General features: G+C 46.6%; 2 protein-coding genes across 7 annotated transcripts; one reads left to right on the forward strand and one right to left on the reverse strand.

Moving 5' to 3' along the window:
* Window positions 1-33,620: 33,620 nt before the first annotated feature.
* On the reverse strand, window positions 33,621-45,853 carry LOC122393151 (palmitoyltransferase ZDHHC6-like). 5 transcript variants are annotated; one of them, XM_043388890.1, is made up of 11 exons: window positions 45,785-45,853; window positions 45,416-45,491; window positions 43,924-44,108; window positions 43,449-43,533; window positions 42,339-42,502; window positions 41,773-41,901; window positions 40,388-40,507; window positions 39,305-39,475; window positions 38,497-38,593; window positions 34,996-35,618; window positions 33,621-34,690 (listed from the first exon to the last, which is right to left on the reverse strand). In XM_043388890.1, exons 2-10 carry the CDS (start codon window positions 45,468-45,470, stop codon window positions 35,158-35,160), a joined length of 1,467 nt encoding a protein of 488 aa, XP_043244825.1. In that variant the 5' UTR covers window positions 45,471-45,491; window positions 45,785-45,853; the 3' UTR covers window positions 33,621-34,690; window positions 34,996-35,157. The 5 variants fall into 5 exon arrangements, with proteins under 5 accessions (XP_043244825.1, XP_043244824.1, XP_043244823.1 ...); XM_043388889.1 differs by having other exon boundaries at window positions 45,772-45,846; XM_043388888.1 differs by having other exon boundaries at window positions 45,788-45,820.
* A 204-nt stretch (window positions 45,854-46,057) lies between these two features.
* On the forward strand, window positions 46,058-60,661 carry LOC122393152 (histone acetyltransferase KAT8-like). 2 transcript variants are annotated; one of them, XM_043388893.1, is made up of 8 exons: window positions 46,058-46,407; window positions 49,917-50,092; window positions 51,015-51,228; window positions 52,027-52,158; window positions 52,978-53,074; window positions 53,786-53,919; window positions 59,539-59,645; window positions 60,503-60,661. In XM_043388893.1, exons 2-8 carry the CDS (start codon window positions 49,917-49,919, stop codon window positions 60,642-60,644), a joined length of 1,002 nt encoding a protein of 333 aa, XP_043244828.1. In that variant the 5' UTR covers window positions 46,058-46,407; the 3' UTR covers window positions 60,645-60,661. The 2 variants fall into 2 exon arrangements, with proteins under 2 accessions (XP_043244828.1, XP_043244829.1); XM_043388894.1 differs by lacking the exon at window positions 46,058-46,407 and adding an exon at window positions 46,616-46,720.
* Window positions 60,662-61,553: the final 892 nt, after the last annotated feature.

The raw sequence follows: 61,553 nt of genomic DNA on the forward strand, positions 1-61,553 counted from the left end.
CAGGCGTCAAAGTCGCATTGACTTCTGGCAGAAAAATAGGAGAGATCACGCAAAAGAAAATAAGTAAGAATGTAGATCTTAGCGTTGTATATCAGGTACCCTGTGGGCATTGTGAAAAGTCATATATAGGTGAAACAGGTAGAGGCATGGACAAAAGATTAAAGGAACATAGGAGAGATGTAAGAAACGACATGGAACACAGTGCATTCGTGCTTCATGCTCACTCAACGAATCATTTACCGAATTGGGGAGGGGCGAAAGTGATAGCGAAGTGCAAAAGCAAGGGGAGTAGAAAGGCGACGGAAGCGGCATACATTGCGACGAACGAAACGATCAATACACGGGTTGGGTTTATAAAATGGGCAAAATCTGCGGCCGTATATTGTACTCAGATTATAAAATAAATGTTAAATAGAAAAACAGATACTGTCAACATGAATTGTCTTATATATGTATTCTCTCTTTCTTTGCCATTTAACTGACGCGCAGTATTGGAAGTGTATTTGCATTTAGGCACATTCTCATAATATGTACACGCGATATATCAACAGGTATGAAACTGTGCTTGCTAGCTTTGTTCTTGTGTGTTCGTATTGTTTTGTCGATATTCGGGTGTTGAAAAAGTCTCTGACGAAACGCGTCCACCCATGTGCTGTATGTTTTTCCTACTCAATATATATCTATTTGTCTATACATCACTCATAAAGGGGAATGACAACCGCCTCTCTCTCTCTCTCTCTCTCTCTCTCTCTCTCTCTCTCTCTCTCTCTCTCTCTCTCTCTCTCGACTCTCTCTCTCTCTCTCTCTCTCTCTCTCTCTCTCTCTCTCTCTCTCTCTTCACCACTATGAAACCACTATCTGATACTACAACACTACGACTTACGAGTCTCCAAGGCACAGCAAAATTCAATAGCCTCCCTCTCTCAAACACACACATTCAGACCACACACACACACACACGCACACCCTCCCCTCCCCCACGCACACGCCCCCTCCCCCTCTCCTCCCCCACGCACAATCTCGGGGTCCTGGCACGCACGGCTACCATTAGCGGTTTGATCAAACGAGTAGGTACCGCAGGTGTTTGAGGGGAGAGAGGGGAATCACTGGGCAGAGGGGAGGGTAGAGGGAGAGAGTTGGGGACAGGAGACATCTGAGACGGGTCTTCACATTAGGAAGAGCAGATGGATGGATGAAAGTCCTCAGAACTTTTAGGAATGTCGCGCCTGCATGACAAAATAATAAGTTTGTATTTAATTAGCAGGCCATCGAGACCTTTAAGCTACTAAAAGACGGAGTTAGAAGACCGGACACAGAGTGGATGGCATTGTAGGGGGTAGATGAAGCAGAATAGTTTAAATTCTAAGTAGATGTAGATAGAACATTGTATGTAGAATATCGTGTCCTGATTGCTGTCCACTGTCCAGGTCATAACGAGTATAACTTTTTCCAATAACAGCATAATACACACAGTCAATGATAAATTAAAGCCTTTCAAAAATAGTGCGCCTTGCGCAATCCTGTGCTACGCCGTGGATCGTTTAGGGCCGTGGCTGCCCGGCCGCGCCGGTCGGGCGGCCGAGCGAGCTATGCCAGCTGACTGGGCCTAGCCTCAGGCGAGACCGATCACGTGACCCGCCGGCGGCGAGGGACCTCTGAGCAGCAAATGTAGGGAGAGGGGAGCCGACCCAACGCTTTTGTTTCAGTTGGGGCATTCCACGATAGATCGTACCAGGCCCGTCACCCTCATCTCTCAGATTTGAATGAAAATTGGTACAAGGGGTAATCATAGGCTCCAAAAACACCTGCCAAATTATCAGACTTCTCAGATGAAAACTTTTTGAGTTACATTGCATAATATTTTCTAAACTTCAGATTGTAAGGGTGAGTTTGATGAGCTATAACTCAAAAACGAGCTAAGCAAGCAACAAACGGTAAACAGCTTTGAACTAACGATGAATCAAAGATAAATACAGTATTTTTAAAATTGGAAAAAAAGCTTAACATATTGAAAAAAGTCGTAGTATTTTTTTAAATTGTCTATAATGGCCCTTGGGACCAAAATTTTTGCCATTTTTATTTCTTCAAGATAAACCTCAGGTCCTTTAAAATCGACATGCAAAAAATAAGAAAGGTGTTCTTTCTATAAGTTCCTCATTTAAATGTATACAAAATGGGTTTCCGGGGGGTCGGTACGACCCCAGCTCGCCGTTTCGCCTCTAATGGAGCTATAACCTTGCGGAAAAAACGAGCATGTGAGCAGTTACAAGATGCATCGGATGATACCACATTTTAAGATCTCGGGTTCATTGGTGACCCTTGAGGTCATTTGAAGTGACCGAAAATTACGGGTCCGGTTTTTGATAGATAACTTCGCAACAAATGGTCGCAGAGCCGCGATTTTAGCATCTTTGTGTTTGTCTAGCTCCGGCGCGTCGAATGGTAGACTGTTTGTTCTGGTGAAGTCAGCTAAAGTCGCTGACCTCGGGTAAGCACACTGCCGTGCATTTGGCTCCGCGCCCCGACCGGGCGGCCCAGCCGGCAGCCAGCCCCCGGGCATCACGTGACCGCCCGAGTCCGCGGCAAAGCCAACCAGCGCGGCGCTGGACAAACAGCGCCGCTACAGAGATGGTTAACAGTCGGGTCAGGCCACGAAGCTGGGTGAATGAGATCATTTTGCACATCATTCGATTCGCAAGGTCTTCCCGAGTCCAGTGGTAGCCTTCCCGTCTCTCTAGCTCAATTTGATCGAGAGTTATTGACGAAAAACTCTTATGACCCTAGTGACGTACGAATGACGTCACGCAAGGTCAACAATGCAAAAGTGAGGCAAAAATGACTTCAATTGAACTTTCAGTAACCAGTAATGTCACTAGGCAGCTTTACCACACCATTTGTAGGCTCTCTTCCGAAATCACAATTCGAGACCATTGCGGTGACGCAAAATATGTACATTTATAGAAAGAACACTTTCCTAATTTTTTGCATACTACTTAAAAATGATCCAAAAATGTTTTTAAGTAAATAAAAATTCAAAAAAATTGGTCCCAAAGGCATAAAAATGCAAATGAAAGGAAACTCGAGGTGTTATATATCAAAAATAGTATATATTTCAAAATTTTAAAAATGCATATTATTCTTTGTTTCAATGCGAGCTCAATGCCGTATAGCATTTGGCATTTGAATTATCCGTCTTAGAGTTACAGCCCGCCAAACTTGGGGCTGCAACGCAAGATCCAAAACATGTTATACACTATAACTAAAAAACCACTCATCTGATAAGCCTGAAATTGTTACAGGAGGATTCAGAGCCCCTGATTACCCCTTAGACCAATTATCGTTAAAATCCGAGAGATGAGGGTGTCAAATTGGAAAAAAGTGGTACGATCTATCGTGGAATGCCCCAGTTACCAGAATAATGAAGTGATGCAAACAAAACGAGCATTTTGTGCGTGGATGGTTTGGCATGACCATGGACTAGGTTTTCTTATATGTTGAAAAATGGAATACAAAATTAGATGCCAAATTATATCAAGTCTTTTTTATCCTCTTCATTTCTCAGCTGACGATAAGATATGGGCATACATTGTTTCTCACCAGGAGGTACGATTTGAAGTCAGGAAGTCACTTTTGGTCCCAACGTAATTTGGTTAAGGAGAATTATTAAGTCATTCATTTATTCATTTATTGTTAATGTAATTTTTATTCATTTAACCCGCGCCCTGCTGGGGGGGGGGGTGTTTGAACACCCCCCCCTGTGGTTTTTCGCGAATATCTCAAAAACGGCGGCGCGGAGCGCCGCCGTTTTTGGTACACCTTATCATACATCAATTCTACACATGTTGTGAAAATTTCAGACCAAGGTCATTCAAGGTCAGGTCACCAGGTCACTCGAAGTGACCTCACCTCATAAAAAGTTTCAATGTCTGTCATAGCTACACCGAGTGACCGATCGCTTTGAAACTTTCAGCGATTGCTAAGAGCATTAGCATGTACAAAATGTATATCTCAGAATTTTGATATCGATGACCTAAGGTCAGGTCAATTTTGCGACCTCACCATTATAAGTCAATGGGAGAAAATTGAAATGCGCCTGTTTTGGACGAAAGACATTATAAACACTCCCAAACACTGAATTACAAGTGGTTTAGACACACTGAACATGAAAATGGTGTCTGTGACCCCTGTTTATGCCCTGAGGTCATCTTAGGTCACGAATGGTATCTAACAGTTTTTCGCAAATAACTTTTGATAGAGGCATGCTAGAGCGATGAAAACGCCTTAGATGTGTTCAGCTCGACGATACGGATCGACTGATATGCAACATGACCCTTTCCGGTCAGGTCATGACCTTGACCTGAGGTCAAATTTTCAAGTTGACCTTTCAAGGTCAAATTATAGTTCGTTCGATGCGTCTTGACGAGAGGAACACGATGCCGGTAAAAGTAAGCTCGTACAATGCTTGGGTCAAAAGTTATTGCAGAAAAACTGTTTCCGAAAAAATCGGCTATTTTTGTAGTTTTTGCCCCCTGCAGGCAAAACCGTTGACGTTAGGTCAAATCTGAGAAAATTACTCAGAAAGGGCGTTAATAGGGCTATCGAATGCGCTTTTCCGCGGCGCTGTAGCTCTATTGGTTCCCGAGTTATGCGTTGGCTTCTTGGAAATTTTCGACATTCGACCTGGAAATCGGCGAAAATTTGCCTTCAATGACCTCTGGTGACCTGACCTTTGACCTGACCAAAAAATTGACCGAAGTTATTTCCTCATTATTTTTGACGCTCTTTCGAACGCCGCCTTCCGCGTATCGCTACGTGGCCCAGGAGCCGAGTTAGAAGGGGGGGTGTTCAAACACCCCCCCCCCAGCAGGGCGTGGAAATCCAGGACCCCCAGCCGGGCGCGGGTTAATTTAGCATTAAGCATCGGTATAAAAGCGACCTCCTTCGAAACAGCCGCCTGATTCACTGGACACAAAGCAAGCCTGCTAAGGCACATCGCCCCAGTTTCCCATGTTCTGTGCCGCCCTTCGTCAGCTTACGTTCCTGTCCCCTCCTTTACGGCCTCTCTGATGTCGCTTCGCATAACATCACTGTTATGATGTCGCACGTCATTCGACATCACAGGATGACGTCAAAACGAGACACAGCGGCGCCAGTGCCGGCGCCGCCGTAAAAAACTCCCCCTAATAGAGGGTCTCTCCAGATCTAGCGCACGAGAAATGCGAGATATTTTCATGGATTATAAGGATTATCGTGTTATGGGGTGGATTATTCACGCTCTAGATATGCCGTTTCTAACGCCGTTTTCGGTGCTATGCGGAACTAAAAAGTCGTCCAAAAAGTATCTCCCCAAAAGTGTAACGTGGATGCGAAACAATTTTAAGCGATATCGAGCGGTGCATGGCAGCTCTAAAACCACTCGATAAATCTATTAGAGAAATTGGCCTAAATACAAATTGAAACACAACACATGTTACCAAGCCTTCTCGCTGCAAATATTCACATAAAAATCGTTATAAGAAAACGCCAGGCCAACCACGCCGACCAGGAAGCTAAGCATCATCATTTATACACTGATCTTCTCTAATTGATTCTGGCCGTTTTCCCAAAACCTACGCCAGCCTTAATCCACTCGCTCTTTAGTCTTCGTAATGAGACAAGTTCTTAAACCCTCCACTGCTCGTGCTCATTTATCTAGCTAACCTGCTTAACTTGCTGACAGTTGCTGGCAGTGAAAATAAGTCAGCTGTCGGAGGATGATGACGTCATTAGATTGTGAAAGTTAGACAGCCAGGAGATGGTTATTGGTGGCGGAAATCTGAGGAATATTTGGCACGGTGTGCAATGTTGTCGTTTTAAGATGATGCCTTTGCAGTGTGCAACTCTCATGTAGAGACTGTTTCGATACTGGACGGTTGATGGCCCTTCTTACGTCATGCACAATGAACAAAGGCGAATGAATTTGTGGGTACATGAGTATAACACGTGAACATTAGCAATGGACTGAATCTTATCTACGCATAAAAAAACGACTGATGCTTATTGCATAACGATTGAAGTTAAGCGCGAAACATGCTATTATGCGAACTTATTCCTGAACCCATTCTGTTGGCAAAAACAATCTAAAAACGGACATAAATGACAACAGCACCACATATGAGTCGCGCAAACCAGATAAATCCATTCATTCATAAAAGATAACCAGCTCAGTTTTCAATCATCTACACCAACGGAAGATAATCCCATTTCCCTCCCCTCCTCTTCCTCTGCTCTGTCCACCCACTTTCCCATGATCCTTTTTCCCCACAGACTTCCTTCAAAATTACCACCTCCTCCTTTAGCCGATTATTCCAAACCCACACGTGTCACGCACGTGTCAACAGTGCACGAGCGGCGCACGTGCGGCTCGCGCGAGCAATCCGCACGTGCACGCTCGCGCATTTTGGCCGCGGGCACCTGCGTCCGGGGGGATTGATCAGTTCGGTGGGGGCCGATTACGGCGCTAATTGGTTCAGAGTTGAGTGAGTGATGTTGACAAATAGGATTGAAGGAAGTGTCTGATCAGAGGGAAGAGGGAGGGGCGGAGGGAGGGAGGGAGGAGGGAGAGAGAGAGGGAGAGGGGGAGGGGGAGGGTAGGGAGGAGTTAGAGCGATACAGGCAGATGAGGAACAGAGGAAGGATAAGAGTGGGAGAGGGAGATGAGGAGGAAGGGAGAGATGGGGAGAAAAGAGAGAGGGGGAGAGAGGGAGAGAGAGAGAGACGGAGGAAAACAAGGAAATACTACTATGTGGATAGGTATGTTGTAATGCGTAGGCAACGTAATCAAATGAAGCAAAATGATCCCAAATCACATGACATTTTTAGCACCACATTTCCTAAGCCATGGTTTGTAACTAAAATAAGCCTAAGGCAGAGCAGAGCAGAATCGATAACCGTTATCAAGCCAAACATCAAAACAATGCCCAAAATCCATCCCATTCAGCTCACCGTTTTGAATTGTCGGTAAAGCAGCTGGCAAAATATCATACGAATCCCAGATCGATGAGAGCATCTGCATAAAATGATGAGCCTAAACATCCAGGCAGAATACAATGATGTGTGGGGTCCCCTACAGAGGGATCTAGCCATGGACCAGGAACGAACAGTCACCCCTCTGCCTGCTCCTGAATGTATCTTTCTCTCTTCTCTCTCTCTCTCTCTCTCTCTCTCTCTCTCTCTCTCTCTCTCTCTCTCCCTCTCTCTCTCTCTCTCTCCCTCTCTCTCTCGCTCTCGCTCTCTCTCTCTCTCTCTCTCTCTCTCTCTCTCTCTCTCTCTCCCCCTAAAATATTATATTTGATTTTTATGACTTTAGTATTACATTTTAATATTAATTACATAGTTCATACTCAGCACTCGCATTTTTTCGTCTGAGTTAGTTCACGTGAAAATTGAAGTCTCACTTTACCAATCTCATTATATCACCCATCACACCACCTGTATAAAAAAATACCGCATATCGGCGAACATCCAATTCAAATACGCCACTAACACAAGCGGATGCATCCGCATTTTACCCATGCCGCCCCCACCACGGCGCATCCGACTCAAATATACCGCTTATCAAAGCCTCAATATCGCTTATTCCTCCTACCTTTACTCATCCCGACCCATCCCAACCAAAGCGAGCTCCGCTTCACAAAGACTTCCAACGTCAAGTTCCATGACAAATTGTACCCTAGAAACGCCCCCAAGCGATCGGTTTGGTGTCATTGGCAATTATGCATAAAGCCATCTGCTCGCTTCCTTTTGTAAAAACTCGGCGGCGGCCGGGCGGACGCGACGCCCGGGGCGTTTTTTGTTAGGCGTCAGCTGATTACCATGACAACGGCACGTGTTAACAGGTGGCGGCACTAATGGCGCACCTTGTGATTGATCGCTGCACGACGGGCGAGCCCCCGTAATGAAATCGCAACTGATGAGGTTTATTGAAGATAATGGAGATAATCTGGAGATAATCTGGGGATAATTTGCTAAAATGTCAACTTTGCATAAAACGCATGGGTGGTGGAGGTTGAAAAATGAAACCGAGGTGATAATACGGCTAAATTGAAACAATAAAAATGGAGCGTTTATTCAGCCATTTTGAGATACTGGCAGTCGCCAGGTGGCCAAAAGTCATCTACATATAAAGATCAAAAGCGTCAGTGAATAAGCGATGCAGACTGCTGGTGCCCCACGCTGCGTTTTATTTTTTTTCTGGTAAAGTTAACCAGTTTTGCTCTAGACATAATGGTGTTTTCCCTCCGGGCAATATCAATGTCACTGATGAGATTACATAAATAAAAAGCGAAAAGGAAATGCCAATAAGGATAGCACCTCATCACAAAATGATCTCCAATAACACTTTGACCTATGAAGGACCTCATGACTGATTATATTTGAAATCATAAGTGATCATAAGTGATCAGTGAAATGATAATAAGTGAAAGATATGGGCCGTTAGGAGGTCAGCCTAATGTATGGTAAAAGTAATTTGCATTTCAATGCATTTACAGGGCCGGAGTTCCATGCAAATGAGGGGTTAAACTTATGTGAAGTGTGAACCCAAATTTAGCACCAACTCATTAGAAACAATTTCAATTGGGCTGTAGGAAACGACCCGAAATGCAATTAACTAATGACTGCTGGCAGGGCAATAATGCTTATGGATCAAATACCTAGAACACAATACATTAGCATGGCAAGCTGTTGCTGTTTGATTTGGTTGGCTCAAGCGCGTGATGTGAGCTAGTGATGTCATTTTCCAAGAAATGTCTGACCGATACCGACCGAAACCAAAATTTGGAAAAAAGTTCCGACCGAATACCGACCGATAACATCCCAAGCCAAAATTTGACCGAAATTTGACCGAAATTCTATTTGCTATCACTCTACCCCAAAATTAAAATATTTGGTAAATTCTGATGGAAAATAATGCGAAATGGCATTTCAGTCCAAGTTCAGTCAATTCTTAGCCACTGCAAAATACATTTTGTGGTAGAAGTTACAATACATTGCTGAGGGTAGCAACACATGTACCTCAGCATTTCACAGATTTGGTTAATTAGAATTGTCAAGAATCTACTGTGGTCTATGTAAGGAGGAATGCTCATTCATGTTGCAAAAGCACGATCAATTAGTACCTAAGTCAAATGGTTGGTAATGTGTATGTTCATGACAACATTCCCTAGGAGAAAAGGCGGAATCAAAACACCACAAAACACATCAAAACTGCTTGGAAACTTGCCTTGAGTCTTGAGATGTGGTCTGAGATACTCTACAAAGAATTTGACACTGAAAATCCAGCTGGAAAGGCAGGTATTAGGTAGCTCTGAGCTTGAATTTTGTCCCAAAAATGAAATGAAAATTCATTAAACAGACACTTTGTCTTATCTTTTGTCAATCTTATCTTTACAAGAAAAGAAAATATGCAGACAAAATTAATACAGTGGCGCCAAAGTGGCACAAAAAGTAATAGAAGAACCAAGGATTGACTTTTAAGATCCTCTCTTCCCTAACGAAAGGATGTATGATGATGACGTAATATTTATTTATATGCCCTTTTGATCGAATTATTGAGGGCAAATTAATTTTCTTGTAGTGAATTACACTCACAATGTTGATTTCATTAGAATTCAATATCATGTTGCACGGGCGTAGGAACGTCATGAAAAGTGGGTGGGCCACCCTGTTGAGGGGCCTCCTTTCCAGGGGGCCCCCTATTTTCAGGGGCCTCCAACTTTTTCATCGTCCTGCTTTCAAGTATGACCTCCAAATCTAGCTTCTGAGATCGTGCATATGTACCCAGGGGCCAGGGGCCAGAGGCGTAACCGCTACAGCGCGGAAAGTCCGCACTACTTTTAAAAGTTATTCCCATCTCCGATTTTTTTTTTTAGAATCTATTTGCCGCAAACGGCGCATGACCCCTGAAAACCCTAATGCAAATGTCTTCCTCGTTTCCCAGGCGTCCCTAGCTCCATAGGAGCCTCTCTTTGGCATATAAGCAGTAAGCACCCTATAGTCATCATCAGAGACATCCCTATATGACCCGCAGGCGCCCATTGTCGCATAAAATGTGCCCTTGTCTTAGGCACCACTCTTTTATTGACATTGGAAGCGCCTCTCTTTGCCATGCCTGCGCCCATGTTTCGTATGAATGCACCCCTACTGTAGGCCTCGGAGGCGCCCCTCTATTGCATGTAGGTGCCCTTACTGCCTCAGAGCCGCTCCTCTTTGGCATGCAGACGCCCGTCTTTCGTACGGAGGAGCCGCTATGGCATTGATAGGCGCCCCTCCATTGCATGTCGACGCCCGAGTAGGCATCATAGGTGCCGTCTTTCGCAAGCAGACATCCCTATGAGCATCACAGGCGGCCGTATGGGCATCACAGGCGCCATGGGCGTCGAAAATTGAGGGACGGGGGACGCGTTCCCCCGGTCGAGGAATCCGAGGGGCAAATCCCCCCAAAAATAAACACCCAAGGATGCTTAAAAAATGATTATTTGCAAAATAGTCAACTCCAACCGTCTCCGGCTTCAACCCCGCAGTCGTGCACACTGCACTAAATTTCCAACTTCTAGGAAACAAGCTGCACGGTTGATGCAGGACCACAAAACTTACAGGCTACTTGACTTGGTGACCCGACCTTAGGTGTTATGATCTCTTACATGCTACAAGGCTTGCAAAGTATGTGTTTTGGAGCTGTATTTTGACAAATGTTTAGCCAATTTTCGCGACGCTTCGCGCCGCCGATTCCTACAGCAGTCAAAACGAGAGATTGTGACTGTAATGCCTCCCCTCCTCCTACGCGGGCATGAATGCATTATGTATCAGATTCAGATTGGTGGCATGCGTCAACAATTAGGTACACCCTAAAAGAAGAGCAGCGGCTTTGCCCCTAACTGTGTCAAATTGAATCGGACTTCAGATGTGTACTGTCAAAAAATCCGGCTTGTACGACCTTTAACACAGATAGTGCATTGGGCTAAAAGTGCGGCAACAATACCTACTTTTGGGTTTTAAGTCTGCCGATACGTCCCCCCCCCCCGGTCAAAAATCCGTGGCGACGACCCTGGCAGGCGCCCTTCTCTTGCATACAGGCGGGCGCCCCTTTTCCTATGAATTCATATCAATTATCAACTTTCTTTCGCATGTAGACGCCCTTATCACCTAAGCGCCGCCGTTGGACTCTTATATGCAGAGGGCGGCATGAGACTTATCAGAGCTAAGCGTTAGAGCTTGCCAGGCGCCTTCAGATTATTCAGAAGCCCTGTGTGGTTCTTAGAGACCGCATGACGCTCTCAGACGCAGGTGGGGCCCTCGGAGTCGACAGTGTCAGTGTGGGACCTTCAGAGTCGCCGATGGGTGCCCGCCAGATGTGGACCCTCAGGGACGCCGGTATAGGACATTAGAGCTCAGTGAGAGCTTGTGTGGTGCCTTCAGTGGCCTTGTGAAGCCGTTAGTCATCAACATGGTGCTCTCAGGAGCCGGTGAGTCCTCGGAGTCACTGGGGGCCTTCAGAGCTCAGAGATACTGGTGTGGGCCCTCAGAGGTGTCGGTGTGGGTCCTTCTGATGCACCTATAGAGCCTTGAGGTGCATAGGTGTGTGGCCCCTAGAGGCGCCGGTGTGGGGTTTCCAGAGCCACCTATATAGGGCCTTAAGAGACACTGGTATGACCCTCAAAGGCGCCGGTGTGTGGCGCTCATAAACACTGGTGTGGAGCCATCACGGGCGGGTAGAGCCGTTTGAGGCCGGAAAGGGCCCTTAGATGCCTACAAGGAGCTTTCAGAAGCCGGCGTGGTACCCTTATGGAGATAAGCGTGTCTACTTAGGAGCCCTTGAGGTGTTCTCATGAGCTCTGTGGGCCCTAACAGCCGAAATATGGTCAGAGTTTTTTTTTTTTAACGGCCAGTTGCCGCCGCAGGGCTCTTCGGGCTATTATTCTCAGGGGCCTCCTCTGCCTAGTTTGAATAGAAGGGCCTCTCAGACCATCAGTCTCGGAGGCCTTTTCTGGCCACTATCAGTCTCAGGGGCCTCCTTTGGCAAGTATTGATAGAAGGGCCTCTCAGATCACCAATCCCAGGGGCTCCCTCTGGCTAGTATAAAGTAAACAGAAGAGCCTCTCAGATTATTAATTTCAGGGTCGTTTCTTGGCTACTTATGAATAGTAGGGGCTCTCAGACCCTCAATTTCAGGGACCTCCTCTGCCGATTATGAATAGTAGGGCCTCTCAAACCACCAGTCTCAGGTGCCTCCTCTGGCCAGTATGAATAGAAGTGCCTCTCAGACCATCAGTCACATGGGCCTCCTCTGGGTAGTATAAATAGAAGGGCCTGTTAGACCATCAATCCCAGGGGCCTCCACTGGTTAGTATAAATAGAAGAGCCTCTCAGACCATTAATCTCAGGGGGCTCTTGTGGCCAGTATAAATAAAGGGGCCTCTCAGACCATTAGTCTCGGGGGCCTCCTTTGAACAGTGTGGATAGAGGGGCCTCCTCAGATACACTAGGACCTCTATGACCATCAGTCTCAGGGGCCTCCTGTGGCCAGTATGAATATAAGAGCCTCTCAGACCATCAGTCTCAGGGGCCTCTTCTGACTAGTGTGGATAGAGGGCCCTCCCAGACCACCGGTTTCAGGGGCCTCCTGTGGCCAGTATGAATATAAGAGCCTCTCAGACCATCAGTCTCAGGGGCCTCTTCTGACTAGTTTGGATAGAGGACCCTCCCAGACCACCGGCTTCAGGGGCCTCCTGTGGCCAGTATGAACAGCAGGGCCTCACAGCCCATCAGTCTCAGTGGCCTCTTCTGCCTGGTGTGAATATGAGGGCCTCTCAGACCATCAGTCTCAGGGGCCTCCTCTGCCTAGTGTGAATATAAGGGCTTCCCAGGCCATCAGTCTCAGGTTACTCTTCTGACTAGTGTGGATAGAGGGACCTTCCAGACCACAAGCCTCAGGGGCCTCCTGTGGTCAGTATGAATAGAAGGGCCTCTCAGTTTATCAGTCTCATGGGCCTCCTCTGCCTGGTGTGATTATAAGGGCCTCTCAGACCATCAGTCTCAGGGGCCTCCTCTGACCACAGTGTAGATGGAGGGGTCTCCCAGACCATTAGTCTCAGGGGCCTCTTCTGACTATTGAGGATGGAGGGGCCTCCTCTGACTAGTGAGGGCAGGGGGCCTCCCAGAACGCCAGTGTCAGGGGCCTATTCTGACTAGTGTGGATAGAAGGGCCTCCCAGACCATCATAGTCTCAGGGGCCTCCTCTGACTAGTGTGGATAGAGGGGCCTCCCAGACCGCCAGTGTTAGGGGCCTCCCCAGACCAGTGTGGATATTGGGGCCTCCTCAGATCAACTAGGGCCCCTCAGGCCATAAGTCTCAGAGGCCTCCGCTGACAAGTATGGATAGAGGGCCTCTTTTGATACACTAGGGTCCCTTGGAGTCCGTGCGTGGGGATTCGTGGAACTTATTTTTACCGAGTTTGTTTATTCTGGAAGGTGACGACGTCTTCTCAACTCGAGACGAGAGGGCCTCGAGTGAAAAGTGGGGGGGCCAAAACACATGGTTGCCCCCCCCCCCCCCCCACCTCAAAAAGTGGGTGGGCACTTGCCCACCTGGCCCCCCCGGTTCCTACGCCTATGTCATGTTGGATCATTTACATCAATAAAATAATTCACGAGGCAGCATGTAACGATCCAAAACATTTTTTTTTGCAGCAACTTAGGGTCTGTTCCCGTCGCTCCTCCCAAAAAATCTCGGATGAGGTTGGATGAGCTTGGAGGAGAGCCGTTTCAGAGGAGCCACGGGAACATTTTCGCGAGGAAATCAGCTGTTTGCGGGCTGTAACGGTCGGCGATTTATGGCGCGCAAACATAGATCAAGAGATAATAATCGCTTTCTAATAAAATAACCTTAGATTAATATCAAACATTACTATTTAAAGATATCCAATCGTCATCAATCACTAAAATCATTTCCACTTCCCTCAAATCTCATTTATAAACAATTAACATTTGTATTACGTGCGCCAAATATGTCTACGCAAGAGCCTCCTCCAAAAAACCAACCTTGTTTGGGATGAAGGAGGAGGCAAATAGTGGTGGTGAGATGTGAAATCAAGATGAGCTTGGAGGAGCTTGGAGGAGCGACGGAAACGATTTTTTGAAACGAGAGGAGGTTAGAGGAGCTTGGAGGAGGTTAGAGGAGCGACGGGAACAAACCCTTAATCAGCTGGTTTAAAGTCTCTGTTATGGCGCATCTGTTTCGAAATCCTTCCTTGTGTTTGGAATGTGGAAGATTCCAGAAATCGGACATGGGCCGAATATGTAGTTTTTGTCAAGATTCCTATGTTTGTATGTTGTGGTCATCTAGATTTCAAACATTTGGTTGGTACCTGCAATATTTAAGGAGAACGTGGAATAGTAGAACACCTGTGAAATGTAAATGTGATCACTGCTAAGTGCTAAGTGCTAACTGTCCAGTCTTCAGAAACACATTTCAGTAAGTCAAGTTATTTTTGTCCTTGCATTTTTGATGACTGTATAATGATTTTTTGTAGGCAATACTTCTTTGATTACAGGTGAAATTTTAACAGTTAGACTGGAATAGAGTTTCAAAATTGTGTGTACTTGTGGGGTCAACTGAGTCAAAATCAGCCTGCTTGGCTGCTTGTAGTTGTGGTTCGACAATGGGTGGCTGCTGCCTGCTGGGTGGGATGGCTAATGAAGATGCCAAAATGTGGCATTTGGCATTTGGGGGAAATTTTGCAACTTTATCATTATTCATTAACATCCCAATAAATTTCATTTTAACTAGGCAAAAATGGAATACTCTCTCTTTTAGAAAATGGTTTCACTGGCAGGGTGACCGAAAGTGTCCGATTTTTGGGGGGCCTGACCGACCGATTACCAAATCGGTCAGCATATATTTTCGGTAACCGAAATTTTCGGTAACCGATTGACACCACTAATGTGAGCGGCCATGACATTCAGTCATAGTCATTTTGGCGTTGGACAAAGCTATCGCGACTGAACTTTTAACTTCTTCGGTAAGAAAAGTCATGTCACTCATGAGAAATAATTAAGTCATAAGAAAGGCCTGGTTCAAAACGCATTTGCACATTTCATCCACAGGTGCTCAAATCTTAACAGGAACGCCAGCTCAAAACGCTTCTTCCCATGCCCTACTGTAACTCAGGGCCAGAGCAATGCAACCGCCAACCTTTCACTCTGTATCGACATAGCAGCAGCATTTCACAAATAAATTCCATCGGCACTCAATACAGTATTTTCCCTGTGATTTGACGTCACTTCCGCCCAACAATTCAGCGCTGCCATAGTTATTTTCCACTCAACAAGCCCGTGCAGCTGATGCGGAAGCAATCGCTGCGAAGGCTAGTTTAGTTGGGTATTCTGCTGATTCAAACTGCCGGGAAAATTAAATGCATCGTGCGCGAAACTGAAACTGACGGCATGGAAGGAAAGTCGAAATAGGGAAACGGTTTGGATCTTGCCATTTGCGACTTGTATGGGACAGTAAGGAAATGGTGTTGGGAATGGAAGTAGCCATTTGAATGGAAAAGCAGAAAAGATTGGCTGAACTTTCATCATATAAATGTTGTTCGGTATGTAGATTGATTGGGGCTTTTTAATTTTGCCTTGAAACAAATATCTTCTGAAACAGAAAGGGATTAATGCAAAAACGAATAGAACATCATGCAGCTGAAACTCAGCTATAGTCTATGTTGGTACCTAAATATCCTACTGCGGATTTACGTCTAATAAACATTTACGTTCCTAGAAATTAGTCACACTTATATTTGACATGCACGTACAGTGCACATTGCACAATTTCCGAAATTACCGAAATTGTTTTATGTAAACGCAACCAACTTGCATGGAATCCAAGCACGCCCCACTCTGGTCGGACATCGGCCATACAGCGCTAACCGCCTGTGTCTCACCTCGGGGGTCAGTTTCCGACCACCTGGCCCCCATCGCTTCCTCTGCCGCTTCACTCAGAGGCACGCTTCGGATCAAAGGTCACCACGGCTCCACTCCTCCCCTTCTCTTACCTCCTGTCTATCCCCTGCCGCGCCCCTCTTCTCTCTCTCTCTCTCTCTCTCTCTCTCTCTCTCTCTCTCTCTCTCTCTCTCTCTCTCTCTCCCTCCCTCTCAAGCCCTTGCTCGCCTCTTCCCCGCCATGTCGCGTCGCGAGTCGCCGAGGAGGGTACTTAGAAAGTGTTGGATGAGACGACAGCTGTATCATCGTTATCACCGGAAACGTCGGAGACGACGGCGAAACATCGGCGACGACGGGACGGCGAGGCGAAGAGGGAAAGAGGAGGTAAAGAGGAGACCACGATAATAAGGTCGGAGAGACAGTGGAAAGAAAAAGGCAGAATGGCAATGTAACGAACACAGAAAATTTATATATACATAAGGTGAAGATCTCGATATCGACGTTGATAAAGTAACAAGGTGGCGAGTAGGCTACGACCAGTGCAAAGGCACGGAGGAGGTCGATTACAATTTGCATTGATTGAGACGATTAAGAGTAATTTTTGGGCGTTTGGTGCTCATTTATTGGCGTAAATGATGTAGGTATAAGCGTGGATGTAATGTGAGTGGTGCATTATATGTGATCAGGCAACATGCAGCTAGGGTTTCATTCGGTACATAAGGACCGTGATCCAACAGTACACATTGCATCACATTCTTACTAACCCGTGCTTTATCGGAAGAATGCAGTGGGTTGACACACCAAAGTCCATTCATTGATGACTCGTGCTTTGATAGTGCATCTACTTAGACAGGGCACACAGGACACTATCTTAGACAGGATAGTGTCAACGACCCGTTAGCACAAAGGACATGAATCACAGACCACTGTATAGGTACCGGGGCGTACGGAGGTCTATGCATGAATGTAAATAGTAACCGGTAAATCATTCATGTATCACCATTCACCACACGTCAAGGACCGAAACAGCAGCGCAGCAGTGTGCGCATTTTAGAGAATGCATGCATGTCAGACAGATAAGAGTGAAATTATCCAGGGATGGCTATTCAAACAGGCAATCATGCAGAGTGGTAGCATTCATGAATGATATTGCAAGCACAGACTTTTGATACATTTATATCAACTCTCACCTTAGGGCCCGCTTAATAATAAGCATATCACCATATGTTTCTCTCATACGTCTTTCCATCCACTTCCTCTCCTCTTCCCTCCCCCCTCCAGCCCCCCCCCCCATGGCGAGCAACCAGCACAAATCGGCTGATTGTATCGCTTCCTCCCCTCCTCTCCCCTCCTCCCGATCTAACTTACACCGCCCCTCCCCCTTCCATACAGTGACAATAGGGCCATCAATAATTATTATTAAACGCATTGACTGTGGTAACAGCGATACATTTGCATATGGTAGCCTGCGTCATGATTGCCGACAGGGAGATTTTTTTACCGACGGCCTTCGTCGTATGGTGGTGGAGAAATATAGGGGATATTAGTGGGAAGGGGAGGAAGAGAGTGGGGGACAGAGAGGGAGGGAGTGAGGGAGGTAGAGGTAGAGAGAGAGAGAGAGAGAGAGAGAGAGAGAGAGAGAGAGAGAGAAAGAGAGAGAGAGAGAGAGAGAGAGAGAGAGAGAGAGAGAGAGAGAGAGAGAGAGAACATTGGCTGCATGATTGGCTAACAAACGAATAGAAATACGCAAAGAAATAAAAAGATAAAGATCACTAGTATCGTTCGGCGAAACATTAGCGATATAATAAAATCCAGGCTCAAATCATCGAATAAAGAATGTCAAAGATAGCGTGAGAAAAAAGCGTCATTTGCTTCGAGCATTACTGTTTTCGGCTTGATATTTGTCTGATGATGCCAATAAGCGTCTTTTCGTATTCAAAACGCTATTTTAGTGCCGCCATCAGTGAGAAGATCCAAGGGAGCAAAAATTCCACGCCAGAAGAAGGGTTACAAAATCCACCATAATCCTACGCGTGAGATCGAACGCGAACAGCGCACGTGCACCGCTCAATCATAAATCAACCGCTCAGAATTTTTGTAAAACGCTCTGAATTACAAAGCAGCTTGCGCGCGAGAGGGGAGGCGTCGTCGATAGATAGGTTGCTAGATAGGGCTGCCAGATGTTGAAGGGTTGAACCGTTGAAGGTGTAATAGCTATAATGGGCCATTGGTGTCTGAAAGAGTGATGAGATGCGGTGCAGATGTGTGAAATATGACAAGGAAAAATGGGATGACAAATTTTCCCTGTGACAAAGATAATATAATCCTTTTGTTTCGGCCTTGGAGAGCGCTTTTCATTGTTGCTGGATCTGCATTGATACGTTGGTTATGCGACGCTATTGTTATTTTTTGCGTGCAATAAATATTTTCCAAAGATGATACTTTTTGTTCTTTGTCTGATAATGATATTTTTGTGCAGCTTTCATTTGCGTATTGGTCTAGAGGATATATGTACATTAATTGTGTTTCCTAAAATAGGTAGGTAGGTACGCATCGTGTAATAGTCAGAAAATACTCAGAGTTCATTCACTTCATCTCAACAACACATAAAGACAGGATTCAGCACCATACCAAAATGGATAACCATCGTTTTACATCTGCACTGAGCTACCAAGCCTATAACGCTACCACTTGCAGATCCAGAAAGGCGGTCTTGGACGCTGCGGGGGACATGCTCCAAAAAGTTTCTCCAAATTTCCCAAACTCATCGGATTTCGATGTATTACGTGCTGTGCAGTTTAAAACAAATTTTTCCTCCCTCATAATGTTGTTTAGTTCCCGTTTTATTCTCGAAAAAATACAAATTTTCGTCGATTTCTGGCGCTGCAGGGCAAATGCTCCTTCCCCCCTGGATCCGCCAGGGAACGTTACTGCGTTGCTACACGGCAATCCAAGTCAGTGTGACTCTGCGCCAAGTGTCACGCCCCAATCTCCCACGTTCACACACTCCTAACGAGACGACTGAACGGTTCAGCCAGACTGTCAGACGGGATGGGCCTAGACGCTGAGCCCCAGGCGATTAGCCAGCTGTTCAGCGCGGTTAAAAACGTCATCAATCAGCTGACTGCGGGGGTCAGCTGTCAGCAGACTGGTAAAAGCCCAGTGGCTGAAAATCGGAGGAAAGGTATGGAATGGGTACGATGGCCGAGGTCAGAATTCAGAGCACTTTCAAGTTCTGGGATGGTCAACGTCCGAAATAGGACATGCGTTCATTTTCCATGCATTACCACTGAAACGTAGTTTTAAATCGTGTATTTGAGGGGGAGATTTTGAACCAGTGCGCTGCCCGCCCAATGAGAGGTTACCTGAAGCAAAAAGGAACATTCATCAAACTACATCTCACCTTACGTTCCAACTTTTAACTTCTCTCTCACCCAAACTTGCCGTAAAACTACGCGAGATTCCAAAATTAAATATTTTCTTCGGTAATCGGATGCCATTGTTCGATGACTGACACCCGGCAGTAACTGACAGCGCCGCCAGCGATGAAAACATTTTCTGTTATCTGTGTCTCCAGACGGCAGTCAGACAACTGGAAAATGGCCGCTGTCTCTTCAACCGAATAAATTGGGCTTTCACTGAAACTTAGTGGCGGTATTTTGGAGAACTGACGGGGTGTGATGGGGGAGGAAGAGGGGCAGAGACAAAAACGAATGGTTCATTCGTCTTAACTTTAAAGTTAGCAAACATGGAACTTATTTCAGGGGCGTCGCCGACGGGGGGGTCGGGGGGGTCGTGACCCCCCCACTCTTGAAAACTGGGGGTGTCGACCCCCCCACTTTTTGCGATGCTGAGTATGCTTTTTTAGCTTTTATGTCAGTGAAGCAGGCGTCAGCAACACCAACAAATACATCAGATTCAGAATCGCTTCAAGAGCTCCCTAAAGCCAATTAGCCAATTACCTAAAGTTCAACTAGCTGTGGGCGGGGAACACCAGCACGACAATATTTTTAAGTAGCCACCATTCTAGTACCTTTTTATCCCTCAAAGGGTTGGACGCGCCAAAACTGCCCCGAGCGTTCGTCTGATCGTTAAAAAAAAAAATGGTCGCAGTCGATTCGTCGGATCAGTACCTAACTACAAAACTACAAACTAGCCTCAGCCCCATGGCTATCGTCACAACTAGCTGTACAGTGCACATGTAGGGGAAAGGGAGTCAGATGAAACCGTCTCGGGCTTTCGCAAAGAAGTCGCGCAAAAGGAGCCGATTGCAACGAAACTTCCGGTACGCTCGTGTTAATCACCTACTTAAAAATAAATCGATATCTTTGATTCAAATAACGATGACCTTGGTTCACTTTTTCATAACATGCTTTTAATTTAGGTATAGGATAGTTTTTGGAGCTGATTTTGAACTTAGCGCCCATCTGAACATTTAAGAAGTAGTTGTGTTGCTTATACATATGTATAACATGTTAGGAAGCAATCGGTGGTGGTCATCCACTATTAGGTACTGGTCGATCTGACCTGACCTGACCTGATCTACCCCAAATGCATGGAGTCATCATCTTCGTTCAAAACTAAGATAACATTCGTAATCAGAACCTCGAAAAACCATCACAGCTTACGTTCGCAAAGTTCTAGCAGGTCCAGAGTTTCCCTACGTATTGGCGATGACCTGAGTCCTGAGATGACCCGAAACCTTGTAAATGGGTATCATCGGCTTTCTCTCGTCACGGGCAGCATGCTCTTTTTTTCCGCAAACCTCTAGATCGATCAGGGGTCGAAAGCATACATCAGCGTTTATAAGTTAGCGACTGGGAGCCCACCAATAGAAGGGCTACAGTGAAGCAGAAAACATATTTGATAGCTCTTTCAACGCTCTTTCGCTAGCTTCGGGTCAGATTTCATCTCAGGTCTATGTTTTGCCCATAGAAGGCAAACAGCTAACTGGACAGATTCTGCCGAAACATTTGCTTTGCAATAACTTTAGATTCCGTGAGTTTGTGTGGTATTTACATATGTTGTCTTGTCACCACTGTGTTTATCTCTTTGAGACGCGTCACATGAGTTAAAATTTGACCATTCAGAATTAACGTTAAAACGACCTCAGGTCAACGTTATGTCCTGATCGAAAAAGGACCTCCTGCTGCATATGAATGGATCCGTGTTGTCGAGCTGAACTATGAACACCTTCCAGGTGCTGTCATCGCTCTACCGCGTCTTCGTCAAAAGTTGTAGAAAAAAAAATGCTGGTGGCCATCGATGGACATTTCCACTAATGACCTTTCGAGTCATCACTCGCCATAAGTTGCACCCTGTCCCTGGCAATGATGAGCTGATTTGTCATGGCTCCAAAGATATTTTGCGTTTCTGACGAACTTTTTCAAAGCAGGAGGCATTCGTGCTTTTTATAATTTCTCATTATTTTCTAATGATGAGGTCACGTATTTGATCTGCCTCCAGATCATAGATGTAAATCTTCAGAATCATGAATTGCTGACACGTATAACCCCATACATTAGGTATACAGTGTACCAAATTTCGAAGTTATGGGAGAAAAGCTACAAGAATGGCGAGAGGGGAAAGTTTGATAGAGGTATACCGTATAACTGAACTTGACATGGCGACCTGACCTTAACCCTCGCCCTGGCAGGGGGGGGGGGGGTCGATGCGACCCCCCCCCCTAAGGTTTTTCGAAGATAGCGTAAAAACGGCGGCGCGCAGCGCCGCCAAATTTGGCACAGCCTATGGGGCAACCTTTTTACATATGACCTGAAAATTTCAGGTCCGGGTGACCTTGGGTCAGGTCACCAGGTCAGAAAAACCGGTACAAGGTCATGGTCAAATTTCAATTTTCTTTTTGCACCTGTCCAACTCACAGTTTTGGACTGATTTCCTTCAAACTTTCAGGATGTGCTAAGTTCACCGAGTTGTATAACATATAGTTCGGGTTTTTTGAGGTCACTGACCTGAGGTCAGTTAGAGGTCATTACGTCGTAATGTTAAGCCTATGGGAAAATACTAAATTCGGAAAATAATGGAGATATCCGCTTCTTTCTATCACTTTTGTCCTTTGAAACCACAGTACTTAGCAGCAGGTCACTTGGTGCTTCTTTGCTCGGTGTACTTATCCATGGGTCAGGTCAAATGAGGTCAACTGAGGTCAAATGACGTTTTTGCCAATAACTTGGCACATAATGACGCTAGAGCTTAAAAAATGGTATCATTGTGTTCCTGGTGATCAGCCGAATCGAATGATATGCGATATGATGCAATTTGGTTAACTAGAACTTAATTTATTAAGTTAAGTTTACTTAAAATTTAAGAAAAACTTTAAGTACACTTAAGCAAGCTAAAAAGTATATCATTCGACGCGCCTTGACGTGCTGAGTTCACTGGTGCTTTTCTTTTTGCTCTATCGAAATTAGATCAAAAGTTATAAGCGAAAAACTTTTGACCTGTTTTTAGCAAAATTTTTACATTTATACCCCCCAAAACCCCCCTAAATATTGACCTAGAGCAACCAAATTTGCACAGGGGCGAGAACTCCAGGGGGCCCACCTACCTACCAAATTTGGTGTTTCTAGGTGCCATAGGAGCCAATCGCGAGGGGGGGGGTCGCATCGACCCCCCCCCCCCCTGCCAGGCCGTGTTATGAAAAATGCCCTGCCAGGGCGAGGGTTAAGTGACCAGTGATAATTTTTACGCAAGTGATGTAGGTAGGTATACCTACCTAATAGGTTATACCAAATTTCGCGGCGCTGCGCGCCGCTTTGTTACACGCGCACACATGCACATACGCACGCACAAAACTGGGAAGTGTGGCAAAAAAACCCCTACCCATCGGGTGAAGACTAGAAACCCGACCCCCCCACTCAAAAATCCGTGGCGACGCCCCTGACTTATTTACGTTCCTTCGCTAGACCCGAAAACGAAGTGCCTACCTACCTAAATTTTGTCTATATTTGTAAAATCAAGAGGCTGAACCTGAAGGTTACACAGAAATTATACACAACTTTTCCGCAATGTCATAGCAGTTCAGAGTGAGGGATTAAAGTTCGTTATGTGTACTCAAATTCACATATGGGGAAGTACAAATACACATATCGTAGCCATACAGCCATATCCTATCGTAGCCATATCGTAGCTATATCCTATCTTTACATTTACAATGTCGAAGTGACGTGAAATGTTACACTTAATGCACCGCATTGTCCCTCAAAACTCCTTATGCTTTTCATGTTGGAAAACTGAGAAGACTGACTTCTGACGAAACCGTCTCTAGTTTAAGATGTTACGCCGGACTTCCTCACTCTCACATTTCTGCTACAATCCCCCACGTGCTCAGAATAAAGACACGAAGGGCGAGTTTATGATGATACGTCGGGGGTTTTACGACGTTATTGGAAAAGTAACGAGCGGTTGTAAAGAAAGAAAACTAGCACGCGCAGAGATTTTGCGAAAAATATGTGAGAGGGGAGTTTTTGCTCCCGACAGAAGTTCACAATCAGCTCTGTTAAAAATACAGGAAAAGACAAAAAGAAAAGAAACTCAAGTTATTACAAAATTTGCCCATTGAGTACCTAGTCGGTGATTTCAGCGTAATTCCTAACCACTTCACAACACAGTTTCAATTATTTCAGGCTTGTTCAAAATCACACTATGCTTCACAATTCCATAATTGGTTCAAGCCAAGTTCACATAGGTACCTACCTATTGACACAAACTTCCTGAATATCGAATTGGACGATTTTCATTTTTCACCAATTTGTAACCAAGTCTGATGCCCCCACAGCACCAACTTTCAGACGATTCTCACCCTCCGAGAGAATCTTGAATCTTCCTGAACTTACACATTTCACCGTGCCATTCCAGTTCCAAACCACATTTCACAAGCTATGTTATAACATAGCTCCCAAACCAGGGACGACATTTCGTCGCCGCCGGCCGTCTCGGCGCTGCCGAAGTGCCTCGGGCGGCTTGGTTGCCATGACAACCCGGCTGTAAATTCCCTGTCTGACCGAATGATGAAGACAAACGAAGCCCTCGGGGCGTGGCGGGCTGGATCAATAGAGAAGGCGGAGCTTAGAGCCGAAGAGGTGGAGCTAAACGAACACCTCACCAGCCGACGAACCGCGATCGCGCAGAAAGAGAGAGCGTGGAGAAAAGAGAGAGGGAAGGGGAGATTAAAACTAATGTACGGTAGCTAAGCACATACTCGAGGAATCTGTCTTGGAGCCTGGAGGGGAGGAAAGAATTTATAGAACGAACGCGGCAGGGGAACATTTCCGAAGAGGGAGAAACTCGACGGAAGTTATGGGTGTTGTGCCGCGCTAGACGGCAAAAGCGGGCAGGAGCGGGACGACGAACATTGTAGGCAGCATTGCAGATGGAGGGACAGCGTAGCATCGTCCTGTATAAATGCTTTGATAGCTTATGTAAATTATCAGCTGTGTATGTATTGGTTGGGGAAATATTAATTCGCTAAGACGAAAATTTTGCTATCATAATTTTGTGCTGTCCCGCCGACGAACGTCTCAAGCTGGCTTCCGTTCACTCAAAAAACATACCGTAAAGTGGGGCTATTTGAGACAGTGGGGCTATTTGAGACAGTATTTAAAATCGCTATAAAATGAAGATCGTTTGATTTTTATGAGATACTAGAGGGACAGCATTACGCGCAGCGTAAAGAGGGACAGCATTACGTGCAGCGTAATAAATCAAGTTTCAATAAAATCGGCCCAGTAGCGGCCGAGTTATGGCCAGAATAAATTTGGCGTCTCCTCCTGGCCGGCGGTGCTCTGTTCCGGTATTCATTGGCAAAGGTCAGTGACCTGCCGGCTCTGATTTCGCTCAGTTTGGCAAGCGAAGAAACTGAGCCTAATGCGCGTGCTCTCTGATCGGCGCCGGCCGCGGCCAAAATTCCGCAAAGATGCGCCCGCCACGTGCACACCGCTGCACGCACCCCTCCAAAATTTAATACAACAAACAGATGCACGCGCCCGACTTGTGTCGAAAATTTCACCCCCGTAGCCCGCACCGTTCCGGAGCAATAGCCCGCCAAGCGTGACTGACGCGTTACATACGGACATTTTGATTTTTATATATGTAAATTACGCGCAGCGTAAAGAGGGACAGCATTACGCGCAGCGTAATAAATCAATTTTCATTAAAATCGACCCAGTAGCGGCCGAGTTATGGCCAGAATAAATTTGGCGTCTCCTCCTGGCCGGCGGTGCTCTGTTCCGGTATTCATTGCCAAAGGTCAGTGACCTTCCGGCTCTGATTTCACCCAGTTTTGCAAGCGAAGAAACTGAGCCTAAGGCGCATGCCGTCTGCTCGGCGCCGGCCGCGGCCAAAATTCCGCAAAGATGCGCCCGCCACGTGCAAACCGCCGAGCGCACCCCCAACAAAATTTAATACGACAAACAGATGCACGCGTCTGACTCGGCGCGAAAATTTCACCCCCGTAGCCCGCGCCGTTCCGGAGCAATAGCCCGCCAAGCGTGACTGACGCGTTACATACATACGTACAGACATTTTGATTTTTATATATGTAAATTTTTGCTCAGGAAGGTGTGGCATCGAGCAGTAAATCGCCTGAGCAAAAACTAAGCATAAATTTCAAACGGTTTTTATTTTATAACAATTTTAAATACTGTCTCAAATAGCCCAACTGTCTCAAATAGCCCCACCTTACGGTAGGTAATCTTAACTTAACAGCATTGATTACGATTGGCGTAAAATAAAGCAACTATGTGCAGAAACAGCGAACAGCTACCTCGTATACATAACCAATTAAATCCGCGTCAAAAACGAAGTTAGGATAAGTTGACATTAGCCGTTTTCACGACGGGCTATCCGGCGAATGCACCTAATTTGCCCAAATCTGCACCTAATCTCTTTAAATCTTCAAAAAAATATCTTCATTTTATGAATTTATTTCCGTGTTTTAACCGATGATGCTCTCTAATAATATGACAAAGCAACCATATCAGCAATTAGAGCAGCCCTAGCTGAAAGCAACTAAGAGACACACTGAACCTAATTTGACCAAATCTGCACCTAGTCTGCACCAGATGTGCACCAAACGTGTAACAGATGGCCCTTGTGAAAACGGCTATTATATTCCAATCAATTTTAATCACACCTGAAATTCGTTCGTAAAAAACCCAGCCTCGGCTCCGCCCACCCGCCCTGACCCCACCCCTCTCTCTGACCCAGCCGTTGCCTAGCAACCGGGTCACGTAATATGACGCCAGAGACGCCTGGGGGCTAGTTTCGCTGGGCGTTGACCGGCCGCCGAAGCTTCGAAAGGCTTCGAGTGTCGCTATATATTTTATGACATATGTAAATTAGTGGGGGCATGTGGCCAGGTTTTTGTTGAGAGAAGGGAGGCGGATACCTCAGTTGTGATGATATAATTTAAAGTGAATAGAGATGCGATCAGGCAATTTCAAAGCATGTTACACTGGAACAATAGGGAATAATATGAAGCAGGAATGTCCTATTTTAGATCTCATGGGCGGTTATTGGGGGGACGGTGTGGAATGTGGATAGAATGTAATGGAGATTAAAATGAACGTACCATGGTAATACGTCATCGCAGGTCACAATATATCCTGTTATGAAGATTGAAGCTCAATATCCCTGTTTGTTCTGTCATAACGCACTCAACAAAATTATGATGCACTCTCCCACAACTAAAACCAGAAGCAATTCAACAAAATATCACCTTCCCCAAGCTTACCTCGTTCCAATCCAGCTCGCGTTGTCCCGAGGTCTTTGTCCGATGAATTCAATGGACGACGGGAAGTTTCGGATGGACCGGAAGGAACGACAGGTTTCAAGACGAACTCCGGTAGACTCCAATGGACTCTGGTGGACTTCAGCGGACTCCCATGGACTTCAGCGGACTCCGGTGGGCTTCAGCGGATTTCGATGGACTTCGGGCAACTCGCAGGAGCGGTGGAATGAGGGTGCTTGGGTCTTCCGTCAGAAGGATCAACCTGAAGGAAGAAGATCGGTTTTGAACGGTCGAGTGTTAACCTTTAGCGTCAAAATTGGGACTGGGTTAGCAATAACTCATCAGTTTCGTAGATTGTTTAAAACGTGTGAATCATATTCGTATTCGTCTGATCTTTGTCATTTTGGATATTTAGCTTTAATAGACTAATTGCGACTGAAATGGGTATATTAACCCGCGCACCAACAGCGGTCTAGGTCAAATTTGTACCAGGGACAATGATGCACAACCATCGTCCAGCGATCAGAGCCCCGACGGCCTATCCTTGGTTCACGGTTTACAAGAGCGGGCGACACCGCGACAGCCAAGCCACTCCGTAAGATGCTCGTTAGCGCTGAGGCGCTTATAAACGGCCCACCAGTTGACTTTCATTAGACGAGGTCGCCGCAAGCCGAAGTTTCCAAAATCATTGATACAAATGTCTCCACAAAACCATTGATGAAGACACAGGATTTCTTTCGTGCAGTGTACAGGGTGTCCGGAAAGTCCTGGCGCTTTTCAACATTGTTAAGATAAATGCCTTTGGTCCATAGATACTCAACAATAGAACGAAACAATGACCAGGAACACCAAGCCACATCCTTCTGCTAAGTGCCCATTCATTGTAACCACCGTCTGTGCCGACGACGGCCTCGACGCAAGGGCGGAAACGCCTGCGGGTTTTGACGGTGCAGGACATTTCCTGTCCTCCCATGCTGTCATGATGCGAGTGTTCAGGGACTCCAGGCTGGGATGAGAGGTGGCCTAGAGCTTATTCTGCAAAACGCGTAGCATGCCTTAGTCGAGCGGGTTAAGGCTGGGATAATAAGGTGGCCTAATCTCATTTCACCACGGTGATCTGGTCCGCCGAGCTCCTCTGTCAGTTTGGTTTGGACGGCAGCGGCGTTGTTGGGGGGCGCTCCGTGCTGTTGAAGTGCGACATGACCCTTAGGGCAAGTCGCCTTGATTGTCGTGTCCAGGAACCCCTCGTGGACCAGCCTATCAGTCATTTATTTGACCTTGACGAAGATGATGGGACATTTGTGTCCATCAGACCCAAGATTTTCTTCGATTGCCGCTGAAATGCTGGTTCAGTCTCAGCAGCTTTGGCATACCGTGGTTGTAGCTGAGTGAGAATATTTTCTAAGACATTTCCGATCTGGAGTGCACCTTTGCCTGCTCAACCGTTCGCCGGGAAACGCCGCATCGCGTTGCAACTCGCGCCTCGTTCAAGCCGCACCGGGCCCCCGCGCGCGGGCTCTCAGCGACAAGGCGCATCTTCGCCCATATACCTAGCACTGAAAACGGTTTCAAGGTCATATTTACGCGACCCCTAGCTGAGCGGTGAACGAGGGGTCATATCTGCGGTGATTGGTTGAAAGTCCAATAATCACAGCGCGCGTTAGACGACGTCCAAAAGAGGCGCCAGAACTTTCCGGACACCCTGTATTGTTCACAAGTGTATAGTTCATTCTGATATGGACTGTACACGCTCCAACACGTGTTTTTATAACATTCAGCATCAAGCACGGAAGCAAACTCACGCTTCAACGAAAAAAAAAACAAGCAAATAACGTAACAAAGCACATACAAATACACACAAAAGTGAGCAGCTGGAAATTGTGTTAGGACGAGCGATTTCTTCTTTCTATTTCACCAAGCTAGATTTTAAAGCTGAACGCACGATAAGCTTATTTTCTTAAATGAATGCATGCGTATCAACATTGCTTGTGCAAACCTACACCTTATTGATACAACACCCTAAAGCACACATTGCATTTCTAGTAGTGATGTCATTTTCCAAAAAATGTCTGACCGATACCGACCGAAACCAAAATTTGGGAAAAATTTCCGACCGAATACCGACCGATAACATCCCAAGCCAAAATTTGACCGAAATTTGACCGAACTTCTATTTGCTATTACTCTACCCCAAAATTAAAATATTTGGTAAATTCTGATGGAAAATAATGGGAAATGGCATTTCAGTCCAAGTTCAGTCAATTCTTAGCCACTGCAAAATACATATTGTGGTAGAAGTTACATTGCTGAGGGTAGCAACACATGGACCTCAGCATTTCACAGATTTAGTTGATTAGAATTGTCAAGAATCTACTGTGGTCTATGTAAGGAAGAATGCTCATTCATGTTGCAAAAGCACGATCAATTAGTATAGTCAAATGGTTGGCAATAGGTATGTTCATGACAACATTCCCTAGGAGAAAAGGCAGAATCAAAACACCACAAAACACATCAAAACTGCTTGGAAACTTGCCTTGAGTCTTGAGATGTGGTCTGAGATACTCTACAAATAATTTGACACTGAAAATCCAGCTGAAAAGGCAGGTATTAGGTAGCTCTGAGCTTGAATTTTGTCCCAAAAATGAAATGAAAATTCATTACACAGGCACTTTGTCTTATCTCTTGTTTGTCTTATCTTTACAAGAAAACAAAATATGCAGACAAAATTAATACCTACACAGTGGCGCCAAAGTGGCGCAAAAAGTAATAGACTGAACCAAGGATTGACTTTTAAGATCCTCTCTTCCGTAACGAAAGGATGTACTATGTTGATGACGTAATATTTATTTATATGCCCTTTTGGTCGAATTATTGAAGGGAAATTAATTTTCTTGTAGTGAATTACACTCACAATGTTGATTTCATTAGAATTCAATATCGTGTTGGATCATTTACATCAATAAAATAATTCACGAGGCAGCATGTAACAATCCAAAACTTTTTTTGCAGCAACTTAATCAGCTGGTTTAAAGTCTCTGTTATGGCGCATCTGTTTCGAAATCCTTCCTTGTGTTTGGAATGTGGAAGATTCCAGAAATCGGACATGGGCCGATGTAGTTTTTCTCAAGATTCCTATGTTTTTATGTTGTGGTCATCTAGATTTCAAACATTTGGTTGGTACCTGCAATATTTAAGGAGAATGTGGGATAGTAGAACACCTGTGAAATGTAAATGTGATCACTGCTAAGTGCTAAGTGCTAACTGTCCAGTCTTCAGAAACACATTTCAGTAATTCAAGTTATTTTTGTCCTTGCATTTTTGATGACTGTATAATGATTTTTGTAGGCAATACTTCAGGGGCGTCGCCACGGATTTTTGAGTGGGGGGGTCGGGTTTCTAGTCTTCACCCGATGGGTAGGGGTTTTTTTGCCACACTTCCCAGTTTTGTGCGTGCGTATGTGCATGTGTGCGCGTGTAACAAAGCGGCGCGCAGCGCCGCGAAATTTGGTATAACCTATTAGGTAGGTATACCTACCTACATCACTTGCGTAAAAATTATCACTGGTCACTTAACCCTCGCCCTGGCAGGGCATTTTTCATAACACGGCCTGGCAGGGGGGGGGGGGTCGATGCGACCCCCCCCCCTCGCGATTGGCTCCTATGGCACCTAGAAACACCAAATTTGGTAGGTAGGTGGGCCCCCTGGAGTTCTCGCCCCTGTGCAAATTTGGTTGCTCTAGGTCAATATTTAGGGGGGTTTTGGGGGGTATAAATGTAAAAATTTTGCTAAAAACAGGTCAAAAGTTTTTCGCTTATAACTTTTGATCTAATTTCGATAGAGCAAAAAGAAAAGCACCAGTGAACTCAGCACGTCAAGGCGCGTCGAATGATATACTTTTTAGCTTGCTTAAGTGTACTTAAAGTTTTTCTTAAATTTTAAGTAAACTTAACTTAATAAATTAAGTTCTAGTTAACCAAATTGCATCATATCGCATATCATTCGATTCGGCTGATCACCAGGAACACAATGATACCATTTTTTAAGCTCTAGCGTCATTATGTGCCAAGTTATTGGCAAAAACGTCATTTGACCTCAGTTGACCTCATTTGACCTGACCCATGGATAAGTACACCGAGCAAAGAAGCACCAAGTGACCTGCTGCTAAGTACTGTGGTTTCAAAGGACAAAAGTGATAGAAAGAAGCGGATATCTCCATTATTTTCCGAATTTAGTATTTTCCCATAGGCTTAACATTACGACGTAATGACCTCTAACTGACCTCAGGTCAGTGACCTCAAAAAACCCGAACTATATGTTATACAACTCGGTGAACTTAGCACATCCTGAAAGTTTGAAGGAAATCAGTCCAAAACTGTGAGTTGGACAGGTGCAAAAAGAAAATTGAAATTTGACCATGACCTTGTACCGGTTTTTCTGACCTGGTGACCTGACCCAAGGTCACCCGGACCTGAAATTTTCAGGTCATATGTAAAAAGGTTGCCCCATAGGCTGTGCCAAATTTGGCGGCGCTGCGCGCCGCCGTTTTTACGCTATCTTCGAAAAACCTTAGGGGGGGGGGGTCGCATCGACCCCCCCCCCTGCCAGGGCGAGGGTTAAGGTCAGGTCGCCATGTCAAGTTCAGTTATACGGTATACCTCTATCAAACTTTCCCCTCTCGCCATTCTTGTAGCTTTTCTCCCATAACTTCGAAATTTGGTACACTGTATACCTAATGTATGGGGTTATACGTGTCAGCAATTCATGATTCTGAAGATTTACATCTATGATCTGGAGGCAGATCAAATACGTGACCTCATCATTAGAAAATAATGAGAAATTATAAAAAGCACGAATGCCTCCTGCTTTGAAAAAGTTCGTCAGAAACGCAAAATATCTTTGGAGCCATGACAAATCAGCTCATCATTGCCAGGGACAGGGTGCAACTTATGGCGAGTGATGACTCGAAAGGTCATTAGTGGAAATGTCCATCGATGGCCACCAGCATTTTTTTTCTACAACTTTTGACGAAGACGCGGTAGAGCGATGACAGCACCTGGAAGGTGTTCATAGTTCAGCTCGACAACACGGATCCATTCATATGCAGCAGGAGGTCCTTTTTCGATCAGGACATAACGTTGACCTGAGGTCGTTTTAACGTTAATTCTGAATGGTCAAATTTTAACTCATGTGACGCGTCTCAAAGAGATAAACACAGTGGTGACAAGACAACATATGTAAATACCACACAAACTCACGGAATCTAAAGTTATTGCAAAGCAAATGTTTCGGCAGAATCTGTCCAGTTAGCTGTTTGCCTTCTATGGGCAAAACATAGACCTGAGATGAAATCTGACCCGAAGCTAGCGAAAGAGCGTTGAAAGAGCTATCAAATATGTTTTCTGCTTCACTGTAGCCCTTCTATTGGTGGGCTCCCAGTCGCTAACTTATAAACGCTGATGTATGCTTTCGACCCCTGATCGATCTAGAGGTTTGCGGAAAAAAAGAGCATGCTGCCCGTGACGAGAGAAAGCCGATGATACCCATTTACAAGGTTTCGGGTCATCTCAGGACTCAGGTCATCGCCAATACGTAGGGAAACTCTGGACCTGCTAGAACTTTGCGAACGTAAGCTGTGATGGTTTTTCGAGGTTCTGATTACGAATGTTATCTTAGTTTTGAACGAAGATGATGACTCCATGCATTTGGGGTAGATCAGGTCAGGTCAGGTCAGATCGACCAGTACCTAATAGTGGATGACCACCACCGATTGCTTCCTAACATGTTATACATATGTATAAGCAACACAACTACTTCTTAAATGTTCAGATGGGCGCTAAGTTCAAAATCAGCTCCAAAAACTATCCTATACCTAAATTAAAAGCATGTTATGAAAAAGTGAACCAAGGTCATCGTTATTTGAATCAAAGATATCGATTTATTTTTAAGTAGGTGATTAACACGAGCGTACCGGAAGTTTCGTTGCAATCGGCTCCTTTTGCGCGACTTCTTTGCGAAAGCCCGAGACGGTTTCATCTGACTCCCTTTCCCCTACATGTGCACTGTACAGCTAGTTGTGACGATAGCCATGGGGCTGAGGCTAGTTTGTAGTTTTGTAGTTAGGTACTGATCCGACGAATCGACTGCGACCATTTTTTTTTTTTTTTTAACGATCAGACGAACGCTCGGGGCAGTTTTGGCGCGTCCAACCCTTTGAGGGATAAAAAGGTACTAGAATGGTGGCTACTTAAAAATATTGTCGTGCTGGTGTTCCCCGCCCACAGCTAGTTGAACTTTAGGTAATTGGCTAATTGGCTTTAGGGAGCTCTTGAAGCGATTCTGAATCTGATGTATTTGTTGGTGTTGCTGACGCCTGCTTCACTGACATAAAAGCTAAAAAAGCATACTCAGCATCGCAAAAAGTGGGGGGGTCGACACCCCCAGTTTTCAAGAGTGGGGGGGTCACGACCCCCCCGACCCCCCCGTCGGCGACGCCCCTGCAATACTTCTTTGATTACAGGTGAAATTTTAACAGTTAGACTGGAATAGAGTTTCAAAATTGTGCGTACTTGTGGGGCCAACTGAGTCAATATCAGCCTGCTTGTAGTTGTGGTTGGACAATGGGTGGCTGCTGCCTGCTGGGTGGGTTGGCTAATGAAGTTGCCAAAATGTGGCATTTGGCATTTGGGGGAAATTTTGCAACTCTATCATTAACATCCCAATAAATTTCATTATAACTAGGCAAAAATGAAATACTTTCTCTTTTTGAAAATAGTTTCACTGGCAGGGTGACCGAAAGTGTCCGATTTTTGGGGGGCCTGACCGACCGATTACCAAATCGGTCAGCATATCTTTTCGGTAACCGGAATTTTCGGTAACCGATTGACACCACTAATTTCTAGTCACACATTTGGTAATGATTAACGAACATAACGAAATTTCCAAAGGAAGCCACGATCAACGTAACGTTTCAACAACCACACGTCGTATATAACTAGAGCGATGGTTTTCAAAAGCAATTACTATTCTCAGTAAAGCGATTTATCAACCGTACATCAAGTATTGCTACATCGATATTGGAATGGCAGAAACCTGATCTAAACACTGAAGGCACTATGACGATTACTATTTATATACCAACAAACAAACACGTCACTTCGTGGAGACAAACACTGCACAAACACGCCTTGAATTGACACAAACATGCCAGCTGTTTGTGTCAATAGTAAAATGATTCATGAAACCACTCAAAACTCACAAACAACACCCGAAAACACATCCGAGATTAGCCTGGCAAATATAAGAAAAGAACGGCGTTAAAGCGCCTTGAATACTAAACGCGTGAAATAGCCGCTGCAGATAGTCTGATGTGTTTGAAATTTTGTTAACAAAGTTGTTGGGCGTATAGAGAAATCCAGGAAAGTAAATAGATAACAGCTGTACTTTAAATCCGTGCCTTCCTACGTTTGTCAGACTGGAGCTAATTTTGAGTTGAATCGTAGTGTCTTGAAATAATAAGAAGTCGAACACATTTCAAACACTGGTCCACTCTTGTTGTAAAGTCACCCGTCAAATCACAAGACTCACCACCAGTTGTCATGGCAATGAAGTCGCAAGTCTCACTCGAGCAACGCATCGCTACATACCACGACACACCATATAGGACACACCCTTTGGTAAACACGACTTCAAATAGAGATCACCCACGTCAGCAAACGCATCTGGCAAACCGGGCAAACGCCTGGCAACTTTAACTGGCAGCACCTGGCAACTCTGGCCGAGCAGTTGGGACAACTGCTTCGTCGGCAAAACCAGCCCGACCTCCAGTCTCGGGCCAAGACGGGTCACAACTGTGCCTGTGGTCGGCAGTAACGGGCGACGTCATACACTGCCACCTAGTGAGCGGTATATGAACTAGTGATTTAGTAGTGACCCACCAGCGTCGCTACCAGTCGAAGAGGCATAGAGTGCTGAAAGCGAGAAACGGGACTTCGTAAAGGCAAATAAAGCATGTTAGCTTATGGTGTAGTGGAGTAGACGGTAATGCATCTTACTATTTCCAACAGACTTTCTCTGCCAGATATTTAGTTATGCACAACCTCAGAACACATAAAACCGACCATAGATAACCAGTAGAACTACTGTTATCTATAAACCAACCCATGATAAAAAATAATAATAAGGTGGGGGAGGAACCGTTGATATAATTCAGAGTTATCGTTTAGCAGCTAATATGATGTCGCCCACTTCCCAACATTGTTCGATCCGACCTCACCTGACATTCAATCCTGACGTCGTTCTCTTCTCCCTCTTTCTTCTCTCTCCTCTCCTTTCCTCTCCTCCTTTTCTCTTCTCCTCTCCCTCTCCTACTCCTCCTCTGCTCTTCTCTCTCCACTTCCTTCTACATCTCTCCACTGTCTCTCCTCCCTCTCTTCCTCTACTCCTGTTTCTCCCTGCCTCCCCCGCACCCCTCCCCACCTTCCACCACCCCTCCCACCTCTTCAACCGCACACCTCCGGGGGAACCAGCCTCTGGGACGATCCGCTGGACTTGTTGGATGCTGTCCTCCTCCAACATTTCTCATAAAACCTCCACTTCCACCGCCACTTATGTTTCCACTTCCACTTCCACTTATGTTTCCACTTCCACATCCACGGCCACTTCCACTTCCACTTATGTTTCCACTTCCACTTCTGCTTACACTTCTACCGCCGCTAATGCTTCCACCGCTAGCACTCTGGCTTGTAAAAGCTGCCCCACATGCTCCTTCGGTAGGTCTAGGCCGCCGTTCTCCGTATAGCCAATATGTTCTCCAGCGAGACACGAGAACGGAGTCGCCTCTACGGAGGGGGATTCGAGCTTCGTCGGTGCAGGGAGGGTGGCAGCAGATTCGGAGTCCTGGGGGGAGACGAGGGGGTTAGGGGAGATATGGGAGTGGTAGGGAGTCATAGTTATCAGGGAGGGGAGGGGAGGTGGCATAGGGGAGGGGAGGAAAGTTAGGGGAGGATAGGGGGATAGGGAAGGGCAGGGTATTATAGTCATAGGGGGAGGGGAGGGGAGGTGGGATATGGGAGGCCGGATGGGAAGTTAGGGGAAAATAGAGAAATAGGGAAGGGGATGGGGGTTAGTTGGAGTTTGGGGTTGGGTGACTGAATGGGATTATTTATTTGTGGAATGGGGAGGGTTGGGGAGAAATGTACACATTCTGCGACGCGGTACCTTCACACTTCACTGTGGGGTATGCTTAATGTGAGGTATGTACCTACAATGATGGCTAATTGTGGACTGTGCGATACGCTGCAAGCTCTACACCTTTTTAGGCGCAAATTAATCTAACTGAAGACCAAATTAAAACAAGTGAAATCCAATTTAAGACAAGTGAAGCCCATATTAAAACAGTTGAGATCCAAATTAATCTTTGTGAAATGCATTTTAAAACAATTGAAATGCAGTTTAAAACGCTTGAAAGACCGCAGAATATACGAACTGCAGAAAGCTATTAGTGTCGCAAATGATTGCCAATGAGTGATCAATTTGCTTATGATTTCAAGAAGAAAATGTAAAATCAAATACCAAATGACATCGTCTTTATTTGTATTCTTTCCAGGACGAAGACAAAAACCCTGACCGGGCAGGAGGTAATATCGCTGTGGGAAACCAATGCCATCGTATATTGGTACGGTACAAACATCACTGATCATGCTCAATACCAATAAATGTCGGTGTAATTCATTGACAACAAGTGCGCTGTTTACATTCTTACGGTAATTCATGGGCGATGCTGGCCCCCGGTGCGGCACATTGGAGCGGCCGCGGAAAACCTGGCACCGTGACCGCCTCCCCGGCCGCACCCGGTAGTTCTCGTTCCATGCAATCCGATAATCATTGCACTACGAGTGTAGCGCTCACACGCCCATCGCCAAGTCCATGAGTGCCAGACACCCAGCGAAGTGCCTTTGGACGTGATTGCAAGCGTGCATGCACATGATGGGTGTGATGCGAGGCATGGCGGCATCAATGTTGCGCTCGAGATATCGAAGCCGGTGCTCGGTCTGTGAGATCCCCGTCTCTGGCGTCATCATCTCCTGAAAGCTGGCTGTCATGCTGTTCTTCATCGCCGCCTTCATCGCCGACCAGCACTCCTCAATGGGGTTAAGGGGTGCGCTGTAGGGGGCGGTGCGGAGGACTTGGACGCCCTCAAACTCTGGCTCCGCTTGGATGGCCTCCAGGTCGGTGTGGGCTGGCGCGTTGTCGCACACCACCACGACATTCTTCATCGGCTCTGGACAGTGTCGAAGAGCTCGCCGGAGCCATTCGCAGCAGTCCTCTTTGCGGAACGATCCGCGCCGCCGCTCCCAGTACACCATGCCCGTTTGGCTTATGGCGCCGATGACATGGATGTTGTCGCCCTTACCTGTGGCGACCTTCACGCAGCACCGTTGGCCGCGGCGGGACCGTCCCTCTGAACGTCGGAGAAACAAATTTACATTTGTTTCGTCCATGTACAGGATCGTCTTGCCAGCACCAGTGGCTTCCATTACCTTTCGCACAAAGGTGGCTCTTCTGTCTTTATTTGTCGCACTGTTCATTGTTACCGGCTCGGGCAGGACCTTCTTAACCGTGTACATGCGACCACTCAGGTGCTTGTGAACAGTGTTAGTGGACAGCTGCACACCAGTCTCCTCGCGCAGTTTGTTCGCGATCTCCTTCAGAGTGAGCTGAGGGCTAGCTTCCACATAGCCCACTTGACTAAAGTGTCAATCATTGCCGCGTCCACCTTGCAAACCGTTGCGCCACCTCGCTTCCTTGGTGGCCCGTCACCGTCACCCTCGCCTCGCCGAATGTAGCCGTAGGCAGTCTTCACGGCAACTCCATTGGCAGTGGCGGCCTGCTTCCAGTCGCCGCCAGCTTTGAAGCAGTCTATAATCCGCTTCCGAGCATCACGTGGGACTCGGACGTAGTGCCCACGCTGGGTTCCTGGTTTGACTCCACGTCGATTCGGCATGTTTGCCGGCGCTGGTTGGTCAACTTCCTGATCCGTGTCTTCTAAGACCTGAAAGTCACCCTCCATGATGCAATGCAATTGTATGGTACAGAAGTTATTGGTATTTACAGAAGAAATAAATATTACATAGACTATAAAGCCAACTTTTCACACCAATCTACTTCAAGTGAGTGAAATAAGCAGGACTCAAAGGAGCCGTCGTCTTCAGCTCAGAAAAATGTCAGTAAAATTAGTTTTTTCACGTGCAATTTAACTGTGCAAAACCATGCACCTTGTTTTAGTAAACCTCCGTTAGGCACATCAGTGCACCCACCTGCATAGGCATCATAGCTTCAACAATCGCCACATAGGTAAATGTTCAACACATCCAATAATGTTAAACTCATCAACTGTTTAAAATTGCATTTCAATTGTTTTAAAATGCATTTCACAAAGATTAATTTGGATCTCAACTGTTTTAATATGGGTTTCACTTGTCTTAAATTGGATTTCACTTGTTTTAATTTGGTCTTCAGTTAGATTAATTTGCGCCTAAAAAGGTGTAGACCCCGGGAGGACCGTTTCGCTATCTAGCTGCAGTATGCTAAGATCAACCAGGCCCAAAGCCATCCATTCATCCATTCGGTCAAAAAACACGCAAAGAAACACGATGTGATGTAACCTGCGAGCACACACCAAATCGGAAAATACACCATGGTCAGGTCATAACCAGACGTCCGCGCGAACCAGGTCAGGTCATGAGTACAGGTCAGAGGTCACTCCATGGCTCACCTTTGGAGATGGGCACCCACGAGCCGGAGAAGTCCTCAATGATGAGGTACTCCCTCATCCGGGAGCGCTTCTCTGCCTTCTGTTCAAGCTGCTCCACCTGGGAAGGAATGAATGAACAAATATAAGACACATTACGATGGTATTGGTGACGTAAACTGCAAACGTGGGCAAACAGCAAACACACTGTAGTGTAACAGACACTACAGACTCACACCTCATAAGCATGATTGATTAGCCACGTTACAGTAATACTGCATAGTGCGGGGCCACGCCCTTGTTTGTTCATTAATTGAGGCTTTAGGGCGCGCCGACTACTAAGGTCATTTCCACAAACACACAACACAATAGTTATACAAACGCCAGTAACGAACAAGATACAATTGCTACGGTGACACAAGTAAAAATTGTATCACGGAATCACAAATAATAAATGCATCATTCTATGTCAGATGAAAAACAACTGCGGGCCAAAACACATATCAATAAGACGTTAAGCGAACGAACATGAAATATTAGCATGATAAGCTGAGCACTAATCACACATTAGAACCTTACAACATCAGAACAATAGAACCGCCTTCAAATTTGCGACCGATATCCCCGAGCCCGATTAAGACTCGCTGACGAAGTTTTGCAAAGACAATTCGAAAGACCCGACCCGAACGATTTGTTGTGGGAAAGCTCTCATGGACGTACTACATTAGAACATTTGCAATGAGATCGTAATTTACGCACCCTTGCCATGACAGGACCATTCATGCAACAACCCCATATCTAAAAACACCCACGAAACCGTCGCATCTCTTACCGTCAGTGTGTACTGATGGCACCCGGCTCTCACGGGCCACACTATCCCGTCGCCCAGTGGCGCCCCTAGCGGCGACATGACCAAGCTCCAGTTCCTCATCCGTCCGAGGTCGTACGGGTTGAAAAAGAACTCTGGGCGGAGGGAGGCTTCCTCTTCGGAAATGTCCTCACCCTGGGGGGAGGACGAAGTTAGTTAGCAATGGAGCAACCTACTCACAGATGTTCTTCCACGCGAGAGCAAGAAACAACATTGGAGAAAAGCAAAAGACACTGATATGAGACACATTTCCAAACATTATGGCTGGTTACATGTGCAGTGTTTTTGGATTCTCTAGCTCATTATATTCTGTCATGATGTCGATGCAATGCAGTTCCTAGCACTGAATAGTCGTTTTGGATATGTAAAGCGCCATTGGCATGTTTGCATCAGTTCAGGCCAAGATTGAGCCTCGCAACGAACCTGATGTAAACGCGGCTATTTTCGTCACAACATATCCCATCTTCTAATACTTTTTCATTACCCAGCCCATGTTTACTATATTTCTACCCCCCCCCTCTTCCCCTCTATTGTTAACACCATAAGTAAAAAAATGTGCCGAATTATGGGTGTTCGGTCGCATACAAATCCGCCGCCGCCCAAGCCGTGCCATTGACCTCCGCCGTCTGTTGTGGCTCCAAAGCCGGTGTGGAATTGGGAGAGCTCGGGCACCCCCAGCTCGGCACAAGTTTACACCTATGTATAACACCCCGGCGGTGTTTCACGGCCGCCGCTAGCACACTTCTAGCGCGGTATTTCGCGAGTTGAAGTCAGCACTAGGGCAATTTTGGCGCATGATTGCGCGATAATCAGTGACTCAGTGTCGTCATCGGTCGTCAGTTGAGAAGCAAAATTCGACGCTATTCGAGACGTTTGGACGTGAACTTTAACCACTTCACTAATGACGTCACTCAATATTGCGGCAAAATTGCAAAAAATGCAAAAAAAAACATTTTTTTTGGCAAAATTGCCCCAGTGCTGACGTCAGCTCGCGAAATACGCTAGCAGTGTGTTTCCGGAGGCCGCGAAACAGGGCCCCCTCGTCACCTGATCAGCTCGATCCATGAGTTCTGTCCACCGTCTCTGGAAGGCTACCCTCCTTCTGTGTACGGCCTTCTCCAGAATCCAGTCTTCCACTCCGGTACGGTTACGGAGGATAGACAGAGCCTGTGGACAGATACAGGATAGATGCAAGATACAGTATCTGAATATTGTTTGATTGCAGAGGATGGCCAGAGCCTGTGGAGAGATATAAGATAGATGCAAGATACATTATCTGAATATTGTTCGATTGCGGAAGATGACCAGCGCCTGAGGGCAGATACAAGATGAATAGATACAAGACAGGTAATAGATAGATAAAAGACAGATACGAGATAGATAGATACAATACAGATACACGATACGCCAGCTTAGTGTTGTACGGTTACGGAGAATGGTCAGAGCCTGTGGACAGATACAAGATAGATAGAAGACAGATACAGGATATGCTATCTTAACCTAACGTGCTTAATGACAATGTACTTCGGTCTTTCTTCGTAACGACATAACGTACTTCGGTCAAATTTACAAAATACCTAAGAACGATCATCCAGAATTGGAGGATCAAAAGCATGCGATAGCATGCTTTTGCATCCGGAAATTCCCATTGGTGGGTCGCTGAAAAAAAGTTCGGCTGAACCTGTTTGTCAGTGAGTGAGTATGTGAGTGAGTTTGTCCTAGCTTTTTTGGACCTGGAGTCAAAATGGGTGGACCGATCGGGACGAAAGTGGGACCGTTTGATTCGTCTCCGGCGAGGTAAACTTTTGGTGCTGGCCTCGGTTCGCTCGGTGCTTCGTGGCACATGCTATTCCGCTTCAAAGTTTCGGTGACACGAAATTTTTTGTCAAGGCTACAGGTCAACCAGAGGTCACGGGCAAAGCCATACTGGCGGGACACATCGGTAACACCTTGAACCAGTTTCCAGGGGGGTCACCGTCTGCGAGGGGTGCAGGCTGCACGTGCTGGGGTCGGAAAACCGTTTTGACGTGAGGTCCTCTGGCTCAAAGAAATTTTAATCTATCAACCTCAAAATCGGTTCAATGGTAGTCCCAGGCAAGGCCTCCAAAATAATGCACATTTAATTGGGCTATGGATCCTCCAATTCTGGCCCAAGGCAACGCACGAGCGCTGCCGGCATCTAGTTCAAACATCATGGATGAGCTAGTTTGAGATAGGTTCAAACATTACGAATGATCATATGTATGACAGATACAGCAGAATATAGTATGGGTAATTAGGCCTAATTAGTATCGTCACAGTTTTACACTACGTCAGAGACCGGCAATATGATAATGACATTTCACATTACACACAACCATGAAGCCACCAATATACTTCAACACGCGTCTTAGTATTGCGATGACCTACCATCCAACGATAACCACACATACCTGATAAACGAAGAGCATCCCCACCGCCAGCACCACTCCGATGGAGAGACCAATGCAGAACAGGCAGCCCATCAGGGCGTAGACGTTCATCGTTATAGGTGGCGCTAGTAGCGATACGCGGTAGTAGAGCTGTGGAGAGGGAAAATACACCACGGCTGTAGGGGATTCTACTATGGTGGTAGAATGGTGTAATGAGAATACACCACGATGTAGGGTTTTCTACTGCAGTGGATGCGAAAATACACTACACGCTGTGAAATTATACAACGTTAAAATATGAAACGGACGATAAATCCACCCGATTGTGACCCCCCCCCCCTCTCTCGGTGAGCGCTGCATATGAACGTCCATTCACCAACCACTTTGAACAACCGGTTAGAGAAGTCGGCTTCAACTACTTGAGCACCGAACGGCGAACCCCCTTACAGAAATGCCACCCACTAATTACCCTCACAGTGTTTAAAGTTTCAACCGTCAACAGCTTGACTCAATGAGGAGTGAGCACCCATGAATCTTACCGTAAATAACCAACGCTATCAACCATCCGCAAACCCCGGTTCACTTACCGCCGTGAACACTCTATACACCGCCAGTGACATGGTCATTCCTCCCTGCAGCGATCCGAGGACAGCAAACAGCAGAAAGTAGGCGAAATAGCCGTGATTTCTGTGGCCCACACAGGTGTTAATCCACGGACAGTGGTGGTCCATTTTCATCACGCAGCGGTTACCTGGGGAGAAAACGAGAAATGGGGCAAGGGGCGAATGTAATACAGCGTTTACTTGGGGATAAGGAGGCGGGGTGACTGTAAATGATGGAATGATTGTCTGGAGAAAGGGGCGGGGCGATTGTAAATAAAGTAATGGTTGCCTGAGGAGAAAAAGAGACAAGGGGCAAGGGGCGATTATAACACAGCGGTTACCTGAGAAGAAAAAGGGGAGGGGCGATTGTAAATGATGGAATGATTGCCTGAGGAGAAAGGGGCGGGACGATTGTAAATGAAGTAATGGTTGCCTGAGGAGAAAAAGAGACAAGGGGCAAGAGGCGATTACAATACAGCGGTTGCCAGAGAAGAAAAAGGGGAGGGGCGATTGTAAATGATGGAATGGTTGCCGGAGGAGAAAAAAGGAAACGGGTAATTATAATACGGCCTTTACCTGGGGATAAGGAGGCGGGGCGATTGTAAACGACACAATGGTTACCTAAGGAGAAATGGGGCGGGGCGATTACAAATGAATTAACAGCTACGAGACGGGGGGGGGGGGGGTGATTGTAACACAGCCGTTATCTGAGAGGAAAAGGAGGAGGACAATACAAAATAACATGGTGATTGAGTTTCCTGACGAAAAAGGGAGTGTAGCGATTGTAAATAATGGAACAGCTGCTTGAGGACACTGATGATGGGGCGATTGTACCAAAATTTATACAATTTGTACAAAATTGTCATGTGATTATGTACTTTTACCTGAAGACTGATAGGAACATCATAACTGCAAATGTTGACTGAAGACTGTCTCAACGTGAAATAAAATCATCACATGATGACAATTGATCGTACGACAAATCTAATAAAATACCAACGCGAATACGACCTCCGCGGGACCAAAAAAAAAAAAACTGGTTTCTATCGACTGAAGACTGATAAATTAGATAATGACTGATGACTGACTACTTACATTTCCTGCAGTGGTGAGCGCGCGGAGCCTTGTATCCCTGGCAGAAGGAGCAGAACTGTAGCAGCGACTCGGCAGATTTGTCCTCCTGTGGAGACATATCACAATGACACATGAGATGGAGATAAGCGTCATGGGTGATGGGCTCTATTCCATCATTCCTCTTCATGATGCCTTATTCCCATTCCCTCTTCCTCTCGCTTATTCTCGTCTCCCACGTCCTATCTCCCTGACCCATCCCCCTCTACTAGTTATTTCCCACGATATCCTCCTCTGCCCTCCCCTCTTGCTCCATCTTTTCCTTCCGATCTATCTGTCCTAGCTCCTCTCCTACAATATCCTTCCCTTTCTTCCTGCTCTATCCTAACTCTTCCCTATCCCCTCCTCCCTCCCATCCTTTCCTCCATTATCTCTCCTCCCATCCACTACCCCTTCCTCCCTTTCCCTCCCCTTCTCTCCTCCTTCCACTTTCTCTTACCGGTCTCCATTCTTTCGGTACAAATCCCGGTCCAACGAGCAGTGCATTCAGGAACGCATACAGCGTCGCACAGCTGAACCCACAGAATATCCAAAATTGGATCCTCCCAGGTAGCCAATTAGATTCGGCCGGCCACAGCAGGTAGAAACAGTGGATTGACATCAAGGTGATGGACTGGATGATGCCTAAAAAAAAAAGATCATGTGTTAGGGGTGGGTGGAGAAAATTGTTATTGCCGCACATTTTTTGGCCGCTGTAGTTGTGTTTTATGCAATTTTTGACCAAAGCTTTTTCATTTGCATCTCGTCCTATCAGCATTAACGACCTCATCAGTTTGGTCGGCAAATCTTGTCCAAACAATATTGGTCTGGGCAGTATCTGGTTTTGCTCTGGCTAGCTCCGGCATTTTACTCCAGCCAAACTACGGGCAAGGTCTGGAGCTGAACTGGAGCTGACACACGATCCCGCACCTCGCCCGCACCACAGCCGGCATTTTATCACTCATGTATCACTTGTAGCATGTATCATGTACTCACTCATGTATCATGTATCAGCCGACATGTATCACTCACTGCAGGGCTGGAAATGAGGCCTTTTTCTAGTCCCGGCATTTTATTCTCCGGGTGGGTAAACCCTGTCTAGCGCTTCGCCTTTCGGGACCCGCTTGGAGCCGCGGTTGTTTTCGCCGTCCGGCCCATTCGAGATACAAAGTTGATAGTCACACGAAGTTTATTTGGGGCCTCTGAATTTAGTTACCACTTCGAAATTAATCGAATCTACAAAACATTTTTTTCTTTCGTCTATATGCATACATTTAACAGGAAATCCGGACTAGGCTGGTTTGGCTGGCCCTAAATGAGCTTTGTGTGACTGTTGACTTTGCATCTCGATTGGGGCGATCGCGGCGAAAACGATCGCGACCCTCAGTGGGTCCCGAAAAGCTAAACCCTGGACGGGGCTAGCCCAATCGGAGAATGAAACGTCGGGACCAGAAAGAGGCCTCATTTCTGACACTTTCCATTCACATACGGCACGGCTGAATGCTGTATGAGTGAGTCTGTATCAGCATTTAGTCATGCCGTACCTCAACCGTGCTTCAGCCACGGTAAGCCAGAGCGGTTAACGAGGCAGCCAGACCTGGCCGTAGCACTCTGTGGCAGGGAGCCGATCTTGGCGATCCGAAACCATAACAACTCCGGAGCGCCACGGCAAGGACTGGCTAACCAGAATAGAGCCATATCAACCCAAACCTCTGTGCCAATAGCATTTCATTTACACCAGCCCAAGTCTGGCATGTCTGAGTTGCTGGGGTAAAACGGACTTGAGGCAGACCAAATTGCTGACTGGAATTGTCCACACAAAAATTACTCCAAAAACCCATTTAGCCTAGTAAAGCACACATTACTGGGCCTTCGCTCATCTGACAAATGCTATATGACTAAACTCATATAACTCTGCTTCACCATCTGCTGCTGTGCCAAACATTACTCACCCAGAGCAGTCAGAGGGCCCCAGTGGCACACTCTTCGGAACGGGCCCACGCACATTGTGGAACGATTCACCGGCTTCTGTCAGCAAGGCGCCGCATGTCAGTTGGACGAGTAATAAGTCAAATATTGAGGGGCGCAGCTGTATGTAGATAGGTATGGCCTTTTATTTTACGATTAACAAGCAGATTAATAAAAATTTATTTTTTACATTGACATTGCCTAATAGAATATGAAGGTCTTAGCTACACAGTTTATACACTGCAACTGGGAATCAGCATCTTATTTAGGGTAGAAATAAATAGATATTGATACAAATGATATCAGCCTCATTCCTCTTATACAGCCTTGCATTACCTACCTATAATACTTACAGCAGCCACCACACAACCACAGCATAGCAATAGGAACACCTCATACCAACTTCATACAAATGGCGAATCATTCCAAGAATTCAATCAAGCACTGTTCAATATGAAGCGTTTCACTAGTCGATGGAGGACGAAATCGCTACGAATGGTAAATTAATTCGTAGATATCCTGCTGATTCTGCTTACGAACCGCGTAAACAACACGATAGTATCTTTCCCGAACACAATAAAATGCGCTAAAAAAGCCTATGAACTTTTATTTTTGATTGCGTCATAAATTTAAAATAATTTTGCCTAATTGCTTTATTCTTGATAATATTTGATGGGTAAAAATGTTTCAATATGATTTTATTATCAATTTATACAACAAAAATCACTAAAACATCTCGAGAAACACAGCTTTGTTCGGGAAAGGTATCAAAAGCGTTAAGGAATTCGTAGACATGGAATGACGTCACGAGTATTCACCTCGCATGGTATTTGACAGGCAAAAATGGTAAAGAAGCATCACTGAACTCTCTAAAATTGAGAAGCAAGATGAGAAGCATTTATTTATAATGCATGTGGCGGCTCTGGGGTGATTAAGCAAAGAAAGGAGCAAAATAGAACCAAAGGAACAATATCGTGTAAGTTCTACATTAATTTTTGCATGAGATTTGCGATAACTTACAACAGACGAGATATTTGCTTTGAATGAATAAAAATTAGCTGATGAAAATTGCGCCAAGTTGTAGGCAGTTATAATAGATAATGTATGCTGACATGTTCGTCAGTATCTGTTGCATTTTGAATGTATTTTCTTATGTTTTCCAGGCCGAGACTGCATAGCTGACATATTTTTGGTGACTATCTTCTTCCCTAGATCGACTGACTCCCGACTCTGACCCTCTGCAGGATTGTCGACTCACTGACTGAGTCTGACCCTGATTTCACAGCCTGGTAGGTCTGCAGAGTTGATAAGTTTGGTTACTCCAACCAGGGCTGCGGAGTCGATGGATTTTCGGTGACTCCTACTTTGACTGACTCCGGCTTTCAAAAACCAGCTCCGACTCCAGGTAGAATTTTCGACTCTGACCGACTCCAACTCCCAACACCGACTCCGCAGACCTAGCAGGGCTGCAGAGTCGACAGATTTTCGGTGACTTCGACTCCGACTCCGGCTCAGGTTTCTAAAATTGACTCTGACTCTGACTCCGGTCACAACTGTCAACTCCGACTCTGACTCCGCAGCCCTGACTCCAACTGTCCAACTCAGACTCCCATTTTGGCTTTAACTATCAACTGATTCTTGGCAGGCTGTAAAGTGTCAACACTCAACACCAAATGACTCTGAATGTGCAGTCCTGTAATCCAGGCAGTCATAACTCGTACCTCTTCCATTTTCCCTAAATGGAGCCGGTAGAAGTGAGCATGACCCTCCTCAACCTTTCTACCCTTGATCAAGATAGAGCCTCATGAAAAAATGAGTGCATTGCTCGTGATAAGATGGCATACACTGTGTCAGGTTAAGGTAATGTTATCTATGAACCAAATCACTGACCAACTAAATTTAAATGTGTCGCTCGCTGAGACCCTTTCAGTGTCACCTGACACCTGGCAAGTCTTTTATTTTTATTTTTAATAAATTTAGTCCGAACCTTTCGATAGGAAGGATTCACAAGGACAGAGCCTGGAGCCACTGCTAAGCGAAGCTTGTTGCGGTGACCCCGCCCTCTACCCTCCGATCGCGCAATTCCAGTTCTATGGCAGAATTTAGAGTCCCAAAGTTTAACGTGCGCACATAGCCACGCACGGCCTGTCCCCTCACTGACTTCGCCTGGCTACGGCCTGCCACCAACCGCAACCATACCTGTCAGGAGGCCCATAAATGTCAAGCGCCCGTCGCGCTTCGAACCCGGACTGTTATAACCGGGAACGCGTGCTCTCACCACGCGGAGTCCAACGCTCTACCAACTGAGCTACGGGTCTTGCTGCGATGCTCAATATCGTGTTTGTGTGGGGTATGTAAGCTTGAACTTGAAACGCTACTTGCCAGGTGTGCAAGTTACGGACACAGGCGTGCACTCCTGCGTGCCAGGCGTGCACTCCCATTAACCTGGGCACCCCTTGGGCTGGGCGTGCCTGTGCCACGTTTTGCAGTCTGGACTCCTGCTACTTAGAGTGCGGTTTCGAGTCGCCCAGGCGCTCCAATTTGAGACTTTTGACAGATGGTCTGTCAAAAGTTTGACATCTGTAACAGATGGTCTGCCAAAAGTGGGAGCAGCCACAGCCAGGACAAGTCAGTTGGGTTGGACGAGCTGTGCCTGGGTTCGACGGTCATATGGTGCATTTTGGCACCTAAACTTTTCTGGAAATTTTCCGATCGGACGGCTTTCGGTCGGAGCCTAAACAACGAGCTATGCTTAGCATGGGCTCCGGCTCTGTCAATCAGCCCATTCAAACATTTGAGCTCAATTTATCAAAAAAAAAAAAAAAAAATTATGGTACCCAATCATCATGTAAGTACTCATTATTGTTCAGCAAAATGCTAGCAAAATATAATCCAACGTCCTCAGATGGAGTCTTCAAAAGCGATGATAGTTTCCCTTTTACTCATTTTGACATCTGTACCAAGAACTCCAGCATCATTGTTATTGCTATTTTATTCTACTGTAGCTTCTTGTAGTTTTTCTTTGTTGCTTCAAGAAATACCCCTCTATGCACCAGATGGAGTCCAGTTTGGAAGTTTCAGAATCTACCATTGACAGCAGTTACCTGGTCTAACAGCGACTTCTGTACACCCTCCCAAGATGGAGTGGAGCCTTTGGAAGTGACAATAGCCCTCATCAAGTCGACATCAGTAACAGCAACCCCCGTGCTTTCCCCAGATGGAACCCTCAGAAGTGACCATAGGAGGCAACATACCTGGTCTAACAGCCACCCTTCTACCTTTCTTCCCAACGGATGGAGCCCTCGGAGGTCACAGAAGGCGGCAGCTACTGGTCTAACATTATCCTCCTACCTTCTTCCCCAGATGGAGCCCTCAGAACTCAGAAGTCACCATAGGCGCCAGCTACCTTGTCTAACATTTCCCCTCTACCTTCCCCAGATGGAGCCCTCGGAGGTCACAGTCGGAGGCATCTACCTGGTCTAACAGCTTACTCTACCTTCTTCAGATGGAGCCCTCTGAGGTGACTGTAGGGGGCAGCTATCTGGTCTAATAGCAACCTTCTACCTTCCCAGATAGAGTCTTCAGAGGTTACAGTAGAGAGGCAGCTACCTGGTCTAACATTACTTTCGGAAAACCAACGTTACACCCATTCGTCGCCAGCATGACATATATTGACATGAACCAAATGCAATTGTCCGCTGAGCCCCACACGGACAGTCCTCCGTTCACACCACCACCTCTCAATGCCTTATACCCGATACAGATCCTGAGCACCAACGCGGACTAGATTGAGCAGTGAGCACCAACGCGTACCAACGCGGACTAGATTGAGCACCAACGCGGACCAACGCGGACTAGATTGAGCGCCAACGCGGGCCAACGCGGACTAACATTATCCCCCTAGGTACCCCCTCGCCAACAGATGGAGCCCTCAGAAGTGACAGTCGGAGGCAGCTACTGGTCTAAAATTATCCCTCTACCTTCCTCCCCAGATGGAGCACTCCGAGGTCACCATAGGACTAGCCGAGGCAGTGTTATCTTATTCCGCGCGTCTATAGTCTGTTCACATTGAGTTTTCACAAGTGAAACCGAGACAGCAGCTACCTGGTCGATCTAACAGCAACCCTCTACCTTCCTTCCCCAGATGGAGCCCTCAGAGGTCGCAGTCGGAGGCAGCTACTGGTCTAACATTTCCCCTCTACCTTCCTCCCCAGATGGAGCCCTCAGAGGTCGCAGTCGGAGGCAGCTACTGGTCTAACATTTCCCCTCTACCTTCCCCAGATGGAGCCCTCAGAGGTCGCAGTCGGAGGCAGCTACTGGTCTAACATTTCCCCTCTACCTTCCCCAGATGGAGCCCTCAGAGGTCGCAGTCGGAGGCAGCTACTGGTCTAACCTTTCCCCTCTACCTTCCCCAGATGGAGCCCTCAGAGGTCGCAGTCGGAGGCAGCTACTGGTCTAACATTTCCCCTCTACCTTCCTCCCCAGATGGAGCCCTCAGAGGTCGCAGTCGGAGGCAGCTACCTAGTCCAGCGTCCCGACCGCCAATGGCACAGTGCGGTGGTACTACAACAGAGACCCTCGGGAGCACACACAGAGTACTACGTCCACTATGACGGACATAATCGGAGACTGGACGAGTGGGTGCCCATTGGACGATTAAGGTGAGACAGTGGGTAGGTATGCATTGATATAGTTGCCACTCATTCAGATACCATTGTGTAAGAAGTTACCTATTCATTTTATCCGTTACCCAGTTTACACATATGGTATCGAAAGGGAGAGGTAACCTCAAATTGATTTTTTGTTGCTCTCTCTCTTTCTCTCTCTCTCTCTCTTTCGTCCTCATACTGAGGCTGTATGTATAGCTGTTTTGAGAGGGACCATTCTTCTTATTGCTCTTATCCCACTCTTGTCTTGTCCTCCTTAATCCTCATTTCCTCAATTTGAGGTATGCACTCTCCTGAAGATATCAGAAAAGAGAGTGAAACTGTGATAAAGGCTGTTTGTACATGCTCAAGTTCCAGTCAATCTCTGGTACGGGGACCTGTAGTTGCTACTGTACAGCGACCCTGAGTAAATTGTCCCAGCGCCCTCACAGGGAACAACGATAAGCTGTCAGGGGGCACGCACAGAAAACCTCAGTTACTGTTATACAGGGACCAGCAGTCGATATCAATGTTATCAGTTGTTACTGGACAGGACAGCCGGCTAGAGTTGGGGTTCGTGTACAGAAGCAACTGCGGGTCCCCGTACTAACGCTGCTTCTGCCTCTCTCTCTCTCCTCTCTCTTTGCCTCCCTCCCTCTCTCTCCCCTCTCTCCCCCTCTCTCTCTTTCTCTCTCACTCTCTCTCTCTCTTTCTCTCCCTCTCTCTCCTCTCTCCTCTCTCCTCTCTCCTCTCTCCTCTCTCCTCTCTCGCTCTCGCTCTCTCTTTCTTTCTCTCCCTCCTTCCCTCCCTTCCTCTCTCTCTCGCTCTCTTTCTCTCTCTCTCTCTTTCTCTCCTCTCTCCCCCCCCTCTCTCTCTCTCTCTCTCTCTCTCTCTCTCTCCCCGTCCAGCTCTAACCCCCTGCACCCTCTCTCCGCAGACGTCAAGAAAGCGATCCCAACTCCGGTAAAGATCGCTCTTCCAGTTCCGACCCTCTCCTAGACTCTGACCGAAAGATCACCAGAAACCAAAAACGGAAACACGATGAGATCAATCACGTACAGAAGAGCTACGATGAAATGGATCCGACGACGGCCGCATTAGAGAAAGAACATGAGACGATCACGAAGGTTAAATACATAGATAGGGTTCAGGTGAGTTAAATATGAGGGGATGGGGATGGGGGTCAAGGTGTCGGGGATGGGGCGGGAGAATGAAAAAAGATGCAAACTCCGAGGATAAATGCGTCGAAAGGGTGGTTTCAGAGTCCGATGGTTGCTGCGAGCCATGGGAGTTAGGGAGACGAAATAAGTAGAGGATCTACCAAGGGAGTAAGAGGTAGGATAGAAAAGGGAGTAGGGTAATTTGGAGTAAGTACAATATGGGCACACTGTTTTTCCTCTCTAATGAAACGTATCTAACTTACGCTGACTATAATGTGTTGTTTTCTTGTGCCTCTTGTGAATTTACTGTGTTTGTGAAACGTATTGCACAAAACCATCTTTCTTGAAATCAAAACTTGTGATTAACCCGGACCTTGGAACTGCAACCCATGACCCAGGAATGTAGCTATCTTCTTGCATTCGTATCCCCAGTAAAATCACCGCGCTGAATCATGACGTCACCATGTTGCGTCGTCACGTGTTGTTTTACCACGTGACGCTCTAACTCATGTTACCTTCTGTCTCACAGATCGGCCGGTATGAGGATAGCTATAGTCTGTTCCATATCAAGCTTGCAGTCGGAGTTTCTTCGGCAGATCGCTCCTCCGCTCGAATTTGCGTCTTAAAATGCATGAGCTGTATATACAGAAATCACGCACTGCCTTCCAGCAGGGCACTTCGGCTGCAAACTTGAAACGGAACAGAGTATAGACACGTGGTACTTCTCACCGTATTCACGTGTCGTTTTACCACGTGCCGTGCTAACTCTTATCACCTCCTGTCCCACAGATCGGCCGGTATGAGATCGACACGTGGTACTTTTCACCGTATCCTGATGAGTACATGAAACAGCCCAAATTGTACATCTGCGAGTACTGTCTCAAGTATATGAAACTGGAGACGACCTATCGGCATCATCTGGTTAGTGGGGAGGGAAGAAGGGAGGGAGAGAGAGGGACGGAGGTAGTGGGGAGGGAGGTAAGGGATGTAATTAGCAACGAGACAAGAAAAAAGAAATGGACGGAGGGAGTGATTTCAGGAGATATAGTGAGAAAAATAGGAAAAAAGAGAGGGAGGTTTTGAGAGAAGAGAGGTATTTTGATTAGGAGAGTGAAGGGAAAATGCAGTCCGACTTCAGGAGATATAGTGAGAAAAATAGGAAAAGGAGAGAGGGAGGTTTTGAGAGAAGAGAGGGTTTTTGATTAGGAGAGTGAAGGGAAAATGTAGTCTAGGGTGATAGCAGAAGGCAGATAGGATAGAAAGTAATAGGAAAGAGGTGTCTATTGGGATCCTGATCTTTGTTGGCGAAATCCTGCTACCCGAGGGCTGTTCGCAGGCCCTGTGTGCGGTCCGACCGTACACAGGCTCCAAGCTCCGCCCACTTCGTCCCTACGTCAGCCTTCCGTCACCGCACACAGCGACCGCTGTGGCCGGTCGGGACTAGCCACAGCGGACCGTCCACCGCACGCAGCCGTGACGTCAGAGCCGCCTACCCATCCCCTACCCCCACACCTGCTGGACGCACCGCACACACCGCACGCAGCAGTGTGCGGTGCCCGTGAACAGCCCTCCGGTCTTCGCTGACCCTTCCTAAGCTTCATTTGCCTGATCTGACTTGACTTAACCTGATCCGACCTAGCCCGGCCTGATTCTGTTCTCCCCTCCCTCCCCCAACCTGCCCGTGACCTGACCTGCCCGTGACCGTGACCTGCCCGTGACCTCAACTGTCTCCCCCACCAGGGAGACTGCGGCTGGCGTCAACCGCCCGGTCGCGAGATCTACCGAAAAGGGACGCTGTCAGTGTATGAAGTGGATGGGGCCGATCACAAGGTCTACGGTAAGATATGCTACACGGTCTTAACTCACAAAGTTTGCTGGTTTACATCTGCCAGAGGCTTTCAGGGCATATACGACTCATCATGTAACACGACCTCAGGTGTAAGTAGTGGCTTAAAGTTTACTTTCTCACGCAGGGTATTGTTAGACCAAACTTCTAGGCCTGTCAAAAATGTATATTACTAGACAATATAGATCGTGGGTAAATATGTGTAGACTTAGAGGTAGTATTTTTTTGTGTTCTCCGTCACCTGTCTGAGTACAGTGGAATAATTCCAATCGCATTATTAATGATATTTGATATTTTACCTGATATTTTACCAAAACTACGTCTATATTATGCAATCGCCCACTTGTATTTGCCTGTGCATGTATGTATGTATGTATGTATGTATGTATGTATGTATGTATGTATGTATTGACGATCAAGAGCAATCCACAATCGGCGTGGCGATTACACTCCGAGTGCTGTCATCTTCATCAGCAGTTAATGAAATTTATCGTCACACATGTATCTAGCACACACGTGACATGACATGACTCCCCGATTTGACGATTTGACGTGATGACGAATGTACGATATAATGAATAGTGTACGTTTTAGCCTGTTCGTATTGTTCGACATTGCATTGATACATAAAAAGCGGCCTACCAGCGGATTTAATGTGAACACGTGAACTGGACTGAACCCCTGTCTCTCTCTCCTCTGCAGGTCAGAATCTCTGCCTGCTCGCCAAGCTCTTCCTGGACCATAAGACGTTGTATTTTGACGTGGAACCGTTTCTGTTCTACATTCTCTGTGAAGTGGACAAACAGGGAGCCCACGTAGTGGGCTACTTCTCCAAGGTGAGGGGGACGGAGATGGTGGTGCCTTTTTGAAGGGAGTTTCTCACAGAGTGCTCCTTTAAAGGGACCCTCCCACCTTCAAAAAAGTTAATGAATTGGCATGAAAGTGATGTCGCTCGGTTCAGAAAGAGCGAAAACCAATATCTACCAAATTTCATCGAAAAATATTCACCGGTTTTCAAGATATTAGACTTTTACTTTTGTTTACTTTTTGGGATCTCCGCTGTTCCTAGCGACTTAATTTGAAAGTGCGGCATTTGTTGCGTGCAAAGCAGCATATACCACCGCGTGCTACCAAACGTTTTAGTAAAAGATTTAAAAATCGTTAGATCTCCGCTGACGTCACAAATTCTAAGGGGGCATACCAATGCATTAGCCCCTTAGAATCCGAAAACTGCAAGTTTGAAATTCGATCTCTCCGAATTAAAGCATTTTTCGATGTTGTAAGTGCCCCAACCGGTATTTTCAGGCCATGGCCACCAATTTGGCTATCTCAACTCAAAACTAATGTTAAGGTGGGATGGTCACTTTAAGGAACAGGGCGAGTACTGATTCTATTTGGAGGGCATTTCTCTAAGGTGAGGAGAGAGATGTGGTGCCTTTTTGAAGGGAGTTTCTTATCAAAATGCTCCTCTAAGGTAGGTACAGGGGGAGTACTGATTCTTTTTGTAGGATGTTTCGCCAAGGACGTGAGGACGGAGATGGTGGTGCCTTTTTGGAGGGAGTTTCTCACACATATATCGACACCTTTTTTTAAACCCCACATTTGTTTTCCGGTGAATTTCAGACGAGTTGGTTAGAGACCTTCAAAAAAGGTACAATCACTCGATTTTTCTCAAGTTTGTCTGTCTTGGCAGATAAAGCAATACCAGAACAGGCCTACGAACACACATATTTGATCAGGATCGGACGATTGGACACTTTTAAAAGGAGATCTTTCGTGCCTCCCGGAAATTCACGGGAGAGCAGATGTGGGGTTTAAAAAAAGGGTGTCGATATAAGGTACATATAAGGTACAAGGGGCTTACTTACTTACTCACCGTTTACTTACTCACCGTTCCGTGCTTCTATCCTCAGGATAATGTAATCCTTCTCCTCCACGCCGCAACCCCCCTCCGGGCTGGACAGGCAACTTTATCTCATGCGGGCTGCTCCCTTGGAGCGGCACCGCTGCTCCCGAGGGAGCGCACCCCGTAGCCGGGTGCAGTGAGTGCCTTGGGGCTGGGTGGCCTGTCCTCTGGACGGGCTCAGCCCCGGCGACTCACTAGGGTGCCTGCCCAGACCAATGGCTCCCCCTATATCCTATCATCCTCCCGGCTCTGAAATGGTCCCATAACCATTGGACCGAAAGGGCCTAACCCAACAAAACACAAAAAAGGGCTTACTGTTTGTATTTGGAGGGTACTTCTCCAAGGGAGGGAAGGAGGTGGTGGTTGCTTTTGAAGGGAGTTGCTCACAGAGTGCTTCTCTAAGCTACAGGGTGTTTACCTACTGTTTGTATTTGGAGGGTGCTTCTCTAAGGTGACGGGAAAGGAAGTGGCGCCTTTTTAAAGGGAATTTCTTAACAATGCTTCTCTTGGGTAATGAATTGGCACAATGTTTCTCTTTGTGGGACACTTCACTCTAATAGAAGGGAGAGGTCCTTCTCTTTGTGGGGTACCCTGCTAAGGTGAGCAGGGAGAAAGTGCATCCTTTTGGAGGGAGTTTCTTAATAGAGTGTTTCTCTAAGGAACAGGGGGAGTACTAATTTATTTGGAGGATGCTTCTTTAAGGTGAGGAGTGACATGGTGCTCCCTTTTGGAGATAATTCTTACAGAGTGCGGATGTAGAGATGCCGCGAGCTTTTCCTCGAGTGACAACTTCGCCGACTATTCGAGTACACATCGAGTTAATGGAAGTGCTCTAAAATGGGATCTTGGTTGGGTGTGCCGATGAAGAAGGAAAAAATGTCAGGATGAAGAAAAGAGGAGTAAATGCCTGTAGTATTTTCGCATAAGGGCATATAATGCCATTTTTAACGCCAATTGATAAAGGGGGATTTCATGTCAGGATCTTGACCGGATCTGAAAGAAAAGAATGTGGATGCATCAACTGTCAAGTCATATGCCACCTGGTTGTTCGAATGGACGAAACATTTTTTTTTTCGAAAATGAAATAATGCCACTTATCTTATTATTGGGATGAAGATATTTCCCCATTGTGCGATTTTTCACCCAAAATTCTGAAATAAATGGAACGCTGGTTGATGGAAGTGGCTACTATGAGCCATAAGATCCTTGCATCAGAGTGGTCAGAGACCAATGTAAATGTTTATCGCCGAGTCTGTCGGTCACGGGACCGGGCCGCGTCACCGGATGTGGCGCCTCTGACAGAGGCCAGCCGCACCGAGCTCTGCAGACGTCCTGCCAGCTCCGAGCCGTCAGTTCGAGGTCGGCAGCCGGTGCGGGAGGCTGGCTCTCCCAGTGTCCTGACACCATGTCGACCTTCAGAGGCGGGGTGACGACGCTCCTGACTTTAGCCGTGCTCATCGTGACGGCCGACTGTGACGATGGCAAATCCATCCCCGTGAGTGAGTACATACAGCAGTTGGTGCGTGATGAACTACAGTCCATCGTCAGCACGCTGCAGTCAGGAACGGAACCTCTGGAGAACAGGCTGGAGTCTAGGATGGAGGCTCTGGAGCGCAGAATGGAGTCGCGGTTGGAGTCCATCGATGACAGACTGACTCTGCTCGACTCCCGGATGGAGAAGCTGACCGGCCGACTGGACGGCCAGCAGACTCAGCTGGACGAGATCGTCACACAGCTGAATGGCCAAAAATCCCAGCAGGACGAGACGACAGCCACTGTGAACGACCTCACAGAACGACTGAGTGTCATCGACATCAGCATGGAAAAACATGTGAGCGAAATGCGTACATTGGCTACGAGGCTTGACAGCCAGCAGTCACAACTGAGCGAGCTCAACACCCAGCTGGACGAACAAAAAACGACTCAGAGTGAAATTTCAGTCAGAATGGATATCCTGAACTCCCAGTTTGACCTTCTAGAAACCAAGCTGGCCGGAGTTGTTCACAACACATCATCCCAACAGGACCGTATTGGTGACCTAGCCGCTGAGGTACACCATTTGGTCCCTGCTAGTGATTGCAGTGACCTGCCTGTCGACTCCCCATCTGGAGTTTACCTCCTTCGGCCCAGTGGTGACAGCAGACAACCACCCGTCGAGGCCTACTGTGATATGGACACTGCCGGAGGAAACTGGACGGTGTTCCAACGGAGAAACAACATCGAGCCCCGCCAGGACTTCTACCTCGGATGGACGGACTATAAGGAGGGCTTTGGTAATGTTACCAAAGAATTCTGGTGGGGCCTAGAACACCTATATCAGCTAACATCATCAGACCGACAGTACGAACTTCGTATCGATCTTGAGGCTTTTGACGGCAGTCGATCATACGCTGCTTACCAGGGGTTCAGCGTCTCCTCTGAGCTGGACGGCTACAGACTGAGCGCCTCCAACTACTCGGGAACTGCCAGAGATAGCTTGCAGTTCAGTGTCAACGAAAAGTTCTCTACCCGTGACCGTGACCAGGACTCGTCTCACTATCACTGTGCCGAGTTATTCAAGATGGCCTGGTGGGTCGGCAGAGGGTGGACGTGTGGCCATAGCAGCCTGAACGGACGGTACCGGGACGGCGGTATAACGGACACTGCTGGAATATGGTGGTTAGGGTGGAGAGGATATGATTATCTGAAGAAGGCCGAGATGAAGACCAGGCCAACGGACTAATCTACACACTAAGGAGGTCATCACAGTGGTGTAGATACCTGGTGACATGTGTACTGGGCCTCTGTCGCGGCATTTACTCGAACACTAACATTGTAAGCATGGTTAAAAAGTAACGCTCTTACTTACTCACGTGACGTTGTACGAGGGTGCAACTCAGGGCTTTTCTGTTCTAATAAGGCAGACCGGTACAGAGAAAAATGAACACAATACGCCGCAGGGACGCGGGGTAGTGACGAGGAGGGAATATATTACGGTGATTTGGAGCACAGGTGTACCGACTCATAACATCGTAACTTGTATTTGCTTGAGTTTGTATATCATGCATATTGCATAATCATGAAGTCGCGATGTAATTTTGCATCCATTCTAACGTAGTCTAATAGGCAGTGTATGGAAATATTACACGTAAAATAAAATACAATAAAGAAGATAGCATGCAACCGCAGTGTTTGGGATGAAAAATATCAAAGTAGCAGATAAATCAAAGTAGTCCACCCTACCAGTACAAAACAGCCACTTTTCCTCACTAGATCTACGACTCTCTAGTTCACCCTAGGGTAACATCTAACTACGTAGAGTTCGCTCCCAAATCTAGTGTGGCCATTTAACATTTAACCAAACAATCCATATCAAAGACGCCACCTAAACCACCAACTCGGACCAATCCCCCCCCCCCCGGTCACCCACCAGCTCCACCAGCTTCAGGTCCAGCTTCCCGATCGTTTCCTCAGCAGAGCGGCCAGCGCCCTCTGGAATCTCTCCATCAGCGGACGGTCCAGGTCGGCCGGAAGGAGCGGCTTCTGGGGCCGTCGGCTGGCGCGTCACGAGGCCTATTTAAGGCCCCAGGTGCGACATCACACGTTGAGTGACGTCGCAGACCTCGGATGGCAGAATATTTTGTGAAACAGTCCGGCGATCGCCTGACGCCTTCCATCGCTGGAAAACGATTTCACACGAAAACCACCAGAAAACAACAGACTAATGTGTTTCTCAAACATTATGTGGTGATTGGTGAAGTAACTGGTCAATTCACGCTATTACACCTCCCAAAACGTCCCCGCAAGAAAGAAACGCCACAATTCAATTTTTTGGTGCGCCACATTGAGTAGCAAAACCATCGGCATCACCAAGATCCGTCATGCCATTCTGCGGCAGAATATTCTACCGTGAGTCGTCGTGGGTGCAAAATGACCTTTACAGTCGGTGCACCCTAAAGCCCCAATAAACAAACAATACCGTGACGTCATGCGTGGGAAGCTCCGCCCCTTGCTCCGCCCACGATGCCTACTGCGCATGCGTCATGGAATAATATTTAATTACATGATGATAGAAACTGGAAAGATTCATTGCGAATAGCGTGTATGGAAGCGCAACATCACTTTTATGAATATTCTTATCTGCTCTGAACGGTTCGAAAGAAGATATTAGCTAATAACATGTATTGTAAACGGGTAATTGATCCGTACTTATAAAGAGCATAATTAGCGTGATAAAAACAGCGTATTTCCATTTAACGAGTCGTCTAACGAAAGTCATCACTGAGGGGTTCGCCAATCATCATATTTTACTATGCATGCAACAAGCTACACAGAGCACAGAGTTTCTTCCATCGTCCGAAGTTGATCGGCGCCTCGCTCACCGTTTACCTGTTGTTGTTGTTGTTGTTGTTGTTGTTTGTTGTTGTTTGTTGTTGTTGTTTGTTGTTGTTTACCTCGTCCCCGGCTCGCTGCGGCGGCGTCCTCGCCGAGCGAGACCAAGAGCGAAGCGAGACTGTACAACGCCATCATGTGCGTTGCAATCAAGTAATCTTGTTTTTTTTTTTCACAGGAGAAAGAGTCACTAGAAGGAAACAACGTGGCCTGTATCCTGGTGCTGCCTCCGTACCAGCGAAAAGGCTACGGAAAACTGCTGATCGCCTTCAGCTACGAACTCAGGTTAGTCGGCGGACGTGGGGTGGGTTGTTTGGTGTGGGCGTTGTGGGTTCGAATCTGGATCGGATCGGATTTTTGTGTGACCGATTTCGGACTTGTTTTATTATCTTTTTATTTTATCGGGATGAGTCATTTTATTGGATAAAGGCGCAGTGTAGAAGAAGCGGTTTGCGATCAGTTTGATGGGTATTAAGTCGGCAAAGAACGGAACTCAAGAGAACTTGCAAATTGTGAGGCTTGTATTCCTCCTTCAACATTGCATAAATTGATCTATTTCGCTCTTAGTCTTCTGCCCTCATTTGCTGCTACGTGAAACTTGAGGGTGTCTGTAAAGCCATTAAATTTTCGCTCTGACACCCTCGCCCTTATTTGTCGCCTCAGATGATTTGGAGAACACCACCGTTTCGCTTCCTTTCTGCTTATTTGATGCTGCTCTGAGTGGGTGTGATTGCCGGTATATTGTATGTTCTTATTACCGCAACCTGCTCCCTTCCCAACCCCACCTGATATTTCAGCAAACTGGAGGGTGTCAGCAAAGCCACATCTAACCTCATTTTCTAAGCTAACCTTTTGTGACGTATCAGTAAACTGGAAGGCGTCTTCATGCTCACACATAATCTCCTTTTCTAGCCTAACCTTCTTTGTGATATTTTAGCAAACTAAAGGGGTCTGCGAAACTATATCTATCCTCCTTTTCTAACCCAACCAGTAGTACGTTTCACTAAGCTAAAGGGCGTCTGCATACTCACATATAACCTCCTTTTCTAGCCTAATTGTTTCTGATATTTCACAAACCGGAGGGTTTCTTTATAGCCACATCTAACCTCCCTATTCTAACACAATTTTTTCCTTAATTTCAGTAAGCTGGAAGGCGTGTGCGGCAGCCCGGAGAAGCCCCTCTCCGATCTGGGAAAGCTCAGCTACCGGTCCTACTGGAGCTGGATCATACTCGAGGTGTTGTATGAGTATAAGGACATCGCCAACCTGGCTGTACTCAGGTAAGTCGTGTTTTTAGAGAGTAGGGCAAATCTGGGTATTACTGGAGAGGACTTGTATGAGTATAAAGACATCGCCAGACGCCAACTTGGCTGTACTCAGGTGAGGGTAGTTTGTAGAGTGTAGGGCGGATCTGGGTACTACTAGAGGTGTTGTGTGCAGGGCTGCGGAGTCGATGGATTTTCGGCGACTCCGACTCCGACTCCGACTCCGGCTTTCAAAAACCAGCTCCGACTCCGACTCCGACTCCGGGCAGAATTGTCGACTCCGACCGACTCCAACTCCCGACTCCGACTCCTCAGACCTAGCAGGGCTGCGGAGTCGACAGATTTTCGGTGACTCCGACTCCGACTCCGGCTCGGGTTTCTAAAATCGACTCCGACTCCGACTCCGACTCCGGTCACAACTGTCGACTCCGACCGACTCCGACTCCGACTCCGGTCACAACTGTCGACTCCGACCGACTCCGACTCCGACTCCGACTCCGCAGCCCTGGTTGTGTGGGTATAAAGGCATCCCCAACCTGGCTGTGCTTAGGTGAGAGTCGAGACATGTGACTGCCAGGGCTGCAGAGTCGATGGATATTCGGTGACTCCGACTCCGACTCTGACTTCCAAAAACCAACTCCGACTCCGGGAAAACCTGTCGACTCCGACTCTGATTTCGCAGCCCTACCAACTCTGCGGAGTCGATGGATTTTCGGTGACTCTGACTCCGACTCCGGTCAGAATTGTCGACTCCGACCGACTCCGACTCCGACTCCGCAGCCGTCTTGGGAGAGACCTATTTTTAGGATAGTTAAGAACAAAAAGATTGTCAGCTTAGCTATACTGACGTGAGCGTTGTTCGGTGGAGAGGGGTGAAATTTGGCTTCGTAGGGGTTGATTGGTTGTAGGTGGTTTGAGAACAAACGTC

The sequence above is a fragment of the Amphibalanus amphitrite genome, unplaced genomic scaffold (assembly GCF_019059575.1).
Source record: "Amphibalanus amphitrite isolate SeventyFive unplaced genomic scaffold, NRLGWU_Aamphi_draft 000518F_arrow, whole genome shotgun sequence".
NCBI lineage: Eukaryota > Metazoa > Arthropoda > Thecostraca > Balanomorpha > Balanidae > Amphibalanus > Amphibalanus amphitrite.

Bases quoted from the DNA above. Each gene is read 5' to 3' on its own strand.
- LOC122393151 (XM_043388890.1), bottom strand. From the start codon at position 45,470: ATGTGCGTGGGCCCGTTCCGAAGAGTGTGCCACTGGGGCCCTCTGACT. The intron at 41,902-42,338 runs GTAAGTGAACCG...CCCTCTCCACAG, and splicing joins TGTATAGAGTGTTCACGGCG to CTCTACTACCGCGTATCGCT. The intron at 35,619-38,496 runs GTGAGCCATGGA...GTCTCCCCCCAG, and splicing joins GTGGGTGCCCATCTCCAAAG to GACTCCGAATCTGCTGCCAC.
- LOC122393152 (XM_043388893.1), top strand. From the start codon at position 49,917: ATGGAGCCCTCAGAGGTCGCAGTCGGAGGCAGCTACCTAGTCCAGCGT. The intron at 51,229-52,026 runs GTGAGTTAAATA...CCTGTCCCACAG, and splicing joins AATACATAGATAGGGTTCAG to ATCGGCCGGTATGAGATCGA. The intron at 53,920-59,538 runs GTGAGGGGGACG...TTTTTTTCACAG, and splicing joins TAGTGGGCTACTTCTCCAAG to GAGAAAGAGTCACTAGAAGG.